This window comes from Haemaphysalis longicornis, unplaced genomic scaffold, assembly GCF_048455015.1.
Source record: "Haemaphysalis longicornis isolate Haplotype H1 unplaced genomic scaffold, Haemaphysalis longicornis Haplotype H1 scaffold_4, whole genome shotgun sequence".
Classification (NCBI taxonomy): Eukaryota; Metazoa; Arthropoda; class Arachnida; order Ixodida; family Ixodidae; genus Haemaphysalis; species Haemaphysalis longicornis.
Genome location: NW_027526361.1, coordinates 116400517 through 116462745, shown reverse-complemented (window position 1 = coordinate 116462745; position 62229 = coordinate 116400517). Strand labels below are relative to the sequence as shown.

Below are 62229 nucleotides of genomic sequence, written 5' to 3'. Positions count from 1 at the left end.
TTTTCTGCGGCTCACACTCCTTGCAGAGCTCCTCAAAGTGACGGCCCCAACCCCAGAACACATGCATTTGCATGACGCTACCCCGTCGTTTCAAAGCGACGCCCGTTTTTTAGAGAATTCGGACCCTGGAGAACGCCGCGTTCGCCCGGCCTCCTTCTGTGAGCGTTGCACGGAACGGGACGACTGTGAGACGTTGCCGGCAATACAGCTAAATCAAAGGTCAACCAAGCGAAACCAAGAGAACCCGAATAAGCCAAGCTTTTGCTTTGCATATCCAAGGTTAGCTGAGGTAAGCCGCTGCCATTTTTTTTTTAAATCTGAGGCACGCGCCAAAGACCTACTGAAGCGATCTTTCGTTCCAAGGTGCCTACAAGCATGTCTTGAAACGGAACAAACCTAGAGATGCAGAACCTAGATGCAGAGATGCAGAAACCTAGAGATTAAAGGTGTTGATACGCTGCCTCCTCGCATAAACTGACCTAAACGATACCAAGCACCGTTATACACGACAAAAGTGCGTAGAAATTAGTTAAAAGATTTTACAGTAAAAAAATCACTGGCCTCCCGACAGAAAAATATTAGCACTGCTGGGGCTCGGACCAAAGCCATTCGCTCCAAATCCGACCTCCGACGAGGTCAGACGGGAATGTGCCGGGGTGATTCGTATAGTACCTCGATCGCAAACTAAGCCTCTCACCCACTGTTAAACGCGTGCATAGTAAACTACCCCTTATAGAGAGAACAGTCTCCGAGAAAACAGAACGCTCCCGCAGCGAGTAATTTGCCTCGGCCATGGGTGGTAGGCGGTGGCGTGTCTATGACGCGGCGCGCAAGCTTCAACAGTGCTTAACGTGACGATGAGGCGTCGTGCATTCCCACAAAGCTTAGTGATGCGAGGCGAAGCCCCCTTTCTAAAAGAACCCTGCCGGTTCGTACCTGCACCGCAGCTGATGCGACATCGAGATTTCAGAGCGGCCAGAAACCCCCTGCGCACGCTCGGTCTCGAAGTGCAGCTGTTCGCGATGTGACTCATTGCTTCTCCGACTAGGCGAGAGTGATTTTGCTTTTGTGTGTTCGACTCTGCTCGGAAACGTGTCGACGCTTGCTTCGACCATTGCAGTGGAGACTATAAAACGCTCGCTTCTTGACGAGCGGAACCAGTGCGTGTTCGGGACGTTACTCTGCCCGTTCGAATTGACTCGTTGTTATTATTGTTATTGTTAAAAAACAGTGTACTGCTACCTGTATCATCGCTTTTCTCTAATTCCCACAGTTAAATTTCGCCTTTTGGCTCTTCGTGGTCGCAACGGAAGAAAATCTCGCCGCCAACCACACTACCAGGACAGAACGGGGGTCGTAGTCGTACGCCTTAACCTTGTGGCACCACCGGGACTACGCTGTGTAGTACAGGTGGCTCATTGAAAGCCGGAGAAAACAGTTTTGTACAGAGGAAATGTTGAGAAAATAATGATTTCAGTGCCTCCGACGCTGTTGGACACAACACCACACAAGCACGATTCTGGTGTGCAACTATGCGCGAGCAATAGAAACATTAGTACGGCGTCTTGCTGCCTCACGCGTGCACGGTTGGGAAACATAACATGAGGCTGCCCCCTCAGAGAAGTGGCTTGTGTCCCCATTGAGAACTTCTGGCACAAAAATTGCTAATCAGTTTAGCCATTCACAGAAAATCTTTATTTAAGCAGCACTTATTGCAACCCTCACCCGCGTGGCCATCTTCAACATTTGTAAAACGAGATACACTGGAACCCCGATAGCACGACTTTCACGGAACCGCGAGAAAGCGTCGTATGACCGGGGTGTCGTACGACCGGGGTGCGGGTACCCAGGGGCGGGTGGCTTAGTAGACGGTCTCACAGATGCGCTAAGAACTTATTTTAACTATTATATTTGGCACGTTCTCGTGTGATTTGCCAACCTTTAGCTGAAATACCATGTTTAAAAAAAAGCAAAGCCTGTGTTGTGCCCCCCTCCTCTCCATGGCGCCCAGCTAGCCCTCCAGCCGAGCGCTGCGCTCTCCGTGACACCCGTGCCGTCCTGCGCTATTTGTAGCCTGCCAGCACCCCGCCTTTGGCGCGCGAGATAAGGCCGACGTGGTGGAACAAATTGACAGGGGAAAAGACGAGTGTGAAATTGCCAAGGCCACGCCAAGCGAATCATAGTACAAGGCGTAGATGAAAAAATTACGCCCACCTCCCCTCGCGGGAACCCTTGTGTGATGCGACGCTGAAGGGGGTTCTATTGGCGTCGCATCAAGCAATCGTCGGGTACGGCAAGAGAGCAAGCGCAAGCGCAAGCGCGGATGACCGTCGACTGAGAGACCAGCTAGAGCGCAGCACTCCGCTTCTATGCGCAGCGCGCCCGAAGGAGAGGAGACCGCGGAGAGAGAGAGTACTGCACATGCGCACAGTGCGCAGCATCGCGCAGCGCGACCGCAGATGTTGGGAGAGAATGTTCGCTATCGGAGAGAGGAGAGGAGGCGAACGGAGGAGAGACGCAGCTGTGCGGACGCGGACGACGGACGCAAGCAGGACAGGGCCGCCGGCAAGAGATGCTCCTCTCAGCGTCGCATCTAAAAAAACGACATTGCCGTACCCCGGCCGCTCGATATTGAGCGGCCGTGGTCATACATATTAAAGACACCATTTGAACGGTCCCGTGCCAGCGCTATTGGGTCAAAGTGCTCAACACAAAGCTGTTTTTGTTTCCCAAGAGACCCATTAACTCTAAATAGATAAGATTATTCAAACCTCGCGAGTAAACCGTGTTGCACGAAAATATAGCGCAGTCTTGCTACAGTGACTTTCTGGGGCGGCCAGCCAGGGGCCATAATGGCGGTGCCAACGGGTGCGTGTCTCCAACCTCGCAGCGGAAGCGCATGAATTGAGGCACTTTAGCTAACACAGAGGCGGAGTGACAATCGGGTTTGTAAGGCACTGATAAGCAGAGAGCAGAGATATAGAGAGAACGTCGTGAAAGGAAGAAACTTGGATCGAGCGGCCGGGGAAAACGGGTGTTCGGTCATCGTCTTGGGCTGCGTCATATGTATTATCGAGTTCGTCGGCGGCTTCACGGGAGCTTCACACTTACGGTCTTCCTGCCCCATGAACTTCGACTTATCGCGGTTGGCGCGTTGGCGTACTGCTGCCGCGTGGGGCCGTCGCAGGTTAACTCCCGCTTGCGAGTACCCGCCTGCTTGCTTGCGCCTGTTCCGCAAGTGGTCTGGCCCTCCTGCAGATCTTTGCACATCAACCAGCGTCTAACCGGGTTTAAGAGTAAAGAAGGTCGGGGCGAGGCAGCGAAGCGGTGTAAAATACGGGAAAAACGCCGGTTTATCCGGGCCAGGTTCCGTCGTATGAAGTAGACCGCGTGCTCCCGAGCGTAACATCATCCGGGTTTTTAATGCATTGTTTCTATGGGGAGTTTGCCTGGGCCGCGGTGATCCATCGTAACAAGCAGGTAGTCGTATGTCCGGGGGACGTATCAGCGGGGTTCCATTGTACATTCCTGTCTAAGAAAAATGTCATTCCAGTTTCGTTGGTCCAACAATGTCAGACCGAGTTTTTCTGGTGTGTTATATTTCATTTTACTACTTGCAGTATATTGTAGATTTAGGATATTGATTTTTTGGGGCTTGTGCATTTATTATGCCCCAACACAATGGATTATACAAACACCTGTCGGTTCGAGGTGGTTGGTAAGCCATGATCCACAGAATATGGATGAAAAAAAATCAGGCGAAGTACGTAAATTTCCAGAACAGGCGCTATTTCGCTGAGGTCGTCAATTATTGGTTATTATGGAATCGGTATAATTGCTGTTAGCAGTACAAGTTGTAGTTCTTCCCTCTTTATAATGACCCAGAACGGTTACTGTTCTACAGTTTTGTAAAATCCCCATTTACAAAACAGGTGCAAGAAAGAAGTACACGCAGGTGTGGGCAACATTCTTGAGCCCTTAATTGACATTTGTAGGATCTTCAGTTACTGAAAAGGTTTAACAAACGAGCACACGTAGGGTAGACAACGTCTATGAGCTCATAACTGACGCGCATAGAAGCTCAATTTAATAAATAGGTTGAGGAAACAAGCACGTACAGAGTGGACAACTATCTTTATCCCTTTACGGGTGTTGCTGGCGTTGACGGGCGTTGCAGTGGGACCTGTAATACCGAAAAACTTCAAAGCGCACAAAAAAAAAAAAAAACAAAAAAAAAACACAGGGACAAAGATGAGGGACACACACACACGCTTACTTGCAACTACCAGGTTCATTGAAAAGACACAAATTTATACATGAACACGAAACAGATTAAACAAACATTGTGCCGATTAGAGCGTGTTCTTTCCCGTGAAGAGAAATGGATTTGCTTATACACTTGTCACTATGTTCCTTGATAAAGTATGCCTTTACCAATTCCCAGACAGTTTGATCATTATGCCTGTGGAGCACCTCTGTGTCACAAAACAACAGGTGACACACTTTTTGCAATGAGCAGGCCAATTGGCGCCTGTCGAATTTTTCACAGTTGACGCATGCTCATTCAAACGAATGTTTAGACAGCGTCCAGTTTGGCCCACATACACAGGCTTGCATGATAACGGGATTCTGTAAACGACGCCAATTGCACAACGAACAAAAGGCTGCGTATCGGTGACACCACACTCGTTCCTCTTTTTCCTAGGCCGGTCCTGGTTGTTAACAATGCGGCAGAGACTGCCCACTTTTGTTTTTGCCGAGAACAACACCCTTACGCCGTATCGGGACTCCACATTCTTCAAACCGTGCGCCATTTTATGGAAATACGGGACTACAGCACATTTTATTTCACACCGGTCCTTCTCTTCCTCTGAAAATTTGCACTTATCTGGCGCACAAGGCCACCACACACAATGCCGACCGTACAGACGGAGGGAAACCCGCCGCCTTAAGGCGAGTGATCTGCTCCGAAAAACTCTCTCCCACCAAATGTTCACACGACTTATTAACAGCCAACCCAAGACATGACATGGCTAATCCTCTTTTCGCTATCTTTGAATGGCCAGATGAGTAGTTCAGCAACGGCTTCTCCGAAGACGGGTGCTAACGCCAACACGGGTGCCGACTTGAGACCTCAAGTTTCAAATCCAAAAACTGTATGCAGCCTTCAACTGACTGCTCAAATGTGAAGGTTAGGCCCATCCCACACTTGTCGAACACATTCAAGATGTCGTGTAATTCAAACTTAGGTTCTTCACAGCACACAAAAACCAAATTATCATCCACATATCTGTAGATACGGCATGCATCATCCCGAAGGCATTCTTTTATGCTACCATCCACTCTCCAAAGGACAATACGGCTCAGTACAAGGGCTACGCAAGAACCGATGCATACGACTGCCTTTTGGAGAACGACTTGCCCTTGCCCTTGTCCTTGCCCTTGCCACTTGCCACGTGCTCCAAAGGGCAGGCGTATGCATCGGTTCTTGCGTAGCCCCTGTACTGAGCCGTATTTTCCTTGGGATAGTGGATGTTAGCATAAAAGAATGTCTTCAGGATGATGCATGCCGTATCTACAGATATTTGGATGATTATTTGGTTTTTGTGCGCCGTGAAGAACCTAAGTTTGAATTACACGACATCTTGAATGTGTTCGACAAGTGTGGGATGGACCTAACCTTCACATTTGAGCAGTCAGTTGAAGGCTGCATACAGTTTTTGGATTTGAAATTTGAGGTCTCAAATCGGCACCCGTGTTGGCGTTACCACCCGCGTTCGGAGAAGCCGTTGCTGAACTACTCATCTGGCCATTCAAAGATAGCGAAAAGAGGATTAGCCATGTCATGTCTTGGGTCGGCTGTTAATAAGTCGTGTGAACATTTGGTGGGAGAGAGTTTTTCGGAGCAGATCACTCGCCTTAAGGCGGCGGGTTTCCCTCCGTCTGTACGGTCGGCATTGTGTGTGGTGGCCTTGTGCGCCAGATAAGTGCAAATTTTCAGAGGAAGAGAAGGACCGGCGTGAAATAAAATGTGCTGTAGTCCCGTATTTCCATAAAATGGCGCACGGTTTGAAGAATGTGGAGTCCCGATACGGCGTAAGGGTGTTGTTCTCGGCAAAAACAAAAGTGGGCAGTCTCTGCCGCATTGTTAACAACGAGGACCGGCCTAGGAAAAAGAGGAACGAGTGTGGTGTCACCGATACGCAGCCTTTTGTTCGTTGTGCAATTGGCGTCGTTTACAGAATCCCGTTATCATGCAAGCCTGTGTATGTGGGCCAAACTGGACGCTGTCTAAACATTCGTTTGAATGAGCATGCGTCAACTGTGAAAAATTCGACAGGCGCCAATTGGCCTGCTCATTGCAAAAAGTGTAAGTGTCACCTGTTGTTTTGTGACACAGAGGTGCTCCACAGGCATAATGATCAAACTGTCAGGGAATTGGTAAAGGCATACTTTATCAAGGAACATAGTGACAAGTGTATAAGCAAATCATCCATTTCTCTTCACGGGAAAGAACACGCTCTAATCGGCACAATGTTTGTTTCATCTGTTTCGTGTTCATGTATAAATTTGTGTCTTTTCAATGAACCTGGTAGTTGCGAGTAAGCGTGTGTGTGTGTCCCTACTCTTTGTCCCTTTTTTTTTTGTGCGCTTGGAAGTTTTTCGATATCATGCACCAACTAGCCCACCTTGCGGTATTGCTTCAGTTCACCTGTAATACGTGTTACTATTAACAGCTTTTTACAAGCTGCATTTATCACAATAGTCTGAAACATCGGCCTCATTAGGTAGATATGTATACTCTTGTAATGAATAAAACAGTAAAACATTCTTATAGCTAGTGTGACTGAACATGGCGTGGCATTCCTAATAAGGTTTGCAAGTTTTTTCATAAGCAATAGTATGTATAAGTCATTTATATATTAACTTACAGATCGAAGACAATTAGGCGCAAGAACACGAGTGGTATTGTTAGTTGACAAGTAGTAAACAATCAGGCACAGACGCACGATCCTTGTAAATCACGGATGCAAGTACGATAGCCCTTTGACTGGTGCTAACAATTTTTATTTGCGTTCCAGCCGTCTAGAACAAGAGTTGATACTTTGTGTACACGGCAGCTGCTGCAAGCAAACTCTGCAAAATATACTGCAGGAATAGTGGCTATTAAGGGCCATTGAGTGATGCTAGCAATAGCTATGCTTATTAAAATCCAAAACATCGAAATAGCTGTCGTTCAAGCTGACATTTTCAATTTATCCTTGAAGAAGGTAGGAAGCCGTAGGCCGCTTCAGTTTTTTCACGCATATAATCAAATTCTCCCCAGTTACCGATGAAACGTTCAATGATACCTGCACAGTCAATAATAACGAGAATCACAAAGAAAACCAGCAAAAAAATGTACAGTCGTGCAACGTTCCGAGCGCAGGCTACGCATGTTTTAAGTGAAAGGGCACGCCGCGGCCTAAAGGATGTCGCAACGTTGTCAGCGTCGCCGCAGATCGACATAGAACTGCGCGGTGGCGACGAAGCGCCGTAGTACGTCTTGTGCTGACGAGAGGCGCGCGTAGGGTCCGTGCCCATTGCCACAGGCGCCCAGGTAGTCGTCCAAGTCCACGTGGACCAAAGCCAAGCAGAGGCGAGGAAATTGTGACAATATGCTTTCCAGCTGTAACGAAGAAAAAAAGGCTTGGTGTTCATTCGAGGCCTGGGAAACGCCCAGCACTGTGCTTTGCGGTAACAGGGCGCCAGACCTATAGTCCTACTTCCATATATTGATTATTGGAAGGCGGCGTTGAACGGTCGATCAACCCTCGATCCAAAAAAACCCTGGTGGAATGTGCTGCCAAAGACTTGTCTGTTTTCGCATTTGGTTAGCTGCACGCGCCTTAAATTTTTTCAGCGATAGTAGGTGCGGACGTTTGTTTTAAAGGGCGTGATTCCTATGAATAGGGGCCGTTGGTAACACGGGTCGTTGTACAAGAAGGGAATCGTATATTTTTTGTGTTTGTCTACAGCCAGGGTCTTTTATTGCACAATGCTTCTCACAGGCAAAGGGCAGGAATACAAAAATAAAAGGAAGTAAAGATACGTTCCAGATTACGTTTGCCGACATGCCTGACTAACGGTGACAAAAGAAGTGAAGCCTTGGGAAGCTGTGTCTATGAACAAGGCTCATCCTTGACTCTATGCCTAATGTATGGTAAAAAACACAGTCGTAGTTGTCAATTACAACTTTACTAACCAGACATTTCAGCGGAACGCGAAAAATTAGCTTCTAATGTCAACTTTGCCGCTGTTCCCAAGTGCTGTGTTGGTTTTAACTGCCTAATGATAGATAACATCACAACTCGGCGACAAGGCCTACGGGGCGGCCACTCCTTGTCGCTTTTTTTTCCGCTACATTTTTTTGTTTTTGACTCGAGGCTCTTTCTTTGCTGACATTGCGAGCCTGCCTGCAACGTCTTGATCCCGCGCATGTCAACGTGGAGAAAAAGGCATGCTCCAACCTGTCCATCTGAGTGTAGCTTGAAACACCAACGACGGCGGGATTATAGAGTCGCCCGATTAGCACTGCGCCCCTCACTGTATCCCCCCATGCGCCCTTTGCGGAGAAGCTTGTAGGAAATGGTCGTCACGTGCGCACCTAAAGTGACCCGCACAGGCGGGAAAAGAGCGGGACTGTTGCGTCAGATTTGCGTGGGAGATTTAAAAATAAATAGGAGGAAAGGTGGTTCAGCGGGATCGTATAGCTTCTCAGATAAATGAGGTGAACGCCGAACGCTTGCCACTCTCGCGTTCTCGGCAGTGCATCGCGCATCATTGGACGCAGCAGAAAAATGCTAGTTCCTGGTAATTAGTTCAAGTTAGGCAGAGTTTACGAGGGCCTGGTTTATTACCTCTTCTCATCCGCTAGAAACTTCTGAGGCTGAAAAATGTGGTACGTTTCACCCTTCCTCCCTCCCCCCCTCCAACCCCCCAACCACTTTCGAATGCCAGTTCGGAATTCCTTAGAGCGTTACTGGTGCTCTCAAATGTTAGTACAAAAGATGTAATTTTGCGCATTCAAGATCTTTCTGTGAAATTTTTTAGCAAGAAGGCTTGCGAATTCTTTTCTTCGTTCTGTTGTATCTTTACTATTGGGAAGATTTGATGCTCTTCGGGATGATCTTCCAGATGTGTGCAACACCGTTAATGCAGACTTGTTCCGTTATTGATGATGCTGACGATACATCAGGGCAATGACCTCACTCAGCCATTGCGCTTTCAGTGGCTGCCACCTCTCGCGTACGAGAAAAGAATAAACTTAAAACAAGAAGTGAAAGCGAAGTCCGAGCCGGCTGGGAGCACCTCCAATGCCTAAGCCACTGGTGGCCACACATAAGTCACGTCAGCGTACAGCGTTTTAGCAGTGGCCGGTTAGCGTGGGCTGTGGGGTCTGTAGTCCAGCTCAAGCCGTATGAACCACGCGCAGTGTCAGGACAATTCGATTGCGGATTACGGTATTTGCTTCAAAGTCAGTTTTCGCTATAATGTAGGCTTTGAAACAAATAGTTTGTAGCAGCATCACCATCATAAACACTGCAACGCCTATCAACATCAGCTCCTGCGCTTCACGAGAAGCCAGGCTGCGTACATAGAATAAATAAGGCTTCCGTTGGGGCCAGACGTCTAGTACTGTCTCTGTCTTGCCTGGCATGTGCTTTAAAATGTTTTACCTACTAGTGGTCTTCACAAAGCAATGCACAAAACATTCCCCTAGCAGCTTCATGGTAGAAGTTGTAAGGACACATGCCCGTGCGCATTGGTAGTGCTGCATAGGCTGACCTTAACATCGAGCGACGCAATGTTATCGAAGGTGTCCAGGCGATGGTAGCTCATGCCGGACTGGAACGGCACTTCGGCGTAGTTCGCGGCGCTGGAGCTGTCGAACCGGACGTCCTCCCACAGCCGACAGTTCTGTGCAAATAGAAAAAAAACTTTGTAGTTTTAAAAAGCGCAGTGAGTTACAGTAAAGCTTATAAAAATCGGTGTAACAAGAGGGGCAGATTTAAAGGGGCAGATATTAAAGGAGTCATGAAGAGAAAACACAAGTTTGGTTCATTCAAAACATTGCCTAGTTTGAATCATCCTGACACCACTTTTAACGTAAACTTCGCTCAAATAAGCTACATAATTAGGAAAAAGGGAATGGCCATGCGACCCACTAGCTCATTTCCCGCAGCAGAACCTATGATGTTACATGTGACAGCTCTGGGAATAGCGGAGGGCGTCATAAGCAAACGCAAATTAGGCAGAGCTTATAAGCTTTCCGAACGAACAATTTGTGCTTAAATTTAGGGCACATTCTTTTCAAAGCCATACGAATGGTGGGACAAACAGTGGAAGTTACGAAAGCACACGTAAATAGAAGTGCCGATGCGTACTGCTTTTGGTACTGCGCGCGCTATGCTTGGTTTAGCTGCACCTGACTGCAGGGCTTTTGGTTGTCTCAGGCGACCCTTTCCGATTGACGCAAGGAAGGGTGTCTTACGTGACCATATTTGTCAAGCGAGCACTATGTTTCACCAAATGATTATTTTGTTCCATGAACAAAAACAAGCCAGGTTCAAATACGGTAAAAAACAAACCAAAGGCCATAAGGAAAGAAATTATTGCTCCGTGCAGAAGGAAGAAAACGGCTTGCTACGGTATGGTGGCGCCATCTAGGTTCACTAACGGCAAACAAGGCGTCCCAATTGGCTGCAGAGCAAGGGACCATAGCAGAGCGGTCGGTTCCTGTGATGTCATTGCAGACCACGAAAACGCACGATTTAGCGGGAAAATCAAAATTTTACTTCAATTAATTAATTAATTAATTAATTTGTGGATAAAACATCGTTTGCATTCGGACAAGCCCTGGGGTTACTATAAAACCATAAATCTTTCGAATAACATCAACTTGTATTTTGTCTTCATGCCTCTTTTAAGCAGTGCGTTGATTCCCGCCTAAGATGCAACTTGCGAACAGGACGCCGTGTATTGTACTGTTCACAAACCCTTCCAGTTCCATCGGTACACGTTTAATACACAGGAGTAACATGCTCAACTTCACATATCTTGCCCGCAAAACATATAAGCCTAGTTTTATCCCTTTAGGTGCCACCCAGAAAGAAATTCTCAAGAAATTGTCTTTCCTGTGCCTAATCTCCAATACAGGCAATAATTTGCCGACGAAAAAATAATATACGGGCCGGCCCCCGGTTGCCACTGTGTTGTTGCGAAATAAGTATTGGTACACAGTTCATGGAAGAGCGTACCAGGAAACCAAGGAGCACTTATGCAATATGGCGACGGCTGAACATTTCATAGTGCTTCGAAGGGCTAACAAAAGCTAGATAACTTCCAATGATCTCCGTTCTTTGGTGTCAATTCAGTACATCTGGTGACGTGTCCCTAAAAAACTCTGATCGTCGTTTCTCAGCTGTAAAATTCTGGTTTGAAGGCGCTAGCAAAAACCACTTATTTTGTTCGAAGTATGCATCTAGATAAAACGTAACAATGGGAGCCAACACTGGGAAACTGATGCTACCTAACTAATAATCTTACGTTATTCATTAGTAATTCCATTCATTCATTCATTCATTCATTCATTCATTCATTTATCTGGAACCACCGCTTGCCTGCATGTACGACGCCGGGTAGAAGTCCTGGCAGGGTTCTCCAAAGCGTGAGTGCCCTCGCGGGAGCAGGAACCGCATCACCGCCAGCGTCATAGTGAAGCACACCGAACTCTGGCCCAGCTCATCCACCGCCCGGTCCATCCATTCCAGTAAGGGATTCTGCACAGAGGGAGCACAAATAGTGCGCCCAGAGCGGACATCATTCAAGAGCGGTTTCTGCGGTTTGTCTTTCCTCCCCGCTTATTGATTGATTGATTGTAGGGTTTAACGCGCCGGCGCCACGCAGGCGATGACGCACGCCTGAGTGGAGGGATCGGGATTTATTTTGTCTACCAGACGATCTTTAACGTGCGCCTAAATCTCGTATACACGGGAGTGTTTGCTTTTCACCTCCACCACAAAAGCGGCCGCCGCGGGCCGGGAATCGAACCCGCGTCCTCGTGCTCAGCAGCACAACGCCTTAGCCCCTGAGCCACCGCGACGGGTCCTTCACGCTTATTAGGACTGCTGGAAATGCTTTGATAAAAGTTAGCCTAACGGTTTACAGCGAGGCTGGTGCTACCTGGCTTGTCGGGTTATGTTAAAGTCCGCGTGTGTGCAACATCGTTACATATGACCAGAGACGAACGTCTGAACCTGAACACCTACAATCCTAGAATAATGTTCCCGGAGATGAAATGATATCTTATTTTCTTGGAGAATACTGTTGCCTTTTTGTCATTGTAATTGTGAGAGCACATTCCGGCTATTTTACGTACATTCCATTTGTTTGCGTCTGTACAGCTACTACGCCAGCTGCGCCAAGCCACCTCGCTCTGACCTAAACCGGTGCTTCCTTCCGTATGGCTATTCGTACGTCCCACAGATGCGAAAGCTAGTAACAATTTTTTTTCTTATTTTTTCCCGTGTCCCGCTTGTTTAATTCTCGTTCTTAGACTTCCCTAACGTACAACATTGAGTGAAAGACCTCCGCCGACATATCACTTTAGCCGCGCTACATATTTTCTGTGGGGAAGTATGACGTGATTATCGCGGGGTGTGAAGACAGGTTTGGTTCTCATGCTTAGAGGTAACACGGTACTTTAAATGAGTCTGGGACTTATAGAAAGAGACGTAGGCGTAGCCACGCACCATGAAGAACGCGCTGTGGTTGGCGACCTGCGCCGAGCGGCTGAAGGAGTTCGGCAGGAATGTGTTGCACTCGCTTTCCCTGTGGGGTGGAACGTGCGTCTCCAGCAGCGTGAAGTCCGCCAACCTGCCGTGTTTGCATATAACGTGGTAAGAGTATGGTTGTTGGCGCTCAAGAACAAATATATTTTCTTTACGCGTCGTGCCGAAACACGTTTGCTTAGCTTTAAAGCCAAGCATTTATACCGAGATGTCGTTGGTGGCCTAATACGCCCAAAAGAAATCGGTGTTTCGGAATTTAGGAAGCAGGGCAGTAAAAACAAAATGTCGGTTAATAGATGTGGGGGCCACAATAACTGTCATGTTTTGATGCGGCGTACACGTCACGTTACCGAATGATTCAGGTTACGCTGTTAAAACTACCGTTATCTGGTTCATCCAATCCCACTCTAAGGACCACTCGTACTAACTGCAGTGGGAAAGTAAACTAGTAACGAGGTGTAGCATGGAGTTTGATCAACAAAGGTTTCTGCGCAGTCACAGCCCGCAGCGAAAACATAACGTTTTGCATTGCGGTACGTCGCAGTGTTAACCAAAATTCCCAGTCAAATTGTAAGCAGGGGGATGGCAGCGTGCACTGTCGAGCGTTCAATTCAGCATTTTCTCTCACTTCCTCATGCTGCTTTCTGTGAACATAAAAGAAAGTATCTATGTCTATGGCTACGTCTAAGTCTCCTTTACACAGGTCGAGCGTCAGGCTTTAAAACATCTTAATTTGAAGGACGTCCGAAGTAGTTTCTGCCGCAATGTACCATTTTTAACTGGGCTTTCACCTGACCAATTCCTTGATGCGGGGCTCGAGGAAGAGGTGCTTCCCCTTCTTCTCAAAATCATAGTTCCAGTAGATACTGAACAGGAGTAGCAACTTCCCCGAGAAGGCGGTCCGGAACTCCTGCGCATGAGGCATGAAAAGCAGGCCAGCTGGCATGCCACTTTGAAGCCGTTCTTTTACGTTGCATGACAAGAACTGTAGCTTTGCCATGAAGCCCTGTGCCGCTATATTGTCTAAAAATGTAGTTGATCCCTCTTTCATAGGAATCGGTCAAACACGAAAGTGAGATGTGCCTCCCCAGGATCAGTTGAATGTTTATTCTGCATCGATATGAACTTGCACATCGCTATTTATATCTCGTCGGTATGGCACCGTGAGACTTATCAACATTAGACACTGGATTGCACGCGCCGGAGCACTGCGGAAACCCGAATAAAACCACACGCGCTCGCAAACCACGTGAAGGAAACGGCACGGGTTGCCAGCGAATCGTTTGGTGAACTCACGGTCCGCTGCACCGAAAGAGAATGATTTGCGGGAATTTCTTGTGGGTGTGGTTGCAGAGCTACAACCTACTGGCGTGTCGCTTTCGCAAATGTGCGACCACCGCTTCCGTGCTCCGTGGAGTGTTCGGCCACGGCTGCTCACCTCCCCACTTTCGAGCGGCCGTGTAACGGCAGACGGTTGCGTTGCGACGAGCTGAGCTAGCGCCAACTGTCGGCGCTCATTAGCATCGTGATGCACTACTTCGCTTCACCTCTGTTAGACGGCACCACCATCGAAATAGAGGAGGTTATGAAAGGTATATGGCACGTTCACACGGCTGTCTCCGCTTCAGCTCGTAGCGGAGTTGGACGTGGTGGCATTGCAGGAGACGAAAGTTGAAGGGGAGGACGAGGCTGGGAGCACGGTGCAGCGCTTCACGGCTAGGTATTATGCGTGTGTCATCCATGCTGTAGGAAACTCCGCAGGCTGTATGATTTTTTCTTGAAAAAGCATTCAGGCCTGGAGGTTGAAAGTGTACGATCGTGTGTTGTTGGTCGTTTCGTTGTGTGTTATTTCGCGTTCAATAACGCCGAGTGGCGTGTGATATGCTTGTATGCGCCGAACGTGAGAGGGGATATGGATAGACAGAATTTCTTTCGCACCCTACGTCAATACCTCACTGACGAGAAGCAAGTTATAATAATGGGATATTTCAACTTTGTGTTATCCCCTCAAGACAAGAGGACGCAAGTACCGATTTGCTGGCCGAACTTATCGACGAGTTGGTCGGTAGATGCGGCAAAATGCCTTGAGAGCGGTGGAGACGCGCGCTTCACCCACTTTCAGGGAACCAGTCACGCGCGGCTTCCCAGATTTTATGTGTCACTGGAATTAATCACCAAATGCCAATCGTATAGACTACATCCGGTGTCGTTTTCAGATCACTGCCTTGTCAAATGTAGCGTTGGGCCCAGAAAGCAAAAAACAGCCTTTTCTTGGGACCTCTGGAAATTAAACGCTAAACTTTTAAAGGACGAAATGTTCACGGACACAGTTAGGAAAAAAATTGAAGAAATAGAAAATGAGGATAATGAAATTGGAGAACAATGGGAAATATTTAAAGAAACAAAAAAAGTTAAAGCCATCGAAAGGTCTAGCTGCGTAAGATACGAGGAAAAAATGAAAGAAGGGATGCTACGTCACACTCTACAAAGATTAACTTTAGAGGAAGGGAAAACACCAGGTTTGTTTAAAGATGACATACGCAAACTGAAAAATCAACTTGAGTTAATGGGCGAACAACGCTATCGCGGAGCGCTCGTTCGTGCGAGAGCCGAGCGATTAGCGATGGGGGAAACGCCCACCAAACGGGCGCTTGGAATTGAAGAAGCACGTGTTCGACAAAACACGATAGATAAATTTGAATGGGAAGAACGCACGTCAAGTCAAAAAGGGGCCATTCACCAGTTTTTCTTTGAATATTTCCAACAGTTATTCGCGTATCGGTCCTGTAATCTAGAAACCTTTCGAAGGGAGTATCTTAGCTGCATGCCATTTCTTGAGGACGAAACAAAAGAGAGTTTGGAACAACCCATATCTGTTGAAGAAGTGAAGGCAGCTATAGATAATTTGAACCCTGGAAAGTAGCCCGGCCCAGATGGGCTAAGCGCGGCCTTCTATAATCATTTCAAAGCTGAGGTTTAACCTATTTTAACGGCAATGCTTAATGAGGCATTCTGAATGAAAACCCTTCCGCCGTCGTATGCATCATCGTACACAGGTTTGATACCAAAAACAGAGGAAACCGAAAAAATAAAGTCTGCCACGTCATACCGACCAATAGCGTTGACTAATGTAGAATACAAGGTTTTGATGAAGGTGCTTGTGCAAAGGCTGCAAACAGTTATCACACCCCTTGTTGGACCGCACCAGTTTGATTGATTGATTGTGGGGTTTAACGCGCCGACGCAACGCAGGCGATGAGGCGCGCCGTAGTGGAGGGCTCCGGATTAATTTTGACCTCCTGGGGATCTTTATCGTGCGACGAAATCTCGCACACACGGGCGTTTTCGCTTTTCGCCTCCATCAGAAAAGCAGCCTTCGCGGCCGGGAATCGAACCCGCGACCTCGTGCTCAGCAGCGCAACGCCTTAGCCACTGAGCCACCGCGGCGGGTTAAGGACCGCACCAGACGTGTGGCATCAAAGGGTGCACCATCACAACAAACATACACACAGCGAGGTGCGTACTTGAGTATTGTGACGGCACTGGAGATACCGTCGCACTTCTTCAACTAGACCTTCAAACGGCATTTTATTGCGTCTCACTCGATATTCTGCTCTCTATTTTGGACCATGCCAAAGTACTCATGTCAGAGTACTCATGTCAGACCATGTCAGAGCACTCATTAGAGACGCAGAGACCCTGGCGTACCATAAGTGTACGAGGCGGTTAAGTATAAACAAGTCACCGGGAGCGCCCATTAACATGCAACGTTCGGTACGCCAGGGCTGCCCACTCAGCCCATTGCTTTTTTGCATATACATTGAAATGTTGTGTTTAACTATTATAAAGAACAGTCAGATTCCAGGTTCCCGTTTACATACGTGTGAAGTGAAACTTCTCGCCTATACGGACGATGTCGCGGTGTTTTGTCCCAACTAGGAAAGTGTCGATCACGTAGTCAAAATCGTGAAACGGTTTGTCGTTGTCAGAGGAAGCCTGGTGAACTGGGGAAAGTGTGTCGGGTTCTGGCACGGTGACTGGCCAACCACCCGACAGATTTTCGCCAATACCAATTGGGTTACTCATCCCTCCAAGTACCTGGTCACTTCACTGGAGTATTATAGAGACAGTGAGCCCTATTGGCGTGCGCAAGCTCAAGAGCTGCGCGAGAAGGCTCACCATTGGAGGGGCTCTGGTTTATCTATGTTCGCAAGGGCAAACGCATGCAATGTTTTCCTTGCCAGCAAATTGTTGTATGTGATGCAAGTTCTGCATTGTTCGCGAGTGAATGTGCGGAAACTTCACCGCGTGTTCGCGGTATTTGTTTGGGCCTCAAGTTGGGAGAGAAGTAACCGAACAAATCTTTTCAGGCGAGTTCAAGAGGGTGGGCTAAGGCTGACCTACTAGTTCGTGCGACAGCTTGTTAGTAGGATTTTGTTTTTCCGCGACGTACGCGATAGTTTTTTGAGGACTGTCTGTCAGTTTCGACTCCGACAAGTTTTGCCAATTTTGTTCTGACGAGCGGCCGCATGAGTGGTGGCCTCCACGGCCATTTAAAGGAAGTAGTCGACGCGGTGAGGTTTCTGAGCGTGCGTTTTTCAAAAGAGTATTTGAGCACTGTTGCACGATGGAAATTGTATAATGATGTATGTAGCGTTATCCTTCTTGTTCTAATGTACCAAGCCTTATACGCTGGAGGCCCCGGGCCAAATGTCCTTAAACGTGCGAAGAAAATGTTAGTACCGTCAGAGGTGAAATCTTTTTTAAACTTCACACCAACACATTAACCACAAAGACATGGATGGCAGAAAAGGGCTTGTTTGTTCCGTGGGGTACGCACTGTACACTGTGTAAAACGCCCGAAACAGTAGATCATGTTTTCTTACACTGTTGGGAAGGTGTCTTCTTTAGGGACGTTCGCGCAAAAAGCTCTCCCTGAGCCCACACGGAATTCGTTACCAGGCAGTGGATGACGATGGCGGTATGCCATTGGACATGATAATGTTGTTGGGCCTCCAGAGTATTTGGCGAGCACGCTCGGCTTATGTCTACAGCGATGTAGAAGTTCGGTCGACGCGGGTGTATTTCGGTTAATATATTTCAAGGTATATAGAAGAACAGAAATCGCATGAATGCGTGCCGGAATGGCTTTGAAGTGTCGAGCCACTGACAGCGTTAAAACCCTTTTAAACTGACAACGCCAGCCCTGGTCGGGTTGGTGGCGTTTTTTCAGTTTGGTGTCATACATGCGTTGAACCCTGCATGTATTATTTGGCAAAGTGCAAGCCTGGCAAAAAAATAAAATAAAAAGGTTGTAGCGGAGTCGGTTGAGCGCCTCGCACCTCCCGTTGCGTCGACGGAGCACCCGACTGGAATCTTGGCGCAGCTGGCTCAGCCCAGTTTTTCTGGTGATGTCATGTGACGGATATGACGTCAGCAACACCTTGGTGGATTCCAAAATATAACACCTATGTGTTAAAACATGTCATGTGTTTTCTTCAGATGTGTTATGGTGCCGCGCCTGGGCGTTCTCGGCTAAGTTATCTATGTTCGAAGCGCGCATTTCTTTTCCTGTATTTTGTATGCCGCACACGTAATCTTATCTAATACGGACACGGTGTTGCTTCGCGATCTTTATGCTAGAGTGTTCGTGTTTAATCGCAAAGGTTCTCGGTCTAAATAGACGTTTCTAGCAACCAGAGCACAACAGATTTCACGGAAAAGAAACGCAGTGGCATTCGGCTCGCTGGCGTTCGTCTGCGCACCTCATTTCGCTGACTTCACCGACGCTTGTGTTTTCTGTAGCTTCATTGGAGCTCAAGTTCGCTCCAATACAGGTTATTATTCGAGAACAATGTTTACTTATTTATTCGAGAACGCAGGTCGTAGGTATCCTTAGGAAATCGCGGGTGATCCTCCGGTTGGACATGCTCCAATTGCCAGCACTTCTTGTGTCTTAGTATCGTCTATTTAGGATAAGCACAGGGATAAATTTGTACCCGTTGAGCGAGAAAAAATAGCGTAGACTTTCCAATCCTAAAAGACAGAATTAAATACAATAGATTTTATTTTTTCTTGCCAGAGAATAAGAAAAAGTGGAATAGCATACTGACCTGTACAGTCGTTCTAAGGTTCAATTAAAGTTAATCTCTCAGGCAACCGCTGTGCGGCTGTCTGGATGGTAATAAATGTTGGTGGATGGAATACCGCAATAATGGCGGCAAACTGTAAGCTCGAAGGGAACCAAAGGATAATCCAGAGAATGCTTCCTCTGTAGTACCGTAACGTTATAGGCATTGATGTGGTACTGGCTAGCAGTAGTCGTTGCCTCTATAACGTGAAATCGATAGAGTAAAAGACTGGAGTAGTTTTTGTGTGCCCCCCCCCCTCTCTTCCCGCGTATTTGTCAAGTAAAAAGTACAACGAATATTTAAAAAAATGAGAGTCATTCAAGTCTGTGAACACGGAAGCCCAGGAAAGCTAGCTGGTGGTCTGGTGGGATTTGCTATATAGTGGTTTAGCTATATTGGGGCTTTGCTATGTTTAATATTAAGGAGAGTGGCCCGATCTCTACGTCACCGTCTAAGGAAACACACGATTGGTGGGCAGAGACAATGACGTTTACTGCTAAGCCAATCTATCGTGACGCAGGCTCTATAGCCAATCGTGACGCAGGCTCTATAGCCCTACACTACTCGGAAAAGCGGCGGCGGTAGTGTAGAGAAGTATACAGTGTGCCTGTAACCATACTCCCTCTGTTGATGGCCATCAAAATATAGAGGCCCTAGGACCCTCGTATTTTTATGAAATTTTCTATACGCTGAAAGTTGTTGGTTCCGTCTTTTCAACGGAATCGTGCTAGATACTAGCCACACACAGCTTCGCTTTAAAGCACTCTTCCTCATGTTATCGTAGATTTGTTTGTGACTGGGAGAGATGTTAGTTCATGTTCGTGTTAGTTAAACCGTAGTACAAATCATCTGAAGGGAAAAACGGTCCAGAGAAACTTCGGTGAGCTCATGGAAGAACCCACAGGAAAGAAGGAACCCACAACAAAACACAGAACGAACAAATACATTAGAACTCTGGCCTAGCACTGTTCTTCTCGACCTATCTCGAGCTGACTTTGCTAATGAACCGTGTTATTGGGGGGTAGTATATCCGACTACCAACCTTGAGAATCGTGATGTAGACGTCCACGCGTGCGGGGTCCAAACGTTGCCCGAGCAAGGCGAGTCCGTCGAGGTGCCGGCTGCCAAGCCACTCGGCCGCGCGAAGGGCCAAGTCCCGTGCCCTGACCTGCTCTGCGAACGCCAGGGGCCACGAGTCACTCGTGTCTTTAGCCCCCAGCTTAGTCGGAGGATCGCTCACTCCGAGGACCAGCTGCGAGTGGCCGTCGTACTTTCCCTCGTCTCTCTCCTTCAGCGCCAAGAAGTCCCTGAACGCTGCGCCCATTGAAACGGCGAGGACAAACGTCAAATCTTTTTAGAGTAAGGCACGACGTAACTCAGCTGAAGCTAGCTTGTATGCGCTTGATTTGGCAGTGCTCGCGTAGACTCAACGCGGAAGCTCCTGGCCCTACAAAGCACGGTGTGGGCGAACATGCATGACTGCCAGTGCATGCTGCACATTTGTTGGTTTACAACTAACGTGTCTAAGTATTTGTTTGCTAGCTGGATTCTTTACTAACCATAACGATTACCTGTAAAAGTTGAGGAGTAGAATAGACATTCATATCAAGTGGTTTGCAACACAAAATCGTAAGCTTGACACCACATGATAATTTGGGCATTTAATTACTAAATAGAATGCTTCAAATACGCTATCAAATGATACACATCAAGACTTGAGAAACCGGTGGCTGCATGAATCATCAGTACGGAACTCTCTTCAAAACACATTGTTCCCGCTTCTTTTATACGTCACGAGCAGTGCACTATCTACAGGAGTCTAGCGTAGGCCTGTAGAACAAGTTAACCAAGCCGTGCTAATCAAGTTAATCAAGAGCTGTTAAACAAGCTGTCGAGAAAGCTAATCAAGCCGTGCGAAGGCAGCACGCAGTGGGCACGAAACTTCGCCAAAGCAGGCCCAAAACAACCGTCGCTAAAGCAGACGACAAAGCCGTACCGCCGACGCCGACGCCGCCGCCGGCGAGCAGGCACTTCCGCGCCGGGAACGCTGGGTAAATTCGCCGCGCAATCTACAGTGTGCTCCGTTAGTGAAACCCTCCACCTCCTCTTTCCCGCCGCCGCATCCGCCGCGTTGGGAGTTTTTTGTCCCGCACGCCACAAAAGAACCATTGCTGGTAGAGCTAAAAAGGTTTGCTTTAAAAAGACTTCTTCGGCTAGTGCCTTTTTAGGAAAGAAAACGCACTGCTTGTAGTAAAGGATGACTCTACACGTCGTCATTTGAGTCTTGAACTGCTGGAACAGTGACAGCCCCTCACGGTTGCATATCTTGAAGTGTGAATGAAACGGAGCGAAACACAGAAAGACGAACACACAGAGAGAAAAAGCAAAATACCTTTGACTTTTTCTTTTCTATTCCCTCCCCTCTCCTATTTCCTGACACTACCGCCCCGTTACAAGCGATCTCTTTTCTATCGCGGTTACATCTCGACAGCAGCTGCAAGATCAATACGCCATCCTTGAGCTGAATCGCTATTTAAATGGGCCGTACAGACAAAACACAAGTGTGGTTCATTCCAAAGATGGCTTCGCTAGAATCATACTCACACTACTTTTAACGGGAACTTCGCTCAAATAAGCTACACAATTAGAAAAAAAAGGGAATGGCCATGTCACCCACTAGCTCAATTTCCGCGATAGAACGTCATGTCATTTGTGCGAGCTTTGCTATTGGCTGAGGCCGGCAAAAGCATACGCAAGTTATAAGCAGGGCTTAAAAGCTTCGCGAACAAGCCATTTGCGCTTACATTTATGGCGCATTCTTTTTATAGCAGTAACAATGATGGGGTAAATAGTGGAACTTATGAAAGTACACGTAAACATAGAAGTACCGATGCTTACTGCTGTTGGTACTGCGCACACTACTGTTTTTTTGCTGCGCGACACTGCGGCGCTTTGGGGCTGTCTCAGACGACACTGGCCGATTTGCGTAAGCGACAATGTCTTGCGTGACCACAGTTGTCGAGCGAACACCATGTTTCCCGAAACGATTATTTTCTGCCTTAACAACAACAAGCCAGGTACAAATACGGTCAAAAGCAAAGCAAAGGCAGGAAACTGCCCACCGCGATATGGGGGCGTCATCTAGGTTGACTAACAGCAAACGAGGCTCTGGAGCACGCCAGGTTGAGCTTGAAGACCTGCTCCTGTGATGTAATTGCAGTCGTAATGAAAAAAGACGATCCGGTGGGAGAATCAAACTTTTATCTTAAATTGATTAATTTCTCACTGAATAAAGCATCGCTTGCACTGGACAAGACAAGCTGGACAAGATGGACAAGCTGGACAAGCTGGACAAGACAACACTTGACAAGCCTGGGGGCACTACAAAACACGAAATCTTTTGAACAAAGCAAACTTGTATTTTGTCTGCATGGTCCCGTTAAGGTACTTTGGTATCTTTAGTTCACGCTAGGAGCTCTCCATTGTTGCTCCCCTGAGCGGGCCAGTGACAACACTCGGGGTGTTTACTTCGTGATTTTGCCGTCACTAACCCTCCCGAATGCCCGTACTAGGGCACGAAGGGAGAAAAGTAGCGCACCTCGTTGAGCCGCAGGCCTTTCGTCGAGTTGCACCCAGCTGTTGCCCATGCTCAGGGTTGAGCCGCTGTACGCCAGGTGGCTGCATAGGCCTGTTGGCCACGGGCCGTCGAACGTGGCCCCGAAGAAACACAGCAGCTGCACGGGGTACTGGCCGCCTGCGGACCACGGTGTGTCACCTTAAACGTGGAAGTGGTGATATTACTGGCAGTTGAATGGGGTGAACTTCCGTAGCAGAAGCAAGAAAAAAAAAACTCCCAAGCATTTCCCCGAGGGTGAACATGGTTAAGTGCGAATGCACGGGGTGATGCTATGAGGGGGAGTAAAGTTAAAATCCGTTGGCATTCACCCGTGAGCGCGCGCGAGCCGACCCACGGAGGTCTGGCAGTTTATCGCTGCATATATAGGGGGGTACGCCGCGCCGAGCGCGCCGAGCCAGGTGGCTGAGAGAGGAGGCGAGCGCAAGGGGAGAGGGACAGCGGCGCACGGCAGCTGCAGCCGAGCGAGGGGGAGAGGAGAGAGTGTGACGTCACGGTGGAGAGAGAGGCGCGCGGCAGCTGCTGGGGAGAGGAGGCGCGCTGTGACGTCATACCATGACGTCACGGCGCGAGGAGCGGTGCGGGGAGCGGCGCGCACCCGCGCAGCCACGGCGAGGAGGCGGAGCGAGCGCGGTCACGTGGTGAAGTGACGTCACCGCGCCGTTGCTACCGACGCTCCTCTCCGCTCCACGCCGTTGCTAGGGAGAGGAGGACTGCGGACGCCGCCGCCGCCGCCGCCGCCGGCGGTGGAAGGTTTGGGGTCGCTTATAAAGTACATTCGCACTTAAAAAACACCCTCTACGGCATTTCCCGCCTCTTTTCCCGGGCAGCATGTGACGTTACTAAGGGTGAAACGGTGTCACTGATCCTTCGAACTCGATGTGTTCTCCGGGAAGTTCTTACCCACATGAAAAGCCGCATACTTCAGAATAGGCAGTAACAACTCATAATTTTTGTGTTTCAGTACGAAGTATATATCAAGCGTGGGACAAGCATGAAGTGATTGTAGAATGCATCAACACGAGTGCTCGTGCTGTCTCGTACGTTTCTCGTTCTCGTATGTTCCGCACTGTGGAGATTTAACTGCAATACGTGAGCGTACCGCCAGCATCACCGTTAACTAGGAAAGACAGCTGTATTTTAATTTCTTTTCGCAAGTCCGCGTAGAAAGTTGGCTCCACCGTGCCAGATTTGTTAAGAAGATGTGACCAGAGAAGTTCATTAGGTTTTTGGACAAGACACAAATTACCCTGGCATAATTAACAAATGAATAGTTTTCCGATTTTATAGTTACATTTCTGATTCATTAGCATTACAAGGTATAGCAAAAAGAAATGTTTACATTAGAGACTTGCTTTCAGGATGCACATGACCATGATTCATTTGGGTGCGGCTCACCAGAAGCACTCTTCATATACAATTTCGCAGAAAATGTTACTTGGTAGGACCAGTGCCTCTCTTTTTGTTTAGCACGACGACACTGAAGAACCATTAGCAGCAACGTGTTGTTATATAAAGATCGAAGTGACATTGATGGAAGCGGAGCTGGATGAAACGCTGGGAGAGGTGGCAGCATAGGGCTAAGTACGAATCAGATGTGAAAGTGGAAAAATTTAAAGGAGCCATGCACACAAAATACATCTTTGATTCATTCAAAAGACTCGGTGTTTTATTGTGCCTCCTGCACTTTTCCTGCAGCAAACGATGCTTTATTCACTGAGAACTTAATCAATTTAGGTTACAATTTTGGTTCTCCCGCCAAATCATGTGTTTTGTGACGTCCGCGATGAAGTGAACAAGAACATTGCTTCAAGCGAACGTTAGTACTCTGTTTGGTCTGCAGCGGAATGCGGAACGCTGTTTAGCGTTATTACTCCTAGATGGCACCACCATACTGAGGAGGACGCTGTCCGCCCTCGCTTTGTTTCTGACAGTATTTGCCCGTGGCTTGCTTTTGTTATGGTTAGTAGTAATCGTATAGGAAAACATTGGGCGTGCTCGACAACCAGGGAAACGTAGGACAAGTCGCGTACGCCAGTCAGCAAGTGTCGCGTGATGCAACCCGAAAGAGCGAACTGCTGTGCACCTATGACAAGCATAGTTCGCGCAGTACCAAGAGCAGGACGCACTAAGACTTCTTTGCTCAACTGTTCTTGCGTAGCTTTCATTGTTTACCGCCCCACTCTTACTGCTAGAAATTGAATGGGTTACATTTAAGCGAATATACTTCGTTTCTCAAGCTTATAAGCACTGCCTAGCTTGCGTTGGTTTGTTCGGCATTAGGAAATCGCACAGCCGCTCATAATACGTCATAGATTCTAGTTTGGGAAATTAGCTAGTGATTCACGTGACCAATCTCTTTTGTCCTAATTATATAGCTTATTTGAGTGAAGTTTGCGTTCAAAGTGCCGTCCGTGTTATTCTAACGAGGCAGTTTTTCGAATCAACCAAACTTGCATTAGGTATGCGTGGCCCCTTCACAGTGGGCGCTGCTGCGGAAACTTGAGCCCACTGACAGCGCTAATGAATGAGGTTAAAGCCATACAACGAAAATATAACTTAATACTCACAGCCGCGCAAGCGAATACTTTCCGTATTGAAGACATGTGCTAGGCGACATATGCCACACAGGCTGCATCAGATCAGGTTAGCAAACAACTGTGAGCAGTAGCAGAGTTTTGCCTGAGATCGTCGATGGTAAACTGGCGCGGTCGTTTGTGCCAGTACATCTCATTGCCCAGTCCTGGTCGCCATAAAATGTCAGCTGATTTTTAGATGCGTAGCACCTCATGCTTGGGGCTGAGTCCCTCCCTCCCTTGTCGTTGTTGTCCGCCGTCCGCACACCCACTGCGCATGACTGGCCATGGCACCGCTGATGATGATTGTGGCAGCATTCCCATAGTAACTGGCCAACCAAATAATCCATCACGAGATAGCTTCGCGTTCCACCACCGTCGTCATGGAACCCTGAGTACCACACCCCCACTGCGTATGCCTGGCCAGGCACCGCTGATGATGATTGGGGCAGGATGCCCCTAGAGATTGGATTAGATGCGAAGCATCTCGTGCTCGGGGCTGTGTCCCTCCGTTCCTTGTCGTTGTCCGCCGTCCGCACACCCACTGCGCATGCCTGGCCAGGTACCGCTGATGATGATTGTGGCAGCATGCATATAGTAACTGGGAAACCAAAGAATTCATCACGAGATAGCTTCGCGTTCCACCACCGTCGTAATCTTCCCGTAGTGGAACCCTGGGTAGTATGACAGGCATTCCACCTCTCCTCTCGGACACTCCTCTTCTCTACGGCATTCCTCCTCTCCTCTCCGAATATCCTCTCCTCTCTGGGATTGCGCAACGAAAGGCAACTCTTGCGGCTCCGCACGCGATAATGCGAAACAGCTTAGGGTTAGAGACGCGACCGTAGCCGCTGCATACTCCGCTGGGGGTGCCACTGTAGCTCCGCGGTATAAATGACGCGCGCTCCACTCCCCTCATTCTCCTCCCGCAACGCCGCGATCAAACTGAAAACTAATGGGAACTTGAGTCAAATCATGGCTGCTTCGTATACTACTCAGGGTTCCCCTACGGGAAGATGGTGTTTATTTATTGTTTATTTATTTGCATGTGCTTACGTCTACGGTTACTCGTTCAAGGCAACGTTCGATATTGTAGTGACATCGCTGAATGAAAGATATTTCTATTCAAACCTCTGAGCTCCTCGTCTAATGGCGCGTTTATATTTTACACAGGAATAAACGCCGGGTGGTAGGGAGAAAAAGGAGGGCGCTGCACTTATTTATCCCCCTTAAGCACTGAACCCGAATAACAACCTTTTAGGACGGTGTTTTGGGGTAACTGGTGCATATTCAACCGAAATACGAACCACGGTGAGAAACGGGACAAGAAATGACAGCGCCGTGTTATGTCTTTACTTGTCCCTGTTGTCCGTATTTACTTGTCCCGCTTTTTCCATTTCCGTTGAACGCCGGGCCATTTCAACACAATCAAGTTTGCATTCCCCCTTTGTTTACGGAATGCGAAATAATTAGTATAAACAGAGTGTTTCAAACATAATTAAGATGGTTTAGTTTACTATGATAATGTTACTTGAGGACCGCACAGTGTTCTTGGAATACTCCGTGACCGGGAAAGTTCGCAACCACCCCTACGCTAAAAATCCAAATAATAAGAACGATTCGAGTGGCTTCCTCACCAGTATAAACCCGTTCTTATCACCATAAATCAAATCACCTTTCTTTTCTTACCCAGAGAGGGATTGTACTCTTTCTTCGGGTTTCGAGTCGTGCGATGAGGTGGAGTAGTTGCTCGTTTGCTGTTCACATGCGGTCCGTGTAATACTGAAAATAAGATACCAATCACACGCTTGACTATAAATTCGACGGTCGTCTCACAGCGATAGGAACACTATTGCGACTCACCAAATACGGCTATTTAGTCTAATAGTGTGTGTCCAATAAACAATCTAACCAAAATCTCGTTAAGGCCATTAACCCATTAACATAAACTAGTAGATACTAATATAAAAACTGCTGTTTAAGCAGTGGTGTACCAATAAATAACTGATGCAAAACTGCCCTTGACCAAATTTAGTGATGGGCCATGGCCATCGCGTATATTCATCACTGAAGCTGGTAATATTTGCAGCGCAGTGTATACGTACTTGAAAATCATAACAACTGTTCCCTAAAAAGCTTTTTTTCATGTTTTCAGTACATCAAATATTAAAATTTGCCAACTAGCTCCGAATATCAAGAGAAATTAGCCGGCGAGCCATTGGGCTATATCATTGCCCATAGTCATGACATGGATTCAAATTCACCTGCTTCCAATCTGTGATATCGAAGTACAAAATAAGCAATGAAAATGTATAAATCGACAAGGCTGCTTTTAAACTTAATACTGACGTATATTAGTTCTAGGACAATTGCGTAAGTATTTAAAACGATGAAATGTGAAGCGCCAAACCTCTGCCAATTAGACTGGGAAACAAAGCGATATAATCACGCCGAAGTATACAGTCATGTCTCGTTAATATGGACGTCTCCGTCCCCCAGAAAAATCGTCCATAATGTGAGTCGTCCATAATAACTAATCACCGTAAAACACAAACATTAAGAAATATTCGTTTAAGGAAACCTTGTTCCAGGAAGAATCGTTTTAGGAAACATAAGGGAAAGCTCGGTATATTTGCGCTTACCGGTATATTTGCGCTCGGTATACCGAAGAAGCCTTGCCCTTTATGCGCAGTGAATATTGGCACGAAATATTATCGACATGTCATCTAGTCCTGAGCCTCAGGACTGGCACTTTCCGGCGTATGACGCGTCGGGAAATCCTGTTTGATATAGAAAGGATGTCACGCTGTCGTCACTGCCCTAGAGTGAAGTTCGCTGATCCCGAATGTTATCTAACTGGATGGTACTGGTTTCAGAGATAAATGCTTGGTTCGGCTTTGTATGCTTCGGCAAAAAGTAAATTCCTAGTACGCACTGGGGCCTCGGGGGTCGCCAGTCATCTTTTATATTTTTTTTTTGTGGACCCATGTCCATAATAACGAGACAAATGTGCCTGTTATTAGCCGTTTCGTCCCCAAAATAGCCATCCATGGTCCGGACTGAGGGTTTCCATATTAGCAGGGCAGAATTGCATGGCAAGGGACGGGTCGCCGAAAATTTTGTCCACATTGTGCGGTGTCCAAATTAACGGTGTCCATATCAACGAGACATGACTGTATTCACTTTGTACTATCAGCAAGCTCTCGTGTATTGTCCGCAAGCCCACCGCTGTACAAACTCATCGAGCCCAGTGGACCATCTGAAAGACTACTACTGCACGATTGTCACGTACGTTTGCCATGGACACGAAACAACATCACTTACGCACCTACACGGCGTTTGGCCGTGGCCCACTTTCGGCCGAAGAAAGCTGCAATGAATGACAGGGAACCAACCGTCGATTAAACATTTTGAACAATTAAGAAACAGCACTCATTCATGTTTCAAATATTCAACTTGAAAAGTGCGGCATGTACAAAACGCTCCTATACCCACCGCGGTGGCTCAGTGGCTAAGGCGTTGTGTTGCTGAGCATGAGACGCGGGTTCGATTCCCGGCTGCAGCGGCCGCCTTTCTGATGAAGGCTAAAAGCAAAAACGCCCATGTGTACGAGATTTCGGCGCACGTTAAAGATCCCCAGGTGGTCAAAATTAATCCGGAGTCCTCCACTACGGCGCGCCTCATCACCTGCGTTGCGTCGGCGCGTTAAACCCTACAATCAATCAACCAAAACGCTTCACACCATGCCGTTCTTAAAGGTACACTAAAAAGAATTTGTCAAACTTCTATTGTTGTTTTCATTACATAGACTGGCTCAAGTAAACATTTTTAATCGTTTACCAGGTCGATAAACCAGGATTTAATTAATGAAGCCTGAAAGAATAAAAACCGGCTGCAACTACTAGCAGTTACACTTACTCGTCTTGTGATGTGAATGAACAGCATCTAAGATTGGTGTTCAAACCAGTTTTGGGTTCGGTTTTGGGCAACAACAAGCCTGGAATCCGACGTTATCATTGGTTGGGCATTCTCGATATCTATGCAATCAGCAAGCCGCGCTTCTGCTACGTTATCGGCTGTAGCATGGGTCAAGTAAGCCTGCCAGCACCACTCGGAATCGTAGCATTCACTAGCCGAGGCGTACACAGAGGCGTACACAGTCTATGAAAAGTAACTACACCGTGTGGTCGCGACATCTGTTGTACGAGCAACGAAGGTATGCTATCGTTACTTAGATGCGAGCCCTCACTAGTCGCACCTTTGCGCAATGGCGCATTTCGTTATCTCGTCACAACGTTTTCACGTGCAGAAACACCGCCTTATACTAATTCCGAGTGTTTGGGTCGAATTTAGGTGGTTGGGGTTAGAACTATGCAGTGTTGTAGTGTTATTCACAGCAGAATGCCTCGGTGCATTTTTGTGAGCATTGTGCCGTTTCTTAACAACGATGTTCGGATAAACCCTCCTCAGGCAAGTATGTTAGTAACTGCTGCTCATTTGCCCTATTTAAAACGTCTTTTGAGACTCTTGCAGAAGTACTTCCTCAAAGGGTAAAAAGTCTGTGTCAGCTCGGCCGCCTGCTGTCATAGTGTTTCAAGTGTGTACTAAAAACGGAAAAACTTTGTGCGTTATGTTAATGTCCTTTGTCAAACACGTCCCATCAAAACACGCAGTTTCGCGAATTTTATAAGATAATTATTCTGGATTTAATGCCTTTTTGGCATTTTAGTCCGCAATCTCCTGCCTCGTATGTGGAAATTTTGCGTTTCGATAAGAAGGCAACGGGTCCGCACATCAGCTGTCCGCCACTTTCAAAATGCTTTTGTGGTCGAAACCGCCTCCAACCAACAAGTATTGCAATCAAGCTTGCTGTGAAGTGTGGTTAGTGTATTACGAGACGGCACGAAGTCGTAGTGGTACAGTGCGGTCCACTGTTAAAGGGAAACGGCGAACGCGTGGCAGCTGCGCTCCGCAAAGCGCCGGCGCCGGGAAGTGGCGAGAATCAGAGGCAGCCGGCACATACGCACTGACCGCATGAGGAGGGAGAAGCCGCTATGTCGTCTGCTACGGCACTCCACTACAGTGAGCTAGAATACTTGGGTATTCTAGTTCACTATAACTCCACTGCACCGTTCACTTTGCGATGGCTGAGGCACGGCCGTTCCATCGAGTGGCCGTGGCTGAGGAATTTCGTACTAGCATGATGTGAGCGGCCGGGCGAAGCGCCCTAGCCGGCGACAAAGTCTCTTCTACGCTACTATCGCCTGGAGCGGTCAGTGCGCGTGTGCCGGCTGTCTCCGAATCTCGCAACTTCTCAGCGACGGCGCTTCGCGGAGCGCAGCGGCCACGCACTCGCCGTTTCCGTTTAACAGGGGACCGAACTGTACTGTTATGAGCAATATGAAAGGGAACACAGGAACGCGTAGAAAACACCCTCAGACTCAGCTATGAGTGATACGCAGCGGGCGTCGTCAGAAACAAAGTGGAAAGGGGGACGCTGTTCTAACAACGCTTTTCTGATGGAGGCGAAAAGCAAAAACGCCCGTGTGTACGAGATTTCGGTGCACGTTAAAGATCCCCAGGTGGTCAAAATTAATCCGGAGCCCTCCACTACGGCGCGCCTCATGGCCTGCGTTGCGTCGGCGCGTTAAACCCCCACAATCAAATCAATCAAATCAGCTGTTCTAACAACTGTTCCCATTCCCGCCGTGCGTCTTATCGTCTGTCCGACGATGCCATATTATCGACGAAATGACGTAAACTGCTGCTTTGTAGAAATACCAGCGTAGGGGGAGTGCCAACAGTTAGTGGAACAGCTCCCTCCTTTCCCCTTTTGTTTTTCACAGCGCCATCCGCGTATCGCTCCGAGTCTGTTTCGAGGCTGTTTGCCACGCGTTCCTGTGTTCCCTTTCATATTGCTCATAATAGTACATCTGGGCTCTAATAAAATATACAAAAACGTACACAAAAAGATCTGTCTCCGCGATTTTTTGTACGCTGCCTCCAGCGTGCTAACCCGTAAGGAAAGGAACTTTCCGTGAATTTCTCATGGAATAGGTCGAAACACTGAATTTTGAAAAGAAATTAAACACCGACAGACATCCACTGATTTCAAGGTGCAGCACTTTGGCTCTCGGTGCAGGGTTTGGCGGTGACGGCGACGGCGGTGGCGAAGGCGGCGGACGCGTAATCTAGCAAGGGAACGAACGAAACACCAAAGGCAGAAAGAAAACGGATGAGCGGCATCTGGCGACAGCGTAAGTGGGAGGGCGGCACGCGCTGCTAGGGCGTCATCACCCAGCGCGTCGCCACGGCCCACGCCGCCTGTATAAACATTGCTGACGTGTCGCGCGCTTTTCAATGGGAAGGGTAGGGACGCTTAGTTAGGCATTCACCCGCTATGTGGCGCGAGCCGGCGGACATCTCGCCTTACCTCACTGCTCGCGAGTCGCGAACGCTGCACCCACTTCTACGACTTGTGTCCGTCAACTTGCCTGTTTGGCTTCAAGAGCCGTTTCGCTCATATCTTAGCCGCGACGGCGCCATAGCTCTGGGGCGCACTGGGGATCTCGTTCAACGTGTCGCTCGCTTCATACTTGCTGCATTTTCCCAAACATAACTGACGGAGGCGGAACTGAAATATTTTGAGAACATATTAATTGTGGGTAAGACAAATAGCGAACAGGAAAGCGATATTTTCGGATGGTGCAGCCATTATTTTACTGATATTTTTCTCCCTGGGGGATTTAGGGAAGAAAGAATTGCGTGCACACTTTTGTTCAGGCGCTCACTTATGGCCTTACTTTCCAAAAATATCACGTGCTTGTACACCCCGCGTCAAAATAAGCCGGGGCACGCGAGCGCGTGGAAAAAATGCATTGCCGCGACATCTGACGTTGCACTTCTGGCGTCGAGACATCGATGTGGGCGTGCGCGTCCAGCCACGCTCGATAGCCTGTCTTTTACTTCGCTTCAATCGGTAGCGCTGGCCACATTCAGAACTTGGCGCCAGGGGTCACTTTCTTTGCTCAACATGTCTTGCTCGTACACGCTTCAGCGGCCGAGGGTGAGAGTGAAAATGCGTTGCTCGCCCTGCCCTGCTATGACAGATAACTAATCTTGCCCGTCTCGCGGTGACAAAATTGTGTCCCACATATGCTCTCCCACTTCGGTATTTCTAACAGCGACGCTGTTCTTGGGCTGGGCTTGACTACAGCCTGTCCTTGTATCATTTTACGCTCCCTCCGGAGTTCCCAGCAATGCGTTTGTGTTTACAGGTAAAGCCGCCTTTATGAAGATCGGCGGAAGCTTGGTCTTTGCAAGCTGGCCTTGCGACACTGCCTGTTGCGCAGCGAAGCATGGAAATCTACGGGGGAGTATGATTAAAGAAAACGGCTTTAACTGATGTTTTATTAAATGTATCCAAACACCAGTTCTATGAAACTATGCTGATCGGACAATTATACCGCTATGCCGAGTTTCGTTTACTTGTCGTAATTAGGTAGTGAAGTTCTAAACGTTGGAGGATTCGTTTGTTGTCATTATAATGCAATCTACGGAGAGAGATTGCCATGTATTGGAGAAAACGGTTGTAACTGTGGCTCCACGCTGGTTCCGTAGATATCAATCACAATCGGTGGAACGACTTTTAATATTTTTTTCGTAAAACATGCAATTGGTTGTTACCTACGAATGAGCACACAAAACAGAATACGAACTGAAGCGTTAGAAATAATCTATTTTATGAAGGTGTTATGAGACTTCACCTTGCGCACGTTCTGAAACAATTAAAGAAGGGGAAACGGGAGAAGAGTTCGGCGTGGTCCTGGGTTTGACAAAAAATTCACAAAAAATTCAGTGCCCTTCCACTCTGGGGAGAAGGATGACCATCAAAGCTGCGGTGCCGAGCCTCAACGTGAGCTTTAACTGTGTCGTAGTCCAAGGGGTGCATGAAGCAAAACACGTTTGTTTGTAATTTGCGATTGAGCATAGTTCCCGGTTAATTGACTGAATGAACTTGATGAACTAGAGTTTTCTTGCGGTGGACAAACATGGGGCTGTCCGTTTCCCTCCCGTAGAATCCCCCATATGTACAGACAGCGGACGAGAATTCCAAAATACTTACAATTTCACTGTGAATCATGTACCTTCGAAAACTATATACATCCCGGCTTTGTGTTAGATTCGTCTTAACGACTAATTGTCATATAATTTGTTTTGGTATAGTTTCAATGAAACAAGCGTTAGAGCCACTTTCTGTGATGGTATTCCCTCCGAAGATTGACGTGATTCACTGTTCAACAGTCGATGTGGGAAAGCCATCTTACAAAGATCAAGCTTACAACGATTCCCTTAATGTCTCCTTCACCTCCTAACACAAAGGAATTGCCGGGAAGACATTTTAGGGAACAACCCTTTGGCGCTCTTCTCTGGGCTCAGCTGCGCCGGCGTCGTCGTGACCGATCGAACGATGGGAAGACCGAAGAGTGAATGAAAGCAAAGGAAGAGAATGTCGCGAAATTGGGAGGGGAGTAGGTTCACCGTGGTGGCGCGAGCCAGCGCTCTCCGAAAGTGTGCGGTGGGGGAAGGGAAAGGGCAGTATGATGTGCCCGCACGAGGCGCTCGACGCTTGGAGAAAACGTGAGGGGGGCGTTCGCGCGACAATGATGTGCGTTCCGTTAATGCTATGTTCAGACTAAATACGTAACAGCCGTATCGTGCGCTATGCACGTAAAAAAACGGCGTTTCACACAGTTCGGTTGGCTGAGACGTCAACTGACGTCATTATTTAAAGGTATTACTACAGTTGCGACAACACTCTGAACCCGGCGTAAGACGCAGTTCTTGTATACATCTTGTCTACATTCTTGTCTACATCGCTCTATTACGGGATACGATCTGCTGGATCCTAGCCGTAGACAGCTTTCCTGTAAAAAAGAATGTAGTATTTAAAACTTTTGCCTCATCATTGTACTGTACCAAAGGGGGCTGGGGCCTCTGTCAGGCTTTGTAGCCTTTAGTACCAGCCTGCCTCCTCGTACTTCAGAGGAAATAAAATCTTCGAATCTTTGAAGATAGCAGCCCCGTTGCCATGTATCCTTTGTCAGAGCAGCGCAGAGCGAGCAACGCATCTTCACCCTCGCCCTCGGCCGCTGAAGCGTGTGCGAGCAAGACGGGTTGACCAAAGAAAGTGGCCCCTGGCGCCAAGCGCTGAATGTGACAAGCGTTGCCGTTTGAAGCGAATGAAAAGACAGGCTAGCGAGCGTGGTTGGACGCGCACGCGCACATCGGTGTCTCGACAGCAGATGTGCAACGTCAGATGTCGCGGCGATGCATTTTTCCACGCGCTCGCGTGCCCCGGCTTATATTGACGCCGGGTGTACATTTCAGATGAATATAGAAAACAAAAGGATAAGCTGCTGAGGGTCCCGCCACGCTGTCCATGCGCTTCTAGAGTACAGTCCTCAATTTTAAAAGTGCGTACCGATGCGGAGTGGAGCAGCGAGGACAAAACAAGATTGAAATGCGGAGGGGACAGAGGGGGGATACCCCACTCAGAAAATTGCGGGGCCCGTGCTCCAAGTAGATAAGCGCGCACAGCAGGCAACAGCCTGCGGCAGCACAAGTGATTTTGGTCCGTGCAAACGCAGTTTTATCAGCGACAGGCCAAGGCAGACAGGGATGTGGAAAACAAAAAGGCGTATGGGAGCGCCGCCTGGGGAACGCTAAACAAATTTTCAACTATTTTGCATAGTTTCCGAGAAGCGGCGCTGGCCGGCGGACATGAAAGCACGTCGCAAGGCTACGGATTGGGAAAGGGTAGGCGAGAGCAACAGGAGAGTGGCTGTTTGGCCATTTTTCGCTCCCGCGTTAGGCAATGATTATACAGGCGGCGTTGCCACGGCTCAGTACGTCTCACTGCCTCCTCCTCACACTTTCGCCAGACGCTCCTTCTTCGTTTGTGGTTAATCCGAACCTCGTGACATTTGCGCGGAAGCGTCAAACACGATTTGTGACAAGATGCTCGGCGGTGGCGAAGCGCTGTGAGATAACGCCAGGGTAGCGCGCTCCGCCGTGCGTTCGCTGATAACGCGATCACTTCCTGAGACGCACCAGATATGCGCCATGTCTGACACGACTGCTGTTCGCGCTGCGCACAAATTTCGCATTAGGGAGTATGGCAATCGTCTTGCATTTTTTACTACTAGATGCGCTAAAACTGACGGGTATTTATCAGCAAATCAATAAAATTACTTTTCTCAGGGCGACAAACTGGAATTTTGCGAACAGACGATTTGCTTCAGAGCGGCACTTCAGCATTCTTGGTGCGGAGGCGTCCTTGCTACACTTCTAAGTGACAACTTATTTTCGTCTAAGAACCATTGACTCCGAAGAACGACCCGCCGCGGTGGCTCAGTGGCTAAGGCGTGCGCTGCTGAGCACGAGGTCGCGGGTTCGATTCCCGGCCGCTGCGGCCGCTTTCCTGATGGAGGCTAAAAGCAAAAATGCCCGTGTGTACGAGATTTCGGTGCACGTTAAAGATCCCCAGGTGGCCAAAATTAATCCGGAGCCCTCCACTACGGCGCGCCGCATCGCCTGCGTTGCGTCGGCGAGTTAAAACCCTACAATCAATCAACTACTCCGAAGAACGCCCCCTGGAAAGGTGGCGCTGCGTAGAGCGAAAGTGATGTCTATAGCTTACGTATAGGGCTGCCGTTCCCACGAGCCAGACGATCTGCAAAAGAAAAAAAGAAAATACAGGAGGACGCATATTCGCCATCGGGAAGTCTAAGCATGACATTGATAAGGCTTCTTAATCTTAAGCACTACAACAACATTTGGCACCAAACGAATGTGCTTCCGTAATCTGCTAAATAGATGGTTCTCCGCGGGGTGATTCATTCAAGGTTCCTTTCCTTTTCAAAACACCGTGAATGTGCCAGAAAACAGTACCGATATGAAAGGAAGCAAGCAGACTTCCTGCTCATAGGCTATCGCTGAACAATTAGAAAGAAGGGCCCTTTTCCACGCTGTTTATATCGGCAGTCATGCCTTCTAAACGTCCCTTGGAAATCAACTTTACAGTAAACAGTACAAGAAGAATCCAAGCTGTTTCAATGGGTTTGTGAAAGTGAAAGCATGAATGTGCGGCTGAACGCCTGAGATGCCTTTTTTTGCGTCGTTTTGTCGAACGGCTGTGCAATCTTTCCGATGGAGACGTTTTCAGTTCATTTCAGTTATGCTTATTGTAACCGATAACAACGGTACAGTGCATGGTGACTGTTAATACAACAAGAGGTCCCGCAGTGGGGCACTGCGGTGCGACCTCTTGTAAATGAACGGTAAAATAATACACTGAAACAATCACAACAATGTTTTGCTATCACCCTTAATGCTTTCGGATGGCTTCGATCAGTCTTCTAAGCGTTGCACCGGTGCTCGTTCATGCCGCTGTGTATTGCGGAGAGAGGAGACGATGGTGAATTTTGCTGCTTGTTCTTGCCCCCAACCTCCCTTTCAACGGCGGCATTCTGACGAATACGCCGCTCGCCACTGCCGTGTTTAAGAGATCGCGCTGTGGAACGCCTTGTAAAGACTCCGTTTTACAGCGAAACTTGTATATGTCAAGTCCTCCCAATTCTCGCGCACCTACGGAACGAAAACGATTCTTACCGCCTTCATATTTGGATATAAGCCTTCTAATATTGCGCCCACAACGATGTCTTTCTGACAGCACATGTGTGTGTAGAGGCAAAGCCAACAGTTAATAAGATCGGTGTAATAATGGGTTTTGTAAGGTGGCTTCGCCACATTGAAACCCGTGCAGTGAAGCTTGGCCATATACGTAGGGAGAATATATACAATATATACAGCCACACCTTACACTCCTGTTCACCGCCGCCGGCTTTTTTCATGATTCGTGTATACTGCCACCCCCCCCCCCCCTCCCGGACGCGTGGTGTCCAGGCGTTGCTTACATCGAAGGCATGCTACGGGGCGGTTTGCTTCGAGCTCACCCAAGCGCAACACGCGCAAGGCTAGAAACACTGCAACGCGAGTGCCTGCGAGCTATCACGGGTCTGCCCAGGCACACCAGGACCGAGGAGCTCTATCGGTTTGCGAGGCTTTCCCCGCTACGCCACATCATAGAGGAGCGGTACAAAGGTCACAACGAGACGAGCTACCACCAATGCCGGGGAACACATCCAGCGTCTCATCAACGACACGGCGAGCGACGAGTCGCCGGTTTTGCCACCGCCGAATCCAATTCCCCCTTGGGAGGACCAGCTTATCCGCACCCCCAAACCCATGTCGAGGGTCTGCAGGAAGGACCACCACAAAGAGGAGCGCGCCGCCGCTGCGGCGCGAGCCGACCTGCAAGAAGGTGCCATATTCGTGGACACCGCCGTCGATGCGACCACCAACCGCGTTACCGTTGCTTGTGCAGATGGGACATCACGGGCGTGGTGGACTTTTCAGTTTGACACCACGCCCAGCACAGTGCGATGTGAGCTGGAGGCGGTAGTACTGGCGGCGAACCACATCGAAGAGCGCTACCAGGCAGAGGAGCACCGGGGCCGGCAATGTACCATATATACTGACAGCAGAGAGGCGGTGGCAAGACTCGGTGGCACCCCAGTCATCGAATCCACAAGCCACCTCATCAAGACGATTGCGAAGAGGCTTCGCACAACGAAATCCATTACCGTGCAGGTGGACTGGGTGCCGGGACACGCGGGTGGCGTCGGGAACGAGGCCGCCCATGCGTGGGCGAGCGACGAAGCAAGAATCCGCTCCGACCCATTACACCCTGTTCCCCCAGCACGGCATGACACAGACCCTGCGGACAACAGAGCCGCTGCCAAGCAAGGAGCAGGGCGAAGGTCCGTGCTGCTACACCCCATGACCCACGACCACTGCCAGGAGGACTTCCGAGAGGGGCCCAAATTCTGCTACACAAAATAAGAGCAGGGGCTGCCCTTACGGAGGACGTGCTCGCAAAGTGTCGGGCATACGTTCCCCGACGCTCACGACACCTGAGAGAACCCCTCGAGAACTCCAGGGAGACTACCATCGTGACCTGCTCCTCTTGTCACGCACCAACAAGGCCCACAATGCAGCACATGCTGTGGGAGTGCTCGGGGCTCGCGGCGGAGAGAAGAGCCCATCTTCCGCCGTACATCAAGACCCTCCAGGAGTGGGCATCGCTTGTACCACGGGGATACACAAGAGAATGTACTCTCTCTCACCTTCTTTACCGCCTTCCCCATCCCTGACTAGACCTTGAGCCTCCCCTTCCGAATAAAGAATAATAATAATAATAATCTGTGCACCTGCTGGTGGGGGAGGAAGGGAGCGAGCACGCGCAGACAGGCTTCAAGCGCTGACCGTGGACGTACACGTTCTGCTTTCTGCTTAAGGGGGAATTGAACGAGGACGTCTCATGGCACCATGCGACCTGACTGCTGTCATCCGCGATCGAGCGGTCGGGACTGGTGTGTTACACAGACACTAAGATGCCCACGTGCCGCGGAGGGAAGCGGACAGCCCATGTTTGTACCCTAGAGCAAACAAAGGTCGGAAACCTGCGGGCTGCATGCGGCCCCCGGGGCAGTATTATGCGGCCCCCAGAACGTCGTCACTACCCCACCCCTCCCGGTCACTTCCAAAGTGAAGGCCGACAAACCAGTTTTTTCCTCAAATTGGGTTAGACGGGAGACAAGAACAGAGAATTGATCGCTTCCATTTGGAATTGTCCCCGAACTTCACACTTAGCCAGATTATTGTCAGTTATTGTTAGCGCACGTGAGCGTGCACTTCGACAGCACTCTGGCCAACGCCCATGGCGTGATATCTCGCGTGCTCTTTTTCTCGCCAGTTCACCTGCGGTCGCGCCTCAAGGGGGAAGCACGCACGCCGAGTTCGCGATACAGACGGCGAGTTTGCGAAGCCGGTTGCCGCCGGTTCTAGCGGTCCACTTTGGGAGAGATGTGAAAGCCTGCGCACAAAGCATTCCGGGTCTGCCAGTCATGAAGAACGTTCAGCGGCAAGTTCAGAAGCCAATGTGAGGTGCGATGCCCGGGTTTCCGACGAAGGGAGAGGGACCGCTAGCTCTGCTATTTGTATGCCTTGCCCCACTTGTGCAAGCTGCACCAATTTTGAAAGCAAAACTTTACTACTTTAGTGCAGCGGTGTCGCCGCGGATGCACAAATTCACCTTTTGACCTCAGACACACCCCCTGCGACAAAGTCCTCGAAGAACATCGCATGATTCGCCGGGCCCGCTTTCGGCGCTCACACAAGGCCCCGTTTTCAGTCGTTCTGCTCAACTAATCAGCTGAGCTGCGCGCGGTTGCGGGCGCTCAGCTGATCGGCAGCCGACCAACCCCGCCGCCTCCCACGCATGCGTCACTGGGTCGTCTTGGGCTACTTGACTCATCTTGCGCCCGGCGAAGAGAAACACCGCATTCGCCGCGAATGGTAGCGAGGCGGGCCTCCTTCTGTGAGCGTTGCACGGGACCGAACGGCGTTGTGGCCGGCAATACAGCTGTGATCGGCACTACAGCTACATCAAAGGTTAACCCAGCAAAACCATGACTCAACCGCACTAAGCTAAGCTTTTCCATGCATATCCAAGGTTAGCTGAGCTAAGCCGGAGTTTTTTTAGATGCGACTGCATCTCATTCACTCGCCTTGTCCCTGCATCCGGCGTCGTCGGCGTTGTTGTCGGCGTCCGCCCCTCCCCCATTCTCCTCGCCGCGTGAGCTGCGCTCTCCGCCGCTCACCCCCTCTCCTCTCCGATGCGAACACTCTCTCGCGAGGGGCATTGGATAGGATTCGAATGGATTGTCTTGGCTTGGCTTGGCTTGAATTGAATTGGATTGGATAGAATTGGATAGGATTTGGATTGGATTGGATTAAAGTGGACTGTGTTGGATTGTGTTGCGTCATAGCCGCGGCAGACGCACTGGCGCCGGCGCGTCCCCTCACCGTTATGCGCGCTATAAAACGCGGTGCCCGCGCCGCTCCGCTCCATCGTTCCAGCGCCGTTCCTCCGCTGTCCAACGCTGCATCATGAACCCCCTATGCGTCGCATCTACACAGGGGTTCCCGCGAGGGGAGGTGGGAGTTTTTTTTTATGTTCCGGATGCCCGACGCCGCTCTTCTCGCCCAATGCACTTTTGAGGAATTTTAGCCTGAAAAATTAAAGAAAAGTTATTGGTGGATCTTAAGAACACGTGAGCATCTTGTCCCTCTCCCTTGCGAACTTAGGGATAAAAAAAGTGTTCGAAAGTAACCTTTAAAGTCACAGCCTTTAGAGGTTCATGAAGTCGTTGGTTCGATGGCATTCTGTCTGGTCAGGTAACATAATACAGAAACTAAAATACAGGCCCCTGACCATGTCAAGAAACAAACGACGTGAACAAGGGAGCCCTAACACTTTCGAAACGTCATTTGTTTCTTGGTTTGGTCAGCAGTGACCTCTTTTAGTGCGAATGAAGCAGTATACGTCCACCCACCCCAGTTTTTATTCCGGTGAAGCCGCTTTACTCGGCACCGCTCCGGCGTTCCTTTTCGCCACCGCCGACCCTGTTTAACAACCATCAATTGCCGGTGTCTTACACATTTACTCACACGCACATCATCGGTTGCTGGTTTTGTTGCTGAAGGGAGGAAGGGGGGCGTGCACGGGAAGCTATATGTTTCATTCGCTCACTGATGACATGTCCGTTGTGCGGGCGGGAGGCTTACACGTGGACGTCAAGCACCGGAATGCGACCCGTCTGGTGTCTTGACTGGTTGAGCGGATTGGATTGTGTGTTACAGAGACAGCAACATGCCTACGACGCGGGAAGGAAACAGACAGCCCTATGTTCGTTCGCTAGAATAAAGTTAGAGTCCTTGAAAGTTCCGATCAGCTAGCCGGCTAAGGAGTATGCTCAGTCGTAAATTACAAACAAACATGGTTTCTTTTGTGCACTCTGTCGACTGCGTCCAGCTTCGGGGGTCATCCATCATCACAGAATGGAAAGGCACTATTTTTTTAAATTTCTGTAGCCTTTAAAGGAAAAAAAAACTGACAGAAAAAATGGAACAGAAAACTAACCAAAGAATTCAACCTTTACTTTAAATACCAATAACCACCCACTATCGGAATTATTTTGTAGTTTCGTTTACTAAAAATCACGTCCTTTACGTACACTGATGGCACGCTCGGGCACAAACAATATGCTGCCGCGGTCATGCGCCTGTGCTGCCATGTGCTGTACAAACCATGTGCTTTTCAAACTTTAAGATATGCGCTTATAGAAGTGTCTTCCGTTGAATGCGTATACGCGTGCGTGTGCGCGTGCGCATGCGTGTGTGTGCGCGTGACCGTGTGCGTGTGCCCGTGCACGTGTATGCCTGTGTGTGCGTGTGCATGTGCGTGTGCGTGTGCGTGTGCGCGGGAGCGTGTGCGCGTGTTTTCAATAAGTAAATAGGAGGTACGTAAGAATCTACATTACGGAGAGCTGCATCACTCACTGCCTTCAGCCAGGAAGCTGTTCCCAGAAAGTGGCTTCGGCGGTGTTAGGCCCAAGGTTTCGCTGTCATCTGTGAAGACAAATAGTCAAATTAACGAGAATGAATTTATACTGGTTATCCAATTTCGTAGGTATTTGATGACATTTTTACACGCGACATTTTCTGCATACAGTTTTGTATAAAGTTAGTTCCAGACCCGCAATACAACCTCTGTGCTTGGAATTCAAACAGACCTTTTGTGTAGCATCATTGCATCTAGCAATAAAGGTAGCTTAGCTGTATTAAAGAGCTCAAAGCTTCAATTACGATATACCGGAATATGACAACCACCAGTCAATACGGCAGAAAAAAAATCAGGGAGAGACTTTTGCTACGCGTTAAAGTCTGTCAGGTTAGGGCTGTCGTGATTATGCCCTCTGGTGTTGCAACAATGTCGCTCTCACAAGCGGGGTGTATATTGGTGGCGTCGTATATCTTCGCGTCGTAACGGTGGCAGTGGCGTCAGCTGGTGGTGGTTTTAACTGCAGCGAGCGGCTGCCTCTTTGCTCTCAGGGAGGCATGTCTGTGTTCCCTTGGAATTCGACCACGTTGCGCAGCTGCCGCTGAAGCAGACGCAGCAGAGTCTATCGCAGTAAATACAGCTCCGGCGTAGAAAAACGTGTCCAGTGGTGCTACTGTCTTTTTTTTCAGCATTGTCAGTATTTTTCAAATGCTTCATTTTCTTCCCCGTGTTGCTCTGACTGAGTCTTGTCCAATAGCCCACTTTAGCAACACATATACGTTATTAAGGTACAGGTACGTTGCTAATTTTGTAATTACCAAGCTCAGATTACTTATGCGGGCCTTCCAACGTGGGGTTGTGTATATTACCGTTTCATGATCCATTTTCCTTTGCGTCCTTGCCTTTTTGTCTGTTACTGTAAAAACGACGGCACTGCCAATAGCCCTGGTTCGCCACAATATATGCTTTTAGCTTAAAGCCGCTTCTTTAAATTTGTCATTAGCATGCTGAACTTATTTCCGTAGGTCCCCAGTGGGGTTATTGTGTCCTCTAATTACCATCGTCATAATCCTATTCCCTGTGCTTAGCTCTGGCTTTATTCTGTGGTTTTTCTCCAAGTTCAGCGCATTGGGCCCCACCTACGGAGGAGGATCGTTTTCTTCTACACTTGATTCCTTCTTTCCCCTTGGAAGCAGCAAGCATTCGCGATTAGCGTAATCGCACTTTGATATGTCTGTAATTAGCCCTCTCAGATTACTTCTGTAGTTCCTAATACCCGCCTCTAAAATACATTTCGACGTCGAAGTCTACAATTTATTATCTAGGTAAACAATGTTCCGTTTGTTGAAGCCCCGGCTTGGCAATCGTGCAGGGGATGTGCGTCTGACAAGAATTTCGTTGACCACAGTTCAAATCCAAGAACCATGAAGTTTTCTTTTCTTTGCTTTTATTTTATTCGAGCTTTGGCCATTTTTTCAGGCCATCTTTAAGCCCCATCGAAGCTTCCATTTTCGCGCAATAAGACATTTATACTTTTGGACTAAAAGAGCCCGGTACGCGTGGGTGACTTTCACGGCAGATATTAGCAGCCATTCTGGCGCTGCCGAAAATAACGCATGAAATGGGATCTCACAATTGATGTTATAAACAAAATGGCACGTTCCGCGATAGAGACTGATACGCTTGTGGGGATTTGTCGGATATGGCATTTACATTTTTTTTGTGAAGAGTGCTGATGTCGAGTTGTACAGGTTATAACGGAAAAGTATGTGGTAACAAGCGATTGAGAGCAACACAGCCGGGTTAATATACAAATTCGCTATTAAGTGTCTTCACAAGAAAACAATCGAGAAATAATTTGTGCATCGTTTACTTTACCTCGCTAACCCTGCTTAAATTTAACTCGGTAGAAGTGGGGACACCTGTAGTAAAAGGCGGTCCTCAAAGGAGTGAATGTCTCGTGCAAGTTATTTCAGCCCATTGTTTCTGATGCCATCAACGTACGTGAACTAGATTCTCTCACCTGTGCGCAAGGTGTAGCTGTCGGCGGCTGAAAAACATTTAAAGTAGGACGCTTTGTACTTGTTTTTCTTTTCGACTTTTTGCACAAAAATTGGTAAAACAAGAGCGACACAATACTATTGTAAACTTTGTTCACAAGCAAGGAGCTGATAGCAGTAACCGGTATTTTATTGCGCAGTGTATGGGAACACCGACGTCACAGGAATCAGAATAGATTATTTCGGGGATCCATTTAAATTCGACCGAGTGACCTAACCTAAAGCCCAAGTAAAAATTCAGTTTTCCATTTCACCACCCGAGAGAAATGTAATGGGGAAAGTCTGTGGTCCCGCCTGTCTGGAGTCAACGTTTCACCCCAATACTTTATTAACGGAAACACTGGATAAGTTCGCAAATGATAATAGTTTGTGGATAGCCTTTATACAATCTCGGCATTTTAATGAGCAAATATGAATTATATTATAATGTTCTGCATTCGTTGTACGGAGGTCTGACAACTGCTAGCATGTCTTCGAATACAACTGAGATCGATAAAGAAGTTTTTTAGCCACAGTGGCTTCCCATTTTTACGTTATAGAAACAGCCAAACAGCCAGCTGCGCACTCGAATTATGTTGATAAGTATTCTACATGTGCTGTACATGATAAACCCCTCTTGAACTGCTAAACAAGAAAATTTTTCTATTGAACCCTTTCAATTTCTTTGGTTATTGAAAATAATTATAAAATCTGCGCTTAACGGTCCATTTACAGCAAGAGAAAATGATTAATGTGTTTTATAGGCATCTAGTATTTATTTGTTTTCGTCTAGCCATACTGCCGTGTAATCGATTCATTCGTTAGGCTATCAAGTACAGGTACCGATCAGGTAAAAAAAAAAAAGGTTGATGCATCCGCCTGAATAGTAAGCTGCCCTGAATGATGTATTAAAACAACGTCCTCCACTTGTGCCAGAAAGGAAACGGGCCAAATAACTAACACTGATGTATATTTTTTGTTAAACATTCACTTTTTGGCGACAATTATGCGAGTCAAACGAAAATAGTTTATAGGCAACTACGCGAACGTCATCAGTAGATGGTTTATGCAGCAGCTTTGTCTTTGTAGTGTCAAAGGTTTCTTCGATGTCGAAAAGCGGAAAAAGAGTATATTTTTGACTTTTAATGCTTGATATCATTGCATTCTGAAATGAAGCATTGCAAGTTCAGTTGACCCGCTTAGGGAAGTGCATACTGAGTTTCCGTTATAAGACTGTTCAGCAAAAAAGGACCCCAGTTTGCCGAAATGAACAACCTAAAAGTTTGACGTCACGTTGTCAACAGTTTAGCAAGTACAACGAAAAAATAATTAGGGAGGGGTGATATCGGTTTATGAGTGGGATTTCTAAGTAAACGACAATTAGAATAACATAATACGGTGGGGCCAAATGGAGCTTAAATATAACCTGATGGTTAGACACTTCTAATGGCGAAAATCTTTCTACACGCTGTGGTACTTGTGTTTCTGGCACCGCAAAAGGCTGGCGTGTGTTCCATTAGTGAGGCTTAGTGGCAGCTTTATTTCATCACACGTGCTTCAGTGCCATCCGAACTTACGTAACCAAGTGCCGTTCACTGTGTTCCCTTCCGAAGTGCCTATTATAAAACACTGCGACTTACTATAAATATATTTTTAATTTACATTTCAAGCACTGAGGCTGCATGGAGAAAATGTTGCGCGCCGTGTGTACGCAGGAATGCGGATGTATACACGTACCAAAATCTTTGCACTTGCATTTTTTTTTCTTTTATTTGCAGTACAACTGACGTGATGACCGGGCAGGAGCCGCGCATTCGTGCTCAGGAGCCCAACGTCTTAGCCACTGAACCAACGCGACGGGTGTCTAGCAGCTTACAGTTAGGCATGCGTTCTGCGGTGCGCCCTATGAGGGTTGAGAGATGTAAGTTCATTCGTAACGAAAGTATTGAAATAAAAGAATTTCATACCGATAATACCCACCAGCATGTCGAATTGCGTGTGTGGTTATTCCGCTGTGTTTTCGCTCAGATTTCACATTGTACTGCGCTTTTTATTAGCATTTTGGGCACTTGAAACGCCAATGAACCGCTACTCCCTCCGTGAGTAAGGCAGTGGGCGGTACAAACGTACGACACGTCAGGAAGACGCAAGGCGGCGTAGCTCGGCATGCTCGTTGAAGAGCCTGCAGTGCTTACCAAACTTCGCAATGAAGTAGGCGGGGGTGAAGATGATGGCAGCCAATGTCACCATGACGAGGAAAGCGCCCATGTAGAAGGCCGCGTTCAAACGCTCGTAGTCGCCGTCCGCTTCGGGGTAACTATAAGCATGGGCGACACGTGGAGTCTAAATCATCATTTTGGTGTGGGCGCTATTGGTAGTTGGTGTATTGAGCCTTAATTAAGCATTATGAGATACAATGCTTGGGTCATGAAACCTGGTACCAGGGAGTTTCCCACTTGAATACTACCATAATAAAACCGCGGATGACCGCGACAGAATTCCTCCAAGTTCCCGACTCGCCCCACGAACACACCACAGTAGGCGTGCTGTATGACTTCTTTGGCTGAATTACATGTGCAAGCGGAGAGTTTCCAGGTAGTCTAGAATGGCATGCTCCTTACAGGCATCAAAACGGGTACAATCCTTGCTACTTTCAATAAAACACTATGAATCGAGATCACTGTATCCACCATGCCTGGAAGTGGCTCTTGGAGTGACTCCAGTAGCTTCACCGAATGCGTCATGGATACACACATTCAAGAATGCATTTCAAATATTCAAAAATTATGCATCTATGGCGTTCTGTATCTGCCGTTTCTTTAGAAAGCTTGGGAACTTCAGTTGTAGATCTAACAGGGTTCAACCACCGACGTAAAATGTGACCTAACGGCCAGTTTATGAAATTGCAGGAGAAGCGTGGCACCAACACCACTCCGTGGATGATGGCGAGGGTGCGGAGTACGCGGGCTCGAAATGACATCCAAGTTGCGTTCCGAGTGTCATCCGATTTTCGCCCCAACCGTCATTCGATATGAGCCATGAGTTGCACCTTGATTATTCCCTATATGAAACTGAAACTCAAGACGCCAGTCGAATTTCGCTTGATTTTCGCTTGATGGTGGTGTGAGCACGGGTAGACGCGGACTGACATTGGGAGGTCCTAAGGTACTACGCACCGTTACAGGGGAGGGAGTAAGCCGTTTGACTCTCGGCTGCTAACTTTCGGTAGTAGCCCAATGGGTAAGACCACTGACACTAATTCTGCCTGGTCTAGCAGACACAAGATCGAATCCTGCCGGTGCCTTTGTGAGTTTTTGCAATTGTATATGCTATGCGCACGGACGCGGACGGACATTGTGCGTTCCTAAAGTACTCCGCACCTAAAATACACCAAAGTTTTGTTTATAAGGGAAAAGATCCGGAAACAATGTGTAGGAAGCTTACCGTTAAAACTACCTGTCGAGCAGTTGGGTAAAATAAATTTGTAATCGCAATACCTCGGAAAAATCTTAATTACTATTCGACACACGGATGACGATGAAATCCGCTTACCATGCCCAGTAATTTATGCCAACATAAAACGCGTCATTTGTTGTGTGACATACGTTATTGGTATTTTTCCAGAATTTACCTTAACCGGCAACTTCCCGTCGTTGCCCTTAATTCCCGCTTTCCAGACCGTCGTTGATGATCTCTACGTTGCTTCACCGCTTTCGGCTCCCGCAAACATCTCCTAATGCTTCTGGTTACAAGATACCACTACGTACAAGACACCACTACGCTTGGGGCAAATTGAGCTTTGCGAAAGGCCAGATACGAAGTCGACATAAAATTCCCGGGTTTTAAATTCCTTGCATTACGTTCTAGTGGGCATTGCAGGGAATTCCCGAAGAAGAGTTCTCGGAATCATGCCATCCCAACCATACCACATTGTGCACGAAGTACCTTAGAGCATTGGCGTGAGCGGAACTTCATTTTTGAGGAGGGCAGAACTCAAGAAAACAGGAGCAAGGGGAACATCATAGCTAGAAAGAAAGAAATGAACCAGCACAAGAAAACGATTGAACGTGAAAAATACAAATTCTTCTGGATGCAGTGGGCTGTTTTTTTAAGGCTTTGGAAAATGGTTGATTAATCGCTGATAGCAGGCGTCGAAGCCATGTTAGCTTGCCGCATCGCTTGCGGCTGCAAAATAACTTTTGGTAGTCGTCAATGGATGCTAGTCCGCGTCAGAGGCGTCATCCATTCTTCTTCTCACTGTCCCTAGCAGCCAGTACATTTCCAGAGAAGCGGGAACCGCCCCTCTTTCTCTTTTCCCCAGCGCACGGCAGTGCCTTATGTACTAAAAGAATTCGAAAACAGTTCCTCACAGGACAGCGAGGGAAGCGTCAGGCCGCCTGCGGTGCTCTTGGATTCCTGCAAGGAATAAGACACAAGCGCGAGGCTTTATGCGTTTGCGTTTCGTAATATTGTTGTGTTTCTCTGATTCGTACCAATTTCACTATTTCAGAAAGTTCGGCGTTCAGCTGCAGGTTATATAAATTTTTCGGTTCACTCTTCAGCTTGAGCTGCCGCCACAGCTTTTGTAAGGCGCAAGAGGTTTCTAGGCCGGTTTTACTATGTAACAGAGAGCTAATAAATAACCAAACACCCCCTAGGGCTTTTAGATAAACCAAATCCAAGATAAAAAGCGACTTTATGTTTCTTCTCCACGAAAATATATACGGTCTTGTCAAAAAACCCCGCCCTTCGCGTAGCTAAGCTCTGGTAGTGCATGTTGTCCACTGAATTGTTTCGCGCTGCATGCCATAAGGGCTGAGGATGCCACGATTGACGATAACACCGACCATGTATAGTTATTAGGTAAGGTTAAGTCTATGTCAGCTTTCTGTGGAAGACAACGTGCACATACACGATCTGTACATTTCTGCCAACTTTACCTTCTCCATATATCCAGCTTTTGTTTGTATCAAGGGAATCGTTAACAAAACAATCCTTTTCCTCATCGAACTGAGCTGACAAAAGCCATCTACGATATGCGGAATGCGAAGCAATAGGTTGTAGAAAGGCGTGGCACGTTTCACTTGCGTGGCTCAGCAGCGCGAAACTGGCCCAGTTCAGTACCAACTCGACTGCTTCTTGGCCAACTCGACTCGAGTACGATTACGTACTCGAGTACAAACTCGAGTGGAGTACGAGTACTAACTCGGCTGCGAACTGGAGTCGAGTACGAACTCGAGATGTTGTGCTTCTGGGAAAACGGGTCAGCAAGAAAGGGAGCCGTTTTGGCATGTTGCGCGTAAAATTTATCTTACGGCGGCGACATTCTCTTTCATCCAGGAGCTGGACGTGTTTCTGGCCCGGCCTGATCAGCAAATATTTACCCAACGCTATTTCTTGTCCCTGTTTGGTCACTCTCTGCCAGAAAGGAGGCAGCGTCAGCCACGCGAACACGACACGCCCTTCAAACTAACCAACAGCTAGAAGGTTCAAGAGTTTCGACACATCATCTGTCTGCCGCTCCATCCCAAAGCGCTCTAATGCAACCTTCAGGCTTGACCCTAAGCCTAAGGGCTTCCAGAGGCCCTGAGCCTCGTAGGTACAGTGATGGAGAAATTTTTCAAGGAACTGTGCGCGCAACCCCACGCTTTAATATACAGCCTACTGCATCGAGTCGAATTCTGTTGTAAAAGCACAAACCTTAGCAGCTCACTGCTCCGCAGTGTGGGGTGCTTCGTCACGTAACGAGAAAATTATTTGAATATTTTTGACTGGAGGAAAAGTTCGCTCGATACCGAGGTGGGCTAAAGTTATTACAGCAATTTGGTAAGAGTGCAATTAGGAAGTATCATCCACAAAAATGGCACTTGCAGCGTTAGATCCATGACATAATGCTGGGATGATAAAGACAGTTCAGCGAATTATTGGTAACAGTGCCATCAGGTAGAAAAATATGCTCCTTGCGTTATTAGTGTACTTGTACTACAATAATGCGTGATAGCGCGATAACGCCAGCTCGAAAATAAAAGCAGCGAGGCAGCTCACCGTCGTACATGTCGGTGCGGAAAGGGCTTCTTCTTTCTTCTTGTCGTTTCGGGGTAAAACTAGTGAGCATGGAAGGATAGTTCGAGCAGGTTGTAGAATCGCTATCGAAGTTTAATAAATGGTTGTGAAATCACGCAAACAAGGTTGGAGAACAAGCTACCTGCTTTGATAAAGTACGCACGACTGAAATAGTGCTTCATCAAAAGAGCGGGGTCGGTATCTTTTTCTTCACCTGGTACTGTCATCGCAGAGGCAGTCATACAGAGCTTCAAGTTGATAATTTTGACAATTGTCAAATCCATAATCACATAGCTTAGATGTCTTCTTATTTGCGCGCATGTGCGAGCAAGAGGTTGTCTAATTGCTTTGCGCTGTTTGATCGCCATCTACACATGCATATAGCTGAGGCTTTATCAGAAGGCCGCACAAAACTGTCGATGCGTCGCTTCTCCGATGCTCTCCTTTAGATGTCGCGTTACGCGTTGGTGCATACAGGGACCGCCTCTAATAGCGCTTTCCATTGGGCGAACAGGAGCACTTTTAACTGCACCCAAAGTGCTCTCGCGAGTTCTGGCGTCTTCCAGTGGTCGGGCAGGAGCAGGGGCGTTGTGTTTCATTGGTCGAGGAGGAGCACTTTTTTGGCGCCGAGAGCAGCCGAGAGCAGTTCTCGGTGCTCCGTCGCCAGCGGCGGAGTAACGGGGAACGCCGAGGAAGTCACATGACCTCTTTTACGTCATTTCTGGTTTTATCCCCGGGTGGCGGAGGAAAAATGGCGGAATCCAGCAGCCGCGATAGTCGCTCAGTGCGTACGGCAGCAGCTAAGCGTGGCCGTCTGGACGATGCTGCTACTTTTAGATGATGAAAGCACCACAGATTCAAGTGCAAACTCATCATCGGACAGCAGCAGCAGCAGCGATGACGACGACGATTTGACATTGCATGAGTTTATGTTCGAGCACCTGTTTACCCGGCCGGAGCAGCGACCGAAGGTAGAGTCGTATCTGGAAAAGACGGCGGATGCTGTTATCGTTCGCAGCTAATTTTTGGGAGATATGATGGTGACCCTATCATGGACATGAACATCCGCTCGGCTTCTTCATTCGTCGCCATGCGGAAGGCAGACACAAAACCACCGGCACGTATCTGGCAAAACTGGCGAGGAACAGCGTGCGGACAACACGAGCGCACGAAATGCTCCGGAAAGCGAGAGCGGAAAAAGTTCGGCCACATGACTCTTGACATCACGCCCTCCCCCTCTTTTCACTGCTCCCGGAGCAGCGCGAATGTTTCATTCGCGGAACGAAAGCACTCGTCCCCGTTACTCCCGTGTGCTGCTCTGGCTGCTCGCTCCACTTGCTCCTGTTCTCCCAATGGAATTCCCCATAAGTTACACCGTGGCTTGAGTGTGCCGAGATGACGTCACTACAGAATTCTACATACATCATCCCGCAAACGAAAGTGTAGCACCGAGGTTTTCGGATCCCAGCATTTCGGTGGTCTAGCACCATGGGTCTGGGACCCGGTTATGAAAGGCGATGTCGTCTTGAATAAACCTTCTCTTGGATATACCTTTAACCAGTGTATGTTGTCTCTCTGCCGTGCCCTTGAGGGCCGTCGCCGTCGCGACACTAAGGAAAGTTTTGTTGTCCGGCCGCGCTAACCTCACGATGTAGTCGTGCACGGCAGATCTTGTCGCAATAGAAGTGGCGGCTCTGTACATTCGTGCTGACAGGTTATTATTGCTCCTCGAGCCGCCTCGGAGAAGAGGACACCTTAGTGTTCTTCGAGTGCGAAATCCGAAACATTTATTTGGGGTTTGCAGGTGGTGGCTAGAAACTTATATTAAGAAAAAAGCGTTCTTATGCACGTGTTTCCTTCGGGACTTGACATTCCATGCGACGCGTTCAAACGTCATACGGTGGCAATACCGTTGAAAAAAAGCACTGCGTCTGTCCCACGCTCCACCAAATCAAGGTGTATACAATGAAAAAGTTTTCCCAGTCACAACCACTTGTGGCACGGGAACATGTGGACATTATTGGGCGCAATAGGAACCTCGGACAAATTTTAATCAAAATAAAATGGCCAAAACAGAAAGAGCAATGTGGTTTTCTGCTTTAGGCACAAAATGCAATATATACACCTTGGAGTTGGTTTTAGAAAATTACGTCGAAAGGAGGCAAAAGAACTACCAAAATGTTGGCCAGCTTGGTAATGCTGAGAAAGACGCTGAAAAAATCTAGGAAGCCCAAAATGACTTCAACAACACCCGCCGTTGTGGCTCCTAGTGCTGCTGAGCATGAGGAGGCGGTTTGATTCCCGGCCGGAGGCATTCCGGTAGCCTTGGAGAAGAAAGAGAGGATACGTGAAGTACGGCGGAGAAGAAAGAGAGGATACGTGAAGCGCCATGCCTGCGGAATGGGGCTTGTCTTCCCATGGTCGTTGCCGCGCCAATTAGTAATTTTGTATGCCCGAAAATGACCCCTATTTACAAAAAATGCGTATTTGACGAAATAGACATTCCTTCTTTACGGCATATTTCTATACATAGGAGGTGTATCCGAACTCATCGGCACGTACTATCGGTGCCCATCGTTACGATCGTAACGTATAACCCAGCAACTGCCGGTCGCACTGCATACAAAGTTTAGGAATGAATTTACTTCCACAAAACAGGGGCGTCGCTCCTACAAAAAAGAATTTTCTGGATTTATATCTCGCTGTATCTCACTCTCTGCTCGTCCGAACTCTCCTTTAGCTCGATAGTGCGCCGCAGAACCACCTACTGGTGGACCGCGTCACTCAATGATTGTACCTCAGGTTATACCGCTCTACACAAAACTTCCATACGCAGTCTGGCCGCTGGAGTCGACGCCGGCGTTACTACCCACACGGCGGCACACAAGCTGCCAAGAGAAGCGGCTTTTACAGTTGAAGCACGTGTTCTTCGGAAGCGAGCAGAGAGGATGGAGGAGGCGGCAGCGTAGGTAGACGTTCGCTAGTACAGAGGCTACCGCCTCCTCTTTCTTGCTGGTACTAAAAACAATGCGCTAAACCGCGTTTTATTTTCCTCGAAAGAGAATGAACATGGTTTTGTGCTCCGCCGTTCACTTATACCGAAGGGTTAGACCGTCGAGTCCGTGGCAAAATGACGAGCCCCGTTTGCAACCAAACATTAGTAAAATTAACTGTGATAAATGAACCAAACTGGGTGTAATGTAAACGCGTGTTAGGGCTGTTTGTTTGCTTAGCACTTCCTATAAAGTTGGCTTTCCTGCAAAGAGTTTTTGCCTCCCTAGATATTCCAGCAACGGAGTGCTGCCTGGTCCAGAAGTAAACTCCATCCCGGATACCTTGTAAACTAAAATATGTAGGTGCAGTCATGCTGGGAAGGCTCTTTGGGACACAAACAGCAACCCCCAACCAGAGAACGATCTGGGCACCCTGATGTAATAGTTGGCCCAAGCCCCCTCATCGGTGACCAAACCAAATCTTAGCCCCCAGACCCCAGCAGCTGCAGAGCACCTGACTACGGCGGCGGTGAGGCCGGTGATAGAGTAGAGGATGCTAAGAATATCTGGTTCCTGACGAGCCGCCCATGAAACCTGGTCTTGGGAACGTTCAACGTACGAGCCCTCTCTAGCGAACGAAGTGTAGCTGTACTATTGGAGGAGCTTTGGGACATTAAATGGGACATTACTGGGCTAGTGAGGGGTTGATGCGTTCAGCTAGATTGTATGTATAGTGCAAGTGTCTAGTTTATGTATTTTGTTTTGCTGCCAACTTTTTTACCTTGTTCGAATTGGTATTGTGCTAGTAATGTGCAACACATCTTTTTTATTTTTTTATTTTTTCTCTCTCAATTTTGTTTAACCGAGTTCATTGCTTTTTTCAATTGTACTCTTGCGCTGTCTAAGCTGTGTTCTTTCCTTTTAGTTACTGTTTGTTTGGTTTTGCTGCTTGCGGTGTATTCGTTATTTTGTAAAAAATTATCAAGGATCCCGTTGCAGTCTGTGGACTATAGGACCCTTGTCTGTATACTAACGTGAATGCATTTTGCATCGTTGAAAATAAAAACTCAAATTCAAACTCAAATTCAAAGTGTCGTCAGAAGAACAGGAGCAGGCGTCATTGAACTGTTTAGCGCGCATATTGTGTGCTATCCGGGGTCCCACGAAAATAAAGAGCACGGGGTAGGATTTTTGACCCCCAGGGAGATAGGAGGGAACGTGGAAGAATTCTTCAGTGTTAACGCGAGGGTCGGAGTTGTAGTGATCAAGCTTAAGAAGCGGTACAGGTTAACGATAATACAAGTCTATGCACCACAGAAGTAGCCACGAGAATGATGCCGTAGATAGTTTATACGAACACATCGAGGGAGCAATGAATAAGGGAAAAGCACAGTTCACCATTGTCGTGGGGGACTTTAAGGCAAAAGTAGGTGCAAAGAGAGTATGAGAAAAATCAGCGGGAAAGTAGAAATATGCACTTGCAACTGTCGAGGAGATACACTGGTTGGATTTTCAGACAGAAATAATCTCAAACTAATGAAGGCATTCTTCCGCACACACGAGAAATGGACGTAAAGAAGTCCTGACGGAATGACAAAAAAGAAACAAAATTGACTTCATTTTGAGTGAAAACCCCGTTATTGTACAGGACGTAGATGTACTCAGCAAGATTCGGTGCAGTGATCATAGGAGGGTTAGAAGCAAAACAAGGCTAAATCTCTGAAAGAAAACGAAACTCGTAAAATGTAGAAACCCAGCTTGACGTCAAGCAGAGAAAGGGCGCAGGAGTTTAAAATAACCCTTCAGAAGAAATTCGCGCTTTTAAACGGTAAGAACGAGGACAGTGTTCCCACCCTGGATGTCACCCAAACAACAGTAATTACAGAGACAGCAGACGCTATTGAAGAAGCAGCATGTAGGAAACAAACAGGAAAACTAACTCAGCAAACAAAAGAGCTTATTGCGAAGCGTCAGAAGATGAAATTTTGTAGTCGAACTAAATTCGACATCGAATTGAACTAGCGAAGGTTTGAAAATTGATAAACAGAAGTAAAACAAATGACGTTCATGGGTACATGGCGGTCACCGAGGAAACGTTATAAAAAAGGAGCAAGCCTAAAGGCAACAAGGAGGAAGGTGGGTATTTGCAGAGAGAGATGTACGCACTTACAGATGAACAGGGTAACATTACGCACAATATGGAAGAGATCACAAGAATCGCGGAACGATTCTACACAAGTCTATACGCCAGCGACGTGGCACCGGGGAAAACTACCGAGCCTACAAGCTTAGCTCGCGGTGTTCCAGCGGTACCTGAAGAGGAAATCGAAAGGCGCACAAGGGCATGAAAAGTGGGAAAGCTGCAGGCGGCGACGGCCTAATCATACACCTTCTAAAAGAGGGTGGAGATACAGTACTTGAATAGCTCGCATCGCTATTTTCAGAATATTTAAGGACTTTAAAAGTACCCAAAGCCTGGAAAAATGTTAACCTAGTTTTAATTCACACAAAGGGAGATAACAAAGATCTTAAGAACCACAGACCCGTCAACCTTCTGTCAGTTTATACAAACTGTTTACCAAGATAACAATTAACCGCATAACCGCCAGCCTATACTTCCAAGAACCCAGGGAACAGGCTGGATTTAAAAAAGCATACTCTACAATAGATCACATACCCGCCGCGGTGGCTCAGTGGCTAAGGCGTTGCGCTGCTGAGCACGAGGTCGCGGGCTCGATTTCCGGCCGCGGCGGCCGCTTTTCTGATGGAGGCGAAAAGCAAAAACGCCCGTGTGTACGAGATTTCGGCGCACGTTAAAGATCCCCAGGTGGTCAAAATGAATCCGGAGCCCTCCACTACGGCGCGCCTCATCGCCTGCGCTGCGTCGGCGTGTTAAACCCTACAATCAATCAATACAACAGATCACATTCATGTCGCCAGCCAAGTAATAGACAACTCGCAGAATATAATACGCCGCTTTATACGGCATTTAAAGAATAGGAAAAAGCGTTTGATTCTGTTAACACAGGCACAGTTCTGGACGGCTTAAAAGACCAAGGAATAGAGGAGGCCTACCTAAGACTCTTAGATGACACATATGAGGAATGCACGAGCAGTATTACACGTCACAAGCGAAATGATAATTTCCGATCCGAAAAGGAGAGCGACCAGGAGGTTCCTTTTCACCGAAATTGTTCACAGCAAGTCTGAATAGTGCATTCATGAGGCTTGACAGGGAAACCTTAGGCTGACGGATGAACGGGGAGTGCTTGAGTCATTTGGGGTTTGCAGACGACATAGTCTTGCGCAGTGAATCCGCAGAAGTACAAAAAAATATAACTAACTTGGCCAGATGGTCAGTGCTGACCCCAACCACGAGATAGAAGTCCGGGGCAGAATAGGATTGGGCCGGGGTGCATTCGGCAAGCACTCGCAACTAATGAACAGAAAGGTACTTCTAACCCTAAAAAGAAAAGTATTCAACCAACGCGTCGTACCGGTGACGACATACGGAGCGGAAAGTTCGTGTCTTACTAATTACTTAGAAAGAAAACTCAGGTCCGCCCAACGTGCCATGGTGCGAATAATGTTAAAGGAGTTCTTGACACAAAATTTCAAATCTGAGATAACTATGTAAAATGCTTCCTTTTTATCAGGAGATATCTCCCAGCAAGTTTCAACAGCTACCGTTCGGCGTAACATATTTTAAATCTATTTTCATGTTCGCCCGAGCGAGAAAGCCCAGAGCGGGCCGACATGACATCATCTGCTACTTCCCCCAAAGTGCCCATGTCGGGGCTCACGTGACGAAGCCGGCGCGCTGGGTGTGGTTGGCCAACACCCTCTCTATTTAGCTAAGGCCTTTCCACCCGTCCCATGACGTCACGCTAAGGGACCTTTCGGGCGCTTCGTTCCGCTATTTCAGAGCGTCGCGCCCGTTTGGCCTGTAGTTCGGTTACTGCACAGTTAGCTGCTAAGTTCTGAACTGTTCGGTGTAGCGATTCCACTCATATTTCTTTCTTGGTTGCTGTAAACATTAAATGGCCTAGTTTGTTCATGCTTAGGACTACCATTTCATGTGCTTTATTTATAGGTGTTTACTTTATAGCGGAACACATCATACTGTATAATACTCCACCTTTGAGCGCCTATTAAGTTTCTTTCTCCATTAGGGCAAACAATTTAATATACCTATCCATACGACAACATTGCACATTATTTGAAGTTTTCACAAATTATTCTGCTTTGCTGTTAAAACTCATCATTCAGATATGACACAAACAATAATGCTGGGCTGTAGAAGTTCTACAGTGTGTGTTAATGGGTGCAAACTACAGTCATGCCATGTCATATATGTAGCCTTTGTGCGCACCACTGAAATACTGGATAGCTAATACAACCGTTATAAGAAACCAATGAAGTGTCCGCAAAAACATTTTTTTTGCGTCAGGAATAAAGCTTTACTTCTTCAGAGTTGCTGCTTTGCGGGCTGCGGCCTTCTTCTGCGCATTGTCTTGTATGATGTCATTTCTGAGCTTGCAAAAGTTGTTCAAAACTACATTGGTTGCAACGCGAACTACCAAGCCCATAAGCGTTTGTGCAGTGTGGCCATTTTCACACATCTCAATGTCTGGTTCTTCCAGAAGTGAAATCGTCTGCGAAGTCACAACGCCACGTTGATTACTACAGGATAGAAAATCGTTCGCGTTTTCTCCAAAGGACAACTTTTCTGCAACTAGTTTTGTCAACAGTACCATATAAACTGTCCATGGCTGCGGAAATTTCAGGCCTCCTCTCGTCAGGTTAGCTATCATGGCAGTGTTTTCCGCTTCGATCTCGCGGTTTTCAACAACCAACGTGCTGAAACATGTAGAACAAGAAAGCTTCTTTGAAACAGAATGAGCCGCGTACCCTGCAATATAAACTATAGCATCCATATCGGAGTGGCCGCTTGTTATATCATCGTCAGTAACCGACACAGAAAAGTTGCACGCCAGAAGATCTTCGTTGGTGTCTCCACAGTCAGCCTCCTCGCGAGGAAATATCAAAAGTTTTTGAAGACGAAGCTTCTTCTCACACTCATACAGTTGGCGCACCGAAATGTGGTACTGCGCTCCTGCTAGCTGACGGTAACGGCCAAAGCGGTCCTCTAGCGCATCCGTCTGAAGCTTTCCCAGCAAGACGTACTTGAAGTGAAGTTCTTCCAAGCAGTAGCGCGAGAGTTCTACCAGAGAATAGCACGTCAATCGCAAAGCACTGTGTGTCTCTTTCGTCAGTGAGCCACTGCTGGTGTTTATGCTCGCCCAAGCGTCCAGCCAGTCGACAATGGAACACAGGAACGTCAACTGTGTATCGTCAAGAGACCTTACAGGGTCTTGCAAGCTGTCTCTTAGCCTCTGGCCTTTGCAAGGTGTCTTAACATTGACTATTCGCCACCATGTGAGGATAATGTAAATGAAAAGAGCGGTAGACTCAGCTTGAGCAATCTTGAACGTGGAACCATGCGTCCTAAGTGCGTTTGGCACAAATGAGTTTACAACATCCAAAACAAGCTTTACATTCTGCCGCTCCAAAGAGGTTGGATTCACGGCTTTTGCATTCAGTCTGTAGCCGGCCTTCACAAGCGACGTTTTCTCTGAAGTATAAAGCTGCCGCACAGCTGCAAAAGAAGCAGCTTTCATACGAGGAGGCCCTTCAGGCATTTTCCCACTCAAGTCCATTTCAGGGAAATAAAGACATGTTCCAGGATTTTTCTGGTTAATCCAATTGTTCCTCACGCACTTCAACAGATGCACAGGATCGACAACGTAGAAAAGTGGGCGAGTGTATTCCGCTGGATGGGGATAAACAATGCTCACTTGAGGGCTTGTGGCGAAGAAGGACATCATCTTGCGGTTCAGAGCATTGTTGTCAGTTATAACACCGATGACTTTAAGCCCTATCTTCTCAACACTTAGGATTATGTGTTTGGCATGCTCGTGCAAAACTTCTGCGCTCAGTTTGCTCACAGGTAGTATGTGGTTGACGTCCTTGTTTGGAGAAAGCAGCGACTGTATCATGAACACATGCGCTGTGGTGGCTGGTTCCGTGGAATGGGCTGATGATCCCACAATTGTGTCCCCTTTGTAGTCGAAGTATGGTGTGATATGGATCTCGTCAATCATCATGGTCACTGTCTTCTCGTGATCTTGCATTGACTTCACTCTCTCTCGGATGTAGGAAAAGGAATGCATTTCACTTTGCTCCAGAAGGGGGTCAGCTTTGTAATTTGAGCAAACACGACGGAGTGTGGAAGGATGGGGCAAAATTATCCCTGATGCAGCTCTTGTGAAGCTGTATGCGTGAGGTGAAATCGAATGCATAATGCTGGCAAACACCAGCAGTTCTGCACTATACACGCGCTGTTTGGCGAGGAGAAGCTCTATCTGCTCAACCAGAAATTTCAGCAAATCTCTGCGTTCTTTCGGAGTGTCACTGTTCTTCAATGACGTCCAGAAGAAGTGAAGTGACAAACTGCAATACTTTGGTCCCCTTCGAGTCTTGTGTCACTCCAGGTACATCCCACAAGCGTTTCTCGAGCTCCTCTAGCAGCGAGGACAAACTGGAGGTATCGCATACTTGATCTGGCAGAGCGCTGCCCGAAGGAAGCGATTGAAGCTTCACTCCATTCAGGAAAACGGAAAGCGACAGATCTGGGAGAACTACCAAGGCGCATTTCACACTAGGTGAAGGATCGTCCTCAATGAGAAGAAACCTAACCCATTGCTCATTTACAGAAACCGTCCAAAAGTTTGTGCTGCAAATCCCGGACAGCTTAGCTTTCAACTCTTCAAACGATGAAACTTTGTTTCTTTTCTGTTGAAGTTCATTAGATTCAAGCGATTGTCGAATCGCCTCCTGCAGAGCAGCATTTTCCCTCCTTGCTTTCTTGGACTCGGGCGACTCGCTGCGAACTTGTGTTGCCGATAAGTATTTCGGACAGTTAGGGAAGACCGAAGGCACGGCACCTTTCTTCAAGTACACTCTGTCGCGCTTCACCTCTATTGTTCTGCCTGTCTGTTCATCTTGGTGAGACAATGCCGTGACAAAGTCGTCTTCATGGAAATGCAGCTCACACACCTGCACACAGAAAGTTATATTGATAAGGTTAAGGGTAATTTCAATTTATACGAGCTTAAATGTGAGAATGACGTTCGTACTAGCTTCCGCGGAACTATACCCATCTGTGTACAAATGCATCGCACAGCCTGATGCATCCACGGAAATAAACGCTTGCTGACAGACCCACACGTTAGTTATAGCAGTGCTCTCACTGCCTACGAAGCGCGCATTCCCGGGAGTCACAGTTCACAACAATCGCTAAACCTCACAAATATTCCTGGCTCCTATGCAACAAAATTGCAGTGTCTTACCCTCGAATGCACTGTAGGTGTGAAATCCTTCCGTGGAATGGCCCGCAACCACGCTTTCTTCTGCAGTTCGTCTCTTGGGAAGCAATAAACACGCACTTTGGGGCCATTTTCATAGTTTCCGCGGCACCCGGGAACACAGCACCGGCCCATGTTTCACGAAGTTGCCCTCGTTGCGACACGGCAGGTGTTCAGCGTTCAATTCCGGGCACGCTTTCCATTCGAAGGCTTCTACACGCACACACGCCACAAAAGGAACAGGACCGACAGACTCGGGCGAGCAATGAAATACTGCACGAACAGTACATTGAAAGACAGCGGCTTGCCGCTCACCGAAAGATCGAGTTCCCGCCAGAACTTGCCCGTATGAGCCCGCCAGCGGAAACAATCTAACAATAGCGACAACAGAGGGAGCCGTGCGTCCGTGGCGGCTCGCGCCAGTAGAGCGGTCGGACACATAGCATGACGTAGCGCGTGTGGAAAGGAGGGGCTGGAGAGGCCTGAAGAAAATTGAGAGGGTGTTGGGTTGGCGCGCGCTGCTCCGACGTGTGTACACGTCACGATTTTGGGACCGACGTCATGCTGCCCAGGCACGTGGGTACGGTGAAGACCTCGGCCGGTGTGGGCGCGCGTGTGCGCTCGCTCGCGCGCGCGCCCAGAGCGGCAACGATACAGCGAGAATGGTGACGTCACGTGATACCTCGTGTCATGGCGGACGCTCGGCGTTCGTTTTGTCAAAACCGAAACTGACTCGAATAAACGACGCCGTAAATGAATGTTTACGTTGCACACTACCGTCTAACGTGTCATTCTATGATTAGTGGGGTGGTAGGCACGCATAACAGCGACAAAAACGTAACACGAAAATTTCGTGCCAGTACTCCTTTAAGAGTAACGCTTAAGGACAGAAAACTGGCGACCTGGATAAGGGAGCAAATAGAGGATATCATGGTCCAGACTGAGAAAACAAATGGACTTCGGCTGGCCATGTGGTACGACGAAATGACAACAGGTGGACCACAAGGGTACAGAACGGATACCGAGAGACGGGACTAGAAGAAGGGGAAGGCCATTAACTCGATGGAGAGATGAAATATAAAATTTCGAAGACAAAGAATGGACTCGGGCAGGCACAAGACAGAAGCGGGTGGAGGTCGAGGGGGAGGCCTTCGTCCTGCAACGGACCTAACTAGGCTGTTGATGATGCTGATGCTGATGATCATGATGCTGATGATGACAATTAGGAGGAAGAGGACGAGGAGAAAATTTGCACATTGCCATGCCCTGATTAGCTTCAGTGTAAAAGGAGCGTCTTGGACGGCATCCTTGTTGCTAAACACTCTGCAGGCATGTCGCACAAGTGCTAACTTAGTCGTGCCGTGGCTGATGTCTGCTTGAATTTTCAATTGGGAATAATGTCTGTTCGACACTTGGTTTTCTCTGGGGCCAATGGTAACTTCTTCCGAGGTCTACACTCGGGTTATGGTATTTTGGTTTAAATACTCACGGTGAAACCTTACTCCGGATTTTTATTTCTAAAGCAATATTCTCCTAGTTCAGCGAGATTTTTCGTGTGTGAGTTTGATCTTAAAGTAATACTACGTGACTCGCCGCAGCTCCAGCGGCAGCGACTAGCGGCACCTGTCGGCAAGCTGGAGGGGGAAAGAGACACGTCACATGACGATGAATGTTTAAGGCACGAAGATGCCCTCGCCGAGAGCTGATCATGCAATCTTCTACCATCGGCGATAATTCCAATTGTCTGCCGCTGCACCGACAGCCGCCTGCAGCGTCGTTTCGTCCTTAAGATGTCGCTTTGCTAGCTAATCAGTTAAAGCGAAAACGTCAGTACGAGCGCGCAAAGCGGCAGGCCGAAACGAGTGAAGAAAGCGAACTTGGGCGAGCTAAGCGGAGGAAGAAGGTTGCATAAAACTGATAGCGACGGCTTTTATTGGCGGCAATTGACGTTTTGCCTTTGACTTCCACGACCGCTTCGGAAACTGACCGAACGACAGTAGTGAGT

The 62229-nt window shown here is 48.0% G+C and overlaps 1 protein-coding gene across 1 annotated transcript; it reads right to left on the bottom strand.

Annotated features, from left to right (window-relative positions):
- Nucleotides 1–6958: 6958 nt before the first annotated feature.
- On the bottom strand, nucleotides 6959–48353 carry LOC144179948 (uncharacterized). Its single transcript, XM_077708364.1, has 14 exons — nucleotides 48112–48353; nucleotides 45937–46058; nucleotides 43726–43752; nucleotides 41702–41770; nucleotides 35877–35909; nucleotides 28503–28544; nucleotides 26864–26956; nucleotides 22563–22718; nucleotides 20007–20278; nucleotides 13625–13743; nucleotides 12795–12918; nucleotides 11664–11822; nucleotides 9829–9960; nucleotides 6959–7669 (listed from the first exon to the last, which is right to left on the bottom strand). Exons 2-14 carry the CDS (start codon nucleotides 46007–46009, stop codon nucleotides 7487–7489), a joined length of 1482 nt encoding a protein of 493 aa, XP_077564490.1. The 5' UTR covers nucleotides 46010–46058; nucleotides 48112–48353; the 3' UTR covers nucleotides 6959–7486.
- Nucleotides 48354–62229: the final 13876 nt, after the last annotated feature.

Bases quoted from the DNA above. Each gene is read 5' to 3' on its own strand.
- LOC144179948 (XM_077708364.1), bottom strand. From the start codon at position 46,009: ATGGGCGCTTTCCTCGTCATGGTGACATTGGCTGCCATCATCTTCACC. The intron at 11,823-12,794 runs GTGCGTGGCTAC...CCCTCTGTGCAG, and splicing joins ACCACAGCGCGTTCTTCATG to AATCCCTTACTGGAATGGAT. The intron at 9,961-11,663 runs GCAAGCGGTGGT...CTATTTGCACAG, and splicing joins ACCCGGCGTCGTACATGCAG to AACTGTCGGCTGTGGGAGGA.